The sequence below is a fragment of the Cyprinodon tularosa genome, unplaced genomic scaffold, assembly GCF_016077235.1.
Source record: "Cyprinodon tularosa strain WSP-4 unplaced genomic scaffold, ASM1607723v1 ctg1306, whole genome shotgun sequence".
In the NCBI taxonomy this organism is placed as follows: Eukaryota; Metazoa; Chordata; class Actinopteri; order Cyprinodontiformes; family Cyprinodontidae; genus Cyprinodon; species Cyprinodon tularosa.
In genome coordinates, this window is record NW_024038122.1 from 11,770 (window position 1) to 83,858 (window position 72,089).

The window sequence follows — 72,089 nt, forward strand, 5'->3', positions numbered from 1 at the left end:
TTTTCCTCTAAACCTCCTGTTTTGGGTTGAAGCGTATTCAGACACCTAACAGGCGTTTCATGAGGGTTCAGAGTGTGCTGGGAACTAGAAGTAGTATTTCCAAAGAGGTTTTTGTATTTTATTTGTATTTCTTTTCATTAATCATCTTTCATCAAATGTTCATTTTTTTCTCTTTGATTATTAATAATACCTTTATGTCACTGTGATTTACACGACGTTATATTTTCTATTAAAATGTTTGATATAGATCCATGCGTCTTTCCTTGGAAGAGTTGTGGAAGCGTCCAAGAGGTGCGAACACAAAGGACTGTGACTGATTATTGCGGTTATGCAATAAAGGCTGTGGTATTTATGATAACTTTAGGCAGCACCGATCAGAGCGGGGGTAATGGGGGGGTTTGTATCTTCCTCAAGGTCACTTTGATAAATGGACTGGTGCTGCCAGGGATTGAACTCCTGGCCTTCCACTTGGTCCATGACCACTCTATCTTCTCAGCCACAGCTGCTCTATCATCTGTGCTTTTTGGCCAACTGGTCGGACATATGTTACTGAAAACACTTCTCAGCTCACATTCAATGTCACTCTAGTGACAATAACATTTTTTTTTTGTCTCTTAACCAGTTTTTTAGGGATGTTTTTCATTTTATTTTTCCAATTTAAAGATCATTTTGAATTCTTTGTTTGAACAGAAAAAGAAAACAAAGGCAAATTTCACGAATAGAAAAGTCTTGACATTGACTTTAGTTCGCTTAAGGCAGTTAAAGTCATGTGCAGCATGTTGCTATGTTCCTGTCAGTTCTCCTCATTTCCCCCTTGTTTAATTTTACGCTTTAGGTCATTATTTGTGTATTAGGTTCTTAGTCTTTACCTGTATTCTTGTTCTTTCAGAATTATTTCTAGTTTGATATAACATTTTTATTCCATTTTATATACTTCTAAATAGCTCCATCCATCCAGATTTCGCCTTTAGCGAGCATGCGCGTTTCCTGTCGCTTGCGCGGTGAATCGTGCCGCCTGCGCTGTGCGGAGATGCAGGGGAAACCGTATCTGATGGGGAAACGCAGCTCGACGTAACACCGGTATTTCCATCTGGAAAGCGCTGTTTTGCTGCAGGAGTCCTCCTGACTCTCCATCTCTCTGTGTGTGCTGTACGTTAACACCCACCAGCAGAAACACCCACCTACCCAACTGACAGACGGAATCTCACTATACATCAGCCATTCTCATCCTCCCCTCTCTCATGACAAGGTGCGCACGAGTCCTATCGTGAAAAAAGGTTCATTGTGCGACCTGAGTAACGCGCAGTAACGGGGTGTCTGCAATGGTAACTGCGTTATAGTTACAGTCAAAGTAATTAGTTAGATTACTCGTTACTAATAAAAAGGTAACGCCGATAGTAACACACTAAGCATGCTTGTAGCGACAGTGGAGAGGAAAAACTCCCTTTGAACAGGAAGAAACCTCCAGCAGAACCAGGCTCAGTGTGAGCGGCCATCTGCTGAGGCCCACTGGGGTTCAAGGAGACAGAAGCAGACATAGAAAAAGAAGCATAGATACAAAAGGCAACTGTCAACCAGCTCCACAGGCGGCCCCGTCCAGGAAACACACAGCCAGGCAGACGAGCTCCGAGCCAGCTCCCATGTCAGAGGATGAAGAGAGCACATCCAGTTAGTCACAGTCAGAGAAACAGGACTACACTGGAAAACAGGCCAAGCTCCAACATCTAGAAACAAAGGTGTTGATGGCAGCAGCACAGCTGATATTTCTCTCCAGGATGGAGTCACAGCCAAACAGGAACAGACCAGATGAAGCTACTAATCTCTTCTGTTATCATTTCAAATTTATATCAGAAAGTGAACTCAATGCTTTTTGTTGAGCTATTAATAGAATGATGGTACGATATATATACCACTTTAATGAAAAACAAAAACTACTTTTCTCATTTATAGGGTTAAATAACAATGATTTTGACTGTTAAAAAAAGTTTACTCAGAGGAAATAACTAAAACTTTTCTACACATGGTAGCTCCATGTTTCAGTAAGTTTGGTGACATTTTTAGAATAATGTCAGTTTTCTTTTGCTGTGAGGTAAAAAGCAAAGATAAGCGTGGACACTAGCAGTGATACAAAGACATCAGTTTGGGAAATCAAGCAAATACTTTCAGTTCCTCAAAGGCTTACCTCTTGACAGTTTTTCATCTAAGTAGTTGGATGATTTCTGCCTCCCCTCTACATCATAGTAACAGCGGATGTCTTGCGTCTGTGAATATGTCAAGATGTCAGAGCCTTGCACATGTCTACACCCCCACACACAGACACACACAGACACAAAGAAAAATTGCCCTTTAGAGCCAGTCTGTCAATCCAGGTATCAGTCAATATCAGTGTCCAGTAATGGAAAGGCTGATTTACAGAGCGTGGATGCTGCCCAACTATTGATTTGTTGAGTTCTCGCTTTACTGAACATTCAGAGAATGGAGAAATAAGCAGAAGGGCTGTAGAGCGTTTAATTCCAGGAGAAAAATGAAGCGCATTATAGAAAAATGCTACAAAGACTGTGAAAAAAGATAAAAAAAACAAAGAAAAAGCACAACTTTAAAAGTATACTTTTTTCTTAGATTTTATAGGTGGCAGAGAAACCAAATGGATCACTAAGACTTTTAGGGAAGACCAAGATAAATCATACTATCAGAATCTGTTAGTTCATTCTCTAACTTTATGCTCTCTCTGCTTTTTCTCTAAGTAGCTTTGCCTCATCCAAGGGCGTAGGTTTGATTTCAGCTTTGGTAGGGACTCTGTTGGTCTTCAGTTTCATTGGTCGGATGTCGTTGGTTCTATGCAAAAATATCCATATGCTTTTTTTTATGCTTAATGTGAGCATCAGGACACATTTTGTTTAAAGAGAACAGCAGCATTTCTGCTACATGAATACTAATTGTCATGTTGGGGTCTAATCTTCTATCCCACATGCAGAAACACTCAGAGACAGGAAAAAGGTTAAAAGGTTTATTGACAATGTTTTCTGAGAAATGTGAACGGGGTCTTGGTTCGTCAGGCTGGTCACGGGAGGGAAGCAACTAGAGGAGGACCGATCGGTTAGAGTGGATCCAGGAAACTTGCTGTTTAACGGCGGTTTGGGTTAATTCCTGCTCAGGGGGTATTCTGACCAGCAGGGGGGGAACCTTGAGGGTCCAGAGGCTGATCGGCAGGCTGAGGTCAGAGGGCGGAGACGGAGGCTGAGGCGGAGGGCAAACAGGCAGGTTCCAGGCAGCGGGAGTTTTCTCCAGGAGTTGACTGATCACCAGATATGTCAGGATCTGAGAGGCAGAAGAACACAGAGTCAGAGAGGTTCTCAAAAAATCAGGAAAACAGATCAGATTAGCTGGCTCAGGTTTGCTGGTACCATTACTGGCAAACACTCTGGCTGGAAGTGTCAGCCTCCTCCTCCTTAAGAAAGCCTCCAGATGAGCAGATGGGAAACAGGTGTGCAGAAGTCAGCTCACGCCCTCAGGAGGAAGATCTCAGGCGCCCTCTGGTGGAGAAAGTTAGACAAGCCTCCAGATCCCAACACTAGACTTATCAGCACTACACTCAGTAGATGCTGTTTGTCGATGCTTAAAGCATCATTGGCTCTGATCAATGTGGAATTAGGACCTTTTTCCACTTTGAAATGATTTGCATTTAAACTAACCAGCGACTAAGACAGAAGGTAAATATGTTCCTATTTAACCAAATATAGTCTAAATATTCCTGTTATATATGGATTTATCCTGTTTTCTTTTGAGGATATAAAATATTGAAGAGGTAAACAGAGGTAAAACCCACTCTTATTTTTTTTATCTAATTTTCTCTCGATGTATCAAGCAAAGTGATACATTAAAGGGATGATAAATAAATGAATTTACATTTTCACTGGAACTATAAGAGGAACTGACACTGAGCATTTAAAATATTAACTTCATTATACAAGTTGTGCATCTGGGCTGTAGTTACTCTCTGTCGCCCATTTTATGTATTTTATCTTGGGCTGAAACGATTAATCAGATTAATCGATTATTTAAACAATCGTCAACTAATTTAGTAATTGATTAATCGTTAAATGGAATATAGGGCCACTAAAATGTGCCTTTAGCCAACAGAGCGACACACTTAGAGCAGGAATTATACCAAGATCGTAAAAAATATGTAAACATTTTGCATTTAAGATAAAAAAAAAAAGTTTTTGTCTGTCAATATTCTCCATCCAGAACAAGAAAAAAGTTTGTTTCATCTGGTTTAATTTTTCTAGAAAATCTTTAAGGAACCTTTGACTGATCTGATTATTTAATCAATTCATCAAAAAAATAATGACAGGTTAATCAACTAGCAGAATAATCATTAGCTCTAATTTTATGGTAACTTTCCAAACACATTTCTTCCATCATGCAGCAGTGAAGGGCAGCTGCTTCACCTTAAAGCTGCCCTGCAGCATCATATCTGTAATCATATAATCTATAATCATATAATGTTTTTATTATACACGTGCGTTTTTAATAGTAAAGGATTAAATGTAATGCAACCTTTTATCATCATTCTATATTTTACTGTCTGGCTGTTTAAATGGCTTCTTAGGTCTATTTTAAAGCACAACACTAAAAATTAGTCCAAGTTTATTCAAATATAAAATAACTTTGAACAATTATAAAAGACAATATAACACTATCTTATCTTTAATGTAATAGTATAAAATAAACAGCCAGATTCAAGCATTATTTACCAGACATTAATGTTTGAACTAATTTAATTATGGACCGTGTGGAAATCTAGAAATATAGAATCAGTGTAAATAGATTTCCTCTGTTTGTCTTAGGCCCCGTCCACATGAAGTCAAACCCTGGCCTAAACGCACAAATTTTTCACCAAACCAGCCTCTCATCCATACAAAGCCGGCGTTTCGGGGGTCTGTAAACGATTTTTTTTTTATTCAGCCTTCAGAGTGGGAAGATTTTGAAACGCCGTTTTCGCGTTTCCATCTTTACGCTCTAACCGCATTTTTTTTTTAGACGCATGCGTCATAGCGTCGCCTCTAAACACGCATGCGCGACACAGTATCACAACAACAATGGCGCCGTACTGTGTTGAATGGTTGCTGCTCATGCTACTCACCCTGCTGTCGGGCTTACAACAGAATCTTCTTCTTCTGGAATATCTCCAGGAAGAACAGAGCAATATCGACCACATAGTTCAGCACCTGAATTTGACTGAACCACCAAAATGGACCCGCAGGGCAACCATGTATAAATATTACTGCGCATGCCCAACATTTTGTCTCCTATTTTTGCTTTGGCACCACAGCGCCACTTACAGGCCTGGCATACATTTTGCAGCGTTTTCATGCATTCGTGTGGACGATCACATTTATTTTACGTCTTTGTCTTTACGACAAACGTTCTGGAAAATATTAGCGTTTCGTGTTCGTTTTGACTTCGTGTGGACGGGGCCTTTATCCTATTTCTAGAAGTAGAAGTTAATTATTGCAGTCACTGATCTGTGTTTCTCTTTAACCTGAGCTTCGAGTCATTTAAGCTCATTCTTTTTTAACCCTGTAATGCCAAATGTATCATATTTGATACTTACGGTTTCTGAAATGTTTTCCATCTGACACCTTTTGCATAATTTAATGGTAAAAACTTTGGTTAAAATCCTATCGTACACAATCAGATATACCTGATAACAGCCAGTAGAAGACTACACAAAAAATGATCTTGACTTATCGCATAGTAATAGATTATTAATATCAAAAATGTATTTCTGTTTTTTCTTTTTACATATTTTGATAAAAGGCCAAATAAGGAATTCAAACCAAAAAAAAGTAATTTTCTGTTTTGCTTTATTCTTGGATCGGGCTTTAAAGGGTTAATTATGAACATGCTCAACATTGGACTGGTTCAGGGTTTATTCACATTCATCAGCTGCTGTTTTAAATAAAACCTTCTATGCATTAAACTTTAAAACTGTTCCTTAGGGAAACATTCCTCAGAGACTCTTGAACGGACCTTTAAACCCCCTTTGTTCCCTTTTATGCGTTTATTTAGTTGTGCTTATTTTCAGTAGCGTTAGTAATAGTAATTAGATATAATAATATAGTGTGATTATTAGTTAATAAACGTACTATTTTATTTTAACCTGCGGTCTTTTGTTTTTATTTTACAAAGTGAACGATTTATTCCTCAGGCTGGATTCACTCTTCTATCAGTAGCATCCGAATGAACAGACACACATTTATTTGGTTTATTAACTTTGCTGAGAGCTATAGTCTAATTTACTAAACTAGAAGCAACTGGATTTAAACAGCCGGTCCAGGAGTCCAACCTTTATGGAAAAAACGGTCGTTAGTAAACAAATTACAGCTATAATCATTCAACTAATAATGAATAATTGGTTATTAATTACCTGCAAACTTGCACAACAAAAACTCTGTAAACTAAAATGTTCGCAGTGATTTTATTCTACAGTTTAATTGTCCGAAATGATTTCCCAATAATTAAGTGGCTCTGTAAATTAAATTTAAAATAAAACAGACTGATTGATGTATTTATGCTGTTACCACGTCTGTCTGGCTGCAGATCAGCCACGCAGTCCCGTATTCTCATTTGCTCTCTTCCTGAAAGTCTCTCCAAGCCTTCGTGCATTCATCTTTTTCCCTGCCTCAGTATGGCCTCTTCCTCTCCCCACTAAAGCTTCTCATCTCCTCTGTTTCCTTTCTCTTCATGATCTCTAAGGTTTTTCTTCCTTTGCCACTTCATCTGCTATTCACTCCTTGTCTTATCTGTTCTCCTCTCCTCCAAACTCTCGTCTCTTTTCCTCCTGGACTTCTTTCCCTCCAATCTTCTCAGAATGTCTGCAGACTTCTGCTGTCATTTTTACTTTTGGCTGCCTTTCCTTTCTCGGTTCCTCGCCCCTTGCCTTCCCGTCTCCCCATACTCCCTCTTGTCATGTCCCCCATGTGGTTCATGGATTATTAATCATCTTGTGGGCTGGAGTGCTGCTATGACACTTTCTAGAAGTGTGGCAGAAAGTCATCCACTATAAATTTGGTTCAAAGAGACCCCAAGGGATGTTCCATTGGATGATGAAGCTCTCCCCTCTGCAGAAGCTAGAACATTGTAATTAACAAACTTAGAACAAAGTATGGATCTGCTGCAAGGGTAGCGAGGATTTAACAATATGCATGCAAGGTAATTGAGCATACATAATGAAAATAGCTGAAAGAAATATTTATTTGAAGAGAATGAACTTGCTTCAGTACTAAGTTATGATTATCAGTTATGTGCAGATTACCCAGAAGCTACTAAAACTGGGCCATAAAACCTTAGAAATAAAATCCCTTTTTTTCAGATAAACTGCCCTGTAAGACGGGGCCGGTCAGGGTCAGCTGTAAACACTGTGTGCTTAGATAGTGTTAGATTCTGCACAGTGCAGCTCGCAGCAGGAAGGTTCCGGGTCTTTCTGCATGGAGTCTGCATGTTCTCCCTGAGCATGCCTGGGTTCTCTCTGGGTACTCTGGTTTTCTCCCACAGTCCAAAAACATGACTGTTAGGTTAATTGGCTTCTCTAAATCCTCCTTAGGTGTGAGTCTGTGCGTGAATGGTTGTTTGTTCTGTTTGTCTCTGTGTTGCCCTGCGATGGACTGGAGACCTGTCCAGGGTGGACCCCTCCTCTGGTCCTTGGTTGGTCCTTGGTTGGTCCTTGGATGGTCCTTGGATGGTCCTTGGCTGGTCCTTGGCTGATCCTTGGTTGGTCCTTGGTTGGTCCTTGGTTGGTCCTTGGTTGGTCCTTGGCTGGTCCTTGGATGGTCCTTGGTTTGTCCTTGGCTGGTCCTTGGCTGGTCCTTGGTTGGTCCTTGGTTGGTCCTTGGTTGGTCCTTGGCTGGTCCTTGGTTGGTCCTTGGCTGGTCCTTGGCTGGTCCTTGGTTGGTCCTTGGCTGGTCCTTGGATGGTCCTTGGTTGGTCCTTGGTTGGTCCTTGGCTGGTCCTTGGCTGGTCCTTGGATGGTCCTTGGTTTGTCCTTGGCTGGTCCTTGGCTGGTCCTTGGTTGGTCCTTGGTTTGTCCTTGGCTGGTACTTGGCTGGTCCTTGGCTGGTCCTTGGTTGGTCCTTGGCTGGTCCTTGGCTGGTCCTTGGCTGGTCCTTGGTTGGTCCTTGGTTGGTCCTTGGCTGGTCCTTGGTTGGTCCTTGGCTGGTCCTTGGTTGGTCCTTGGTTGGTCCTTGGCTGGTCCTTGGTTGGTCCTTGGTTGGTCCTTGGCTGTTCTTTACTGGTCCTTGGATGGTTCTTGGCTGGTCCTTGGTTGGTCCTTGGTTGGTCCTTGGCTGGTCCTTGGATGGTTCTTGGCTGGTCCTTGGTTGGTCCTTGGCTGGTACTTGGCTGGTCCTTGGCTGGTCCTTGGTTGGTCCTTGGCTGGTCCTTGGCTGGTCCTTGGCTGGTCCTTGGTTGGTCCTTGGCTGGTCCTAGGTTGGTCCTTGGTTGGTCCTTGACTGGTCCTTGGTTGGTCCTTGGTTGGTTCTTGGTTGGTTCTTGGTTGGTCCTTGGTTGGTCCTTGGCTGGTCCTTGGCTGGTACTTGGCTGGTCCTTGGTTGGTCCTTGGCTGGTCCTCGGTTGGTCCTTGGTTGGTCCTTGACTGGTCCTTGGTTGGTCCTTGGTTGGTCCTTGGTTGGTCCTTGGTTGGTCCTTGGCTCGTACTTGGCTGGTTCTTGGTTGGTCCTTGGCTGGTTCTTGGTTGGTCCTTGGCTGGTCCTTGGCTGGTCCTTGGATGGTCCTTGGTTGGTCCTTGGTTTGTCCTTGGCTGGTACTTGGCTGGTCCTTGGCTGGTCCTTGGTTGGTCCTTGGCTGGTCCTTGGCTGGTCCTTGGCTGGTCCTTGGTTGGTCCTTGGTTGGTCCTTGGCTCGTACTTGGCTGGTTCTTGGTTGGTCCTTGGCTGGTCCTTGGTCCTTTTTAAACATCAATCTTTGTACTAAAATATTCTTTCTGTCATGATTGTTGGACATTAGGATCTAAAGAGAAGCGCCATCTTCTGGTCAGACCCTGTAATTCAGTGAAAGGGTGGAGTCAGAGTAAAAACATTTGCGGGGGGGGGGGGGGTCACTGCAATGGCTGGAAGTTGGCTGCCATTCAGTTGGCGTTTGACTGGGAAGGGCCATTTCTAATGGCTGCTACTCTATTAAGAATCGTACGTATTTTGACAGTCAGCATACAGTATTATATTTCTACCCCTGTATATAAGCCATCTCGATTGTAAATATTTTTATTTCTTATTTTTTTATCTCTTATTTTTATTTTGTTTTTCATTGTGTGCGATACATGTACTTTTGCACCTTAATCCTGTTTATCTTGATATACTGTATATATATTGTTTATTCTTAATGCACCTTCTGTAACTTCTATGCCGATATGTGACGAGTGAATTTCTCCGCTGTGAGATCAATAAAGCTCATCTAATCTAATCTAATCTAATCTAAAACATTTTGATGCCATATGCTTATAGTTTGATATGATTTGTAAATCATTTCTCCTTAATCATTTCTGTTTTTATTCAGCTTCTTTATAGTAAATAGTTTTTTTCATATTTTAGTTTAGAAACTACTTTATGCTCAAAATATGTTTTCAGTTAATTCTTGTTTTGTTTGCAGCTCTTAATTTTTTCCATTAAATTTTCTTTTTCTCATTATGAAATAAGTCTGGTTGTATTTGCACATATTTGTTCTTTAGCTTCTTTGTTTTTGTGCATTTATTCTTTCTGTTTGCATGTCTGCCAGGGAAGTTAGTTTCTCGTTATTTCTGTTCAGCTTTTAGCCTGCCAATCACACTCATGCCACTCACCTGTTTCAGTTACTATTTAGGTTTTTGGACATTTTTTTTTTCCTCGTCTAGATTTTTTCATTTCATTTTAACATGTCAGTTTACTATGTCTGTTTCTGTCTTTGCTGTAGGTCTCACAGCTTTTATTTAAATGTTTTATTTATCAGCTCACCCCAGAGATGCAGTCTGATCAAAAACCCCCCATTATGACTGTCATGTTATAAGAAGCATGATTTTTCTATTATCTAAAAATTATGCTATCATGATGATCTTAAGAGGAAAAAAGCATTTGTTATACTTGACAAAAACATTTATTTAAACATGTATTAAAATTAAAAATTAATCATTACGATTTGCTTGGTACAATAGATCTAATATTTAGCTTTTAGGAGTATTATATCAGGGTGAATATGAATGACTTTAACTCTGGAAGTTTAGAGCCATATAAACTCAAAGTGAAGTAAGAATTTGATGACTTGCTTTACGCACAGAGGTCACCAATCAGTAGTTTCTGACCTCCAAAGAATTCAGATAGAATCGGTTTCCGCTGCCAGGAAGTGGAAATCTTGTCATAAATCAACATGTAAAATAGGAAGTGTGTGTCTTCAGTGTCGGATGCTCTGAATGCAGCATCGGATGCAATATAAACTGCTGGATGCAGCAACATAAAGCACTGGAAGCTGCGTGAAATTCAGTGTAAACTGAATGCAGCAATGGATGCAATATAAACTGTTGGATGCACAGTTAGATGTGGCCTAAAGAACAGCAGCGTCAGATGCAATACAAGCCAAACTCAACCTTTAGATGCAATCTTAAAGTCTGCACTGTCATGTGCAGTGAAAATCAGTGGATGCATTGGATGCAATAAACACAAAGTTGTCCTGGTTGTTTATTAATGGCCCTCTGCCATTGGTACCAACTCTGGGCTTTACAGTTTGCTCGTGTCCCTTTCAGGTTATTCCATAAGTAACAGTGACTAGGAAACCAAGGCTTATTTTACAACCTGCTTTATGCAGTTCCAAGCTTTGCAAGTCGGTCAAGAGGCTGCATGATAAGACTGTTGCTCAATGATTTGCTAGAGGGAGGAGTGACCGACATGAATGTAGCATCTCCAAAGCAAGAATTTCCATATAAAGAAACGACACAGGAACAATATACAGAAGCAGCCATTCAAAATATACCTACCCAGCCAGATGGCAGCACACTTCCCTCCAACTTCCAGCCACTGGCCGCCTCCTCCTGCATATTTATTTACTCTGACTCCACCCTTTCACTGAATTACAGGATCTGACCAGCAGATGGCGCTTCTCTTTGGATCGCAATGTCCACAAATCATGACAGAATATTTTAGTACGAAGATTGATGTTTAAAAATGAATTTTAGGGGACCCATCAATGAGAGTGAAGAGTGGCTACTTCTGTAAATTCTTTGCTACTATATAAAGAGATGTTATGAGATTATGAGAGATTTAAGTAATTTTGCATTTCCCTGAAGGTTTCCATCAAGCGACGCTGTAGCAGCACTGTTATCATAAACATGGTAAAATATTAAGACAATCAGTTGTTTCAGACATTATTAGGTTTTTACTGAAGGACCATTTTGCACCATCATCTTGATCCATTTATATAAAGTAAAGTAGGAGGAAGCTTTGCTTTTACTTTATTCACACCATTGAAGCATTGTTCTGTCATTTTCCTAACCTGTACTGTCTAGTTTTGGCGAATCTATGTAAATCAGAGCTTCTGTTTCCAATTCTTAGGTAACATGATTAGTACCTGGTGTGAAGTTCTGTTGCTTTAAGATAATCCTTACATCTTATGTGCATTTTTTATGCATTTTTACGATCTCATACCAGTCTGTCAAGTTAAAAAAGATTTTCTGTTAATCCAAGTGAGACAAACTTGTAAAATTCTCATTGAGCATCTATTTTTATATCCTCTCCTTTCTGTCACCAAAAGCCGTGACAGGTTTAGCTAAAGCTGATGTTTGGCTTGAATATGATTTTGGCTCAAGGCGTCAAAATGTCTTTATTTCCTTTGGTTATGGTTTGATTTGCTCGCTTACTGCGTTAACTTGCTATTTATTGCACTTCCCAGTTAAGCTGCCAATCAATCCATGTTTTTCTAAAGTGAAAATATTAGACTTTAGAGCGATCGTCTTAAGATAAGGTACCAGTAAGTGAAAGATTTCTGGTTTACAATTTACCAGATCCTATTCTTACAAACACCAGTTCAGCCTAACCACTTACAGAAAAACGCTTTTTGTTGTATTTTATATAATGACAACAGCTTTTCATCCTTTTTTTCAAATTCACCTTTTTGTGAGAACACTTTCTTTAGATATGAACAGTAAATAGATGAAGCAACATCAAGCATCAAATTCAATGGTCAATAGAAGCGTAGTTTGAATGTTCTATCCATCATTCCTGTAAATGCAGTCTTCATTCTGTTCCCTCCATTGATGTTTTCACCGTGTAAAAACACAAATGAAGAGAATTTGCACTAAAACTTTAAAGGCTTTTGTAAGCAGGCGAGGGCTGCAGCATCATGGAGCTGCTATTTGCTCAGCAGTTGTGCTGTAATTGTGAAACACATTTCAAGTAGTAGAAAACTGCTCTATTTGCTATAAATCTCTTAGTTTCCATCGACGTTCATTGCACTGCCTGTTCAGAACTAAAACTGACATCAACCCCATTGTTCCTGATGCTATACAGTCAGCAAAGATGGGCGAAGACTATAAAGCAACCTTTCAGAGCACCTGCAGCTTTCAGGTTTTATAAAAGTATCACCGCTGTATTATATTTAGCTTAGAGGACTCAGATATTTGAATGATGTCACAGCCGACCGAGTTCATCCATGGAAGTCAGACAGCTACTGCTATTCTCTCTAAATGCTGTGCCCTGAGGCTAGGCTAACAGCTAACCGATTTAATAACATTATAATATGATGTATAATAATATAACATGTAATAATTATAAAAAAAATAATTAAAAATGTGGTTAATTTCAGTCACTCATTCATTAAATAAAGCACCATTTAGAATTATTTCACAGACGAATGTTTTCAATCCTTTATTTCTGTTTTTTATTGATGCTTTTCTAGTTATACTTCATGGAAACAAGACTTTTAATAATAAAATAAAACCAGATAATATTACAATAGATTGTATTTTACTTCAAAGTGTAACCTGATGAAAATTGCTCCAATAATTTAGCACTACGTGTCAATAACGTCATATTTAGTTATACTTTCATTTCCTCTTTTCCTTTTGTCTTCCTTTAGTAACAGTAAGCTTCCCTCAGCTGCTTTTTCCTTTCAGCTGCTTTTATTTAGTTAATCCCTCCCATCTCTCTGTCTGTCGTGTTCTTCTTAGATTTAATTCTGTCCTGATTGTATTTCTGTATCGTTTCATGGACATAGGCTACAGGTTGTGCTCTTATTCCATATTTAGTTTTGATTGTTTGGATATCTTTTACTGTCTTTTTTTCCTAATTACAGTCCGTGTTTGGAAATACTTTCCTTCATGGAAAACGGAAGGAATGTCAGGACTTCCAACCATCAGTCTTAGAAAACTCTTTAGAAAGTGTAGTCGACAGGCTCAGAGCGATGTGTGTCATAAGCGTCCTGTTGTAGTTTATTCAGCGAGCAGGTTGGCCAAATATTTACCTGCCCAAATGAACTTGTTCTACTGTTCGTACTTTATAATCAGTTAAAAGCACTTAAGGTCAGTTTATGCTGAGCTTCTGCTTCTGCTGCAGTGGATAAATCAGGTACAGTACAGACGCTAATCCTCGATGCAGCTGTTATTTTTAATTTTTTATTCTTACCGGGGATCATCTATTGCATGACCGTCTTTTCTCTGCTTTTTCCTGCAGTTCTGCCATATAAAGCCGTACTGATACCAATGACGTTGATGTTGGTTTTATATTTTTTCATAAGTCTGAGTCCAATTCAAAACCATAACAAATATTTTTTATCAATATCATTATCTTCACTGTAATAATTCAACATCAAGTTTCAATTAATGAGCAGTGAAATATTTGTTTTTTGTTTACTGTTATTTATTTACATCAGGTTACCTTAGTGTTAGGGATGCACGATATTGGGATTTTGGCCGATATCCGATATGCCGATATTTTAAAACTCATGTAGCCGATAACCGATATCGATACCGATGTTAAAGCTGGACAAAAATAAGTAGTCATTGAAAATAGCAGTTTTGTTATCCATTTCTGACACTTTGAAAAATAATATACTCAAATATATTTTCATATGCTGATATCAAATAGATTTTTAAAAACGCGGTATCGATCTATTTTACTTTCAGAATCTGGTGAAATTTCATCGTTCTGTTACAAACTCTCGTGATATTTTGCAAATTCTTGTGAGATTTTGTTAGTAAAATAGATCGATACCGCGTCAATATATCAACATATAAAAATATGGCAACATTTGGTGAATTTTCGGGGGATTTCGTAGCATAACGATGACATATAGCAATATTTCATTAGTAAAAGAGATTGATATGGTGTTTTTAAATGCCAATATATCAGCATATGAAGATATTGGGATATTTTAATGGATCAATATTTTTTCCTTCGTCTTTAGAAGTTTTTAAGTCTGTAAAAAAGACGTTTTTGAAGAAGAAGAAGAAGTAGTATTTTTTTTTTTTTTTTTAGACTTTAGAAACTCAGAAGCTGATCAAATATCGGGTTAAATATCGGTGGGGTGGCCGATGTCCGATATTCAGTTTTAAGGCCGATACCGATAGGGGGCCGATTATATCCTGCATCCCTACTTAGTGTACTAAACTTTTCCATTAAAGTCACAACTACGAACAGAGTCTGATTCTTTCTTTAAATTTTCATTAGAAAAAAATATATTATAGGCATCAAATAAACACGGTCACAAACCTAGTAAATTTATAAACTGAAATGAATAGTATTCAATGGCAGCTGTGCTATAATATTTACTGAACAGTCTATAGCGATACCTTTAACCCTATAATGCCAAATGTATCATATTTTATACATACGGTTTCTGAAATGTTTTCCATCTGACACCTTTTGCATAATTTAATGGTAAAAACTTTGCTCAAAATCCTATTGAACACAATCAGATATACCTGATAACAGCCAGTAGAAGACTACACAAAAAATAATCTTGACTTATCGGATAGTAATAAATTATTAATATCAAAAATGTATTTCTGTTTTTTCTTTTGACATATTTCGTTAAAAGGGCAAATAAGGAATTCAAACAAAAAAAAAGTAATTTTCTATTTTGCTTTTTTCTTGGATCAGGCTTTAAAGGGTTAATGGTCGGGAGTTTTGTTAACTATTCTGTCAAATCGTTCCACTAATACTGGGTTTCCTTGGATACCATGGATCCATCAGTTCAATCAAAGGGCCTCCATTATGAGCATTGAAAGGAAACATTGAAATATATTAAACTTCTCTAAATACTTTTAACGTGTAAATTTGCTTGTGGTAAATGTATTCAAAATGAAATCATTATAATAAAATTTCTGCTTCCTGTTTGTTTTCTTTCTGTCCCAGCTGGGTCTGGAGGGAGTCTTACATCTCTGCTGGTTCAGCCCATCTCCGCCTTCCTTGCCAAGACTTTATTGTCCTCCTCATCAGTGGGACAGGAAGCAGATGCCTGCACTCCTTTATCTATGCCTCCCAACACAGGTAAACACACACAAAGAAAGGTTTTGCAGACCTACTGATGGAATGCATCACTTTAGCTGTTTAACATCCAGCAACCAAAAATAAAAAATATGTAAGGAGGAAACATATCAAAATCCAAAAAGAGATTACATTTAAGTGTAATTAAATCATTTGATTGTTAGATGAAATGTTTATGATCATAAACTGTTTTGATTTAAACACCTTACTGATGCCCAGTCCAGTACCTGCAAATTGGGAGCGATATAATTAACTTTATTGTTAGTTTATGTTGCTGACTGCAAAAAATGTTTTGGTATTGAATAAAAACGTGCCAATAGTGCCACATGTAGGAGTTGTAGCCGTATATCTGAGGCAGTAAAAATGTTGCCCTTTTGTGCAGCCTTAAAGGCACACTGCGGATTTAAAGAGTTGATGCATATGAGTTATTTAGAATGATTCATCAGCCAATATGCAGCGCTTGACACTATCAATGCTACCAGCGGGGCTTCCCTCTTCAAACACCAACAGTGTAAGGTGGGAGAAGATGCACCATTGTTGCATCTTCTCCCACCTTACCCAGTTGGTGTTTGAAGAGGATGTGACCTGGAAGAACGTATCGCTTTATGGCCACAGGCTCTTATATCGTCATGGAGCTAATGCTACATTCAGACCGCACGCAGCACAAGAAGCTAAAACGTGCATTCAGCTTAATTTTTTATGCTTGTACAAGTTTAGTTCTAACTCATGGTTGAAGCATCTTTGCTGCTCTAGCTGCGCAGTCAAAAAGTGGTCCTGATGCGCGGTGGGCGGAGCTACTCTATCCTTTCTCTGCCTGGAACAATGGCAGCTATATTAGCTGTGATCAGCGGGTAGAAAGTAGTTAGAATCTATGTTGAAGTGAGAAAGTCCTCCTGAAAACATGGTCTGTGCAGTCAGTTCATCCAGATTACCATCCTGCCTTCAAAGATTATTTCTCTGTGGGAGCCGCTCAGACCCCACATACCGGCGCTGCGCTGTCACTGGGAATCCCCAGCAGCAGCTGCCTCAGGCCCGCTCGCCTCTCCAGGGTTTTCCCCTCCTGTTGGTGGCGGCTGGAAGTAGATGTTAGCGTTTTTCAGGTCTGTGCTACAAACTGCAGGCAGCAGGATAATAAAAGCCAACATATTCTGCCGGCAGGTTTCTACATTTGAAGTTAATTTAGGCGTTAATAAACTGTTTCAGAGGAGTGATCATAGCGCTCTGCATCAGCAGTGCTGCGTCTGACTCCCTGCCAGCTCCCAGATCAGCTTCTCTGGATGATGTGGCGCGCCAGCAGCTTACGTTAAATTTTTCCAACTCCAGCAGCTGCTGCTTCTTAAGTGCGTCATGAGCGTCAGATAATCAGAAACTCATGAGGCTACTGCTTAAAATGTGCTGCAGGACATTATGCTGCACCTTTATGCACATTAACATTTGACTTTGCATGTGAACCAGCTGCTTCTGCTGACTCTGCTGCTTTGGATGTGAACATTAGACTTTAGCTCTACTGCTGGTCATGGCTGAGGCAAAGAAGAAGTTTAAACCTCCTGAGACTAAAAAGAGAAAACGTCAAGAAGGATCGACAATAAAAACAAGAGTAGATCTCGAAAAGGAGTTTATTCGCTGGTGCAGGCTGAAAGAAGAAGCCGGATGTAAAACTGATTCTCTTTTCTCAACTTTATTACTAGTAAGATAACAATTTGCTCCTAGTATACAGTCCTATATCTTTGTTGTTTTTGATTTTTAGTAGAAGCAAACTAAAGGTAAAGAAAGCTAGCAAGCTGTGGCTGTTCACTAGAGCTCAGCTGATAGTCCTCCATTAAAAGACTGTTCCTCAGGTCAGCAGATCCGCAGGTACCGAGGTTTAACAGGAAGCTCAGAGGGGCCAGAGCCGTCTTTATCGCTGCTCCGCGTTTATGGAATAGCCTCCATTAGGGAGGCTCCTCCCCTGCTGAATTGTTTCTAAGATTTCTTCTCAAGACTTACTTTTATTAAACAAATATATATTATTGCCTTATGTTATATTTTTATGCTGTATTTTATTCTTTTTTCTTTTTACACACTGTGCCTTTCAGTACTTAACCACTTAGGACCTAATATTCAAGCAGACAGAACAGGGTGATTTCAAAACAAGCATTTATTAAATCACAAATGTGCGATTACTCGTCAGCTGGGTACAGATTCACTGGATACTCTATAGAGATAGAAACTGAGGTTAGTGACTTTGAATCTAAGACGGGCCTCGACTATGAGCATTAGTCACTACCCTGGTTCTGAGTTCAGCCCGATCCCGGAAGATGGAGTCAAGTCACCAGAGGTTTCTCCACAGCTTGAGGCGGGAGCCGCCCACAGAGTTCTGACACCTCAAAACTTTGAAATCTCCAAAGCAGAAACAGGTCAGGATAAAAAAATCAGAATGATATAGAATTGCTAGAGTTAGTCTCACAAACAGCTGGAATAATCTGGCTCAGATGGCAGGCAAACAGGCAGCATAAGTAGCAGCAGGAACCAGGTGGATGAGATAAACAGTAATGAACAACCGGGCCAATTGGACAGTTGGAAAGAGTAAACCATTAAACCAGCCATCCGCACCCAGGCTGTGACATTCTCAGTTGATGGTGCGTTCACACCTGCAAAGTCTATGGGAGACAGCGCTAAGGAGCGGCGAGAGCAACACTATTTGAACGCAAAACCCAAAACGTCAAGAGCTTCAGGGTCAAAAGTCCTGAACAACTTATTGACACACAAAACAGGTTTAGTGTGAACGCACCATGGGAAGTATTGAGGTACTAAAACACGCTACTGTTTGATCAGTGGGAACAGGTAACTGCTAATACCAACATAATGTGGTTGGTAACTGTAGAAGCACTAAATAAATACATTCCAACGTATTTACTATAAGCGATTAATCTCCTTCACATAGTTTATTACACTAATTTGAATAAAGGCATGATTAATACATGAGTAGTAATGAATTTCTAAACATTGCATGAGAAATAATAAATAATTGATAAGGGACTCTGAACACAAACCCGTCTTTTAAAGGTCGTGTTTGACTGGAGCTCATGCCACTAATATTCTAACAGAGGCTTCATTTTTAGTTTGTCTGAAACAAGAAGGTCTGAACATTGATCCATTAAGTGCATCTGTTCTCGTCCAGTTCTTTGATTCTAACAGCTCTGATTGGAGCCAAACGTTTTCCTCTTTTTAAATGTTCTTGGCTAGTCTCTTAAAAACTTTCCCTCAGATTTAAGACGAGTAATTAATAGAATTAAATTAAATAGAACAAAATATAAATACTGTTTATTGTCCCATTGTGGGGAAATGTGAGTCAGTGGGACAGAGAACAACCAATCAAAGCATGCAGGGAAGTCCCCGAAACATAAATATATACAAAAAGGAGAAAAGATGGACTGTAATTGAAAAGCAAAGGAAAAATAATCACAGAAATGAATGAAAAACTGCATTGTTTCAGAGAAAGCGAAACAATGATGATACATGAAATCTGAATGGCACATTTAGGTTTTAAAAAAAGAATATCAGACACGTCAGAAGAAGGTATTTTAATATATTTCCCTTCATTACAGGCCAGTTTGACGATTAAGTAAAATTTTCTGATTATTGGTTCATAAAGGATTGCTCATATTGACGAGACCGATAAGAGTGGAAATAATTGATCTCAATATAATTAGTTTTGTAGTATATTATCATTTTATACAGTGTAGTAGTATTAAACACTGGTATTGTGTCAGACTGGAGTTAGGTCATAAAGAGTCAAACCTCTTTTCTAAAGGTTTTGGTTCCAGTAATTCTACATTTTTCTGCAAAGAATTGAAGCTTAAGATTTGTTGAAAAGGCAAAGTGAAGCCAAAATGTTCTTAAAGGCTAGAAACACATCTTCATTCATCCAAGTAATGACATTTGGCTGTTTTAATTACTTCCATGACCAAAGGTGTATAAATCCAGCATCATGCAAACTGCTTCTGCAAACATTTATGAGGGAATAGGTTGTTCTCTAGAGAGAAAGGAGCTCCGCCACCTGCAGAATGAATCCAGTCCAAACGTTTACTTGTTGTTAGAATTTCCACCTTCAAGAGTTGGTATTACAAGAAAGTGGAAACAAATCTGAATGATAGTCAGTCAGCCTAGAAGTAAAAGTCATCTCAGAGCTGTGGGTCATGGGATGCACCATAGGTGTCAGTGGAAAAACTCTCATTTTGGTCAACTGTGAAGCTCCTACAGTAACTTTGTGAGCATCGTTTAGGTTTGGCCCAGAGAACAGAACAAGGTCCACAGAGACCTGGATGAAGTTTTCCATGGTTGCAACCCAACACTGCTGCACCACTAGGAAGGGAATTATCTTTACAAATGTACCACTAATGGAAATAAACCTTTACTGCTAAAAAAAAAGGGCGAACACCCTTACTCCTCAGGTCACTGTGTAAATGTGAGCTTTCATTACTTTTGTTGTGCAGAAAAGTCTTGACAGACAGAGGAAAAATATAATGAATGATGAGCAGGAGGCCTGATCAACAGGACAACAATAATCAACATATAGTTAAGAGTTTATTGTGACGTAGACCTCAGATAGCAATGAGTCTATCCAGATACTGCAGACACTGAAATTCATCCTTTCCATCTTAACATGGAAACAAATGGCTGCATCTGCTTTTTAAGCTGAGAAACAACTTTAAACAACTTAGTTTAAGGTTTGAATGACTTAACAGGAACATCTTGACACCCTTCTCAGACTATTTTCTTTTTATTAAATGGCAACCATCACCAAAAGAACTACTGGAATAGGTATTGTGCTAACGCTTTAAAAATAATATTTACTGCTGTCCAAGCAGTTGTTTGCAGTGTTGGTATTGCAGAGAATAAGAGGACATGTGAGATATACCAAGCTTAAGATAAGGAGACGCCTGTAAATTATCATTTGGAAGCAGAGTGGATGATTTGTTTTGTTGAAAACCTAAAAATGGAAAGTTTAAAATTTACTTTTGGATGAGTCTGCTCTAAAGACATTTTTATTCTTTATTTCTTTATAGTTCACTTTTGTTTGACTTTAATTGTTTGTCACTATTCAGGCCTTTTGTTTTTTTAAGGAAAAGTTCAGTCAGGAAGAAATGATCAATGGATCATTATTTATACCTAAAACTAATACATTCACCGGGATTTAATGAATTTAGCGTTAATCAGTAAAAAAATAAAAATGATTTTTGTTGGGATCACTGAGTCTGGGAGCGGCCATTTTTGCCCAAATCTAGTAGCCCCTCCCTCCTGCCATCTTCCAGCAGTGACGTCACGGTGCGGTAAGCCTAGCGCCATTCTCCCCGCTTTCCAAGCTAAATCAATGGGAACTACTAGACACATCTGCAATCAACAACAATTATTGAAGATTTTGGAATAAATTGGGTAAAATTGACAAAAAATATGCCAGTGGCAAATTTATTAATCCTGGTGTTCTCTGGTAAATACCAAGCATCCTTATAGATTTGGTTTCTCCCAGTTTGGGCAGACAGATGCACATCTGTGGCCTGCTGGGGGTAATTCTGCAGGGCTCTGGCAGTGCTCCTCTTGATGCTCCTTCACAAAGGTGGAGGTAGTGGTCCTGCTGCTGGGTTGCCCTCCTATGGGCTCCTGCATGGCTGCTGGTCTACTGGCCTGTCCTCTGGTTACGTCTCCAGCCTCTTTACACAATGTTTGTATGATCGTCATACAATCTTAAAATGAAGGGGACAGTTTTCCATGTGTTGCTTTTTATGTAAAGGCTGGGAGAGAAGTAAGTGTATTGTGTGTATTGTGTCCATCCATTTTCTAGTACGCTTATCCTGAGTGGGGTCGCGAGGGGTGCTGGTGCCTATCTCCAGCAGTCAGTGGGTGAGAGGCGGGTCGCCAGTCCATCGCAGGGCAACACAGAGACAAACATGAAACACAACCATTCACACTCACACCTAACGGAAATGTAGAGAAGCCAATTAACCTAACAGTCATGTTTTTGGACTGTGGGAGAGAACCTATGCTTGCTCAGGGAGAACATGCAGACTCCATGCAGAAAGACCCTGGGGCGGGAATCGAACCCAGAACCTTCTTGCTGCAAGGCAGCAGATGTCAATATTTATGCAGTGCATATCTTGAATATCTTAAAACAACTGACGGTAAATAACCGGTATATAAAATCAGTCAATTAATCCCAGCTATGACATGATCTGTTTTAATAAAGATGTCCTCAAATATGAATGTAAGTCTCTTTTTTGATCTGGTGTAGTAATATCTAACAGCTTGTTGTAGGGTTGATTTGTGTAGACACATATTTATTTAGAGCACAGCTGGCAGATTGAAAACGCTTTGGTCAGCTCTGAGTGCAGCTGCAAGATAATAAACTAGAGAAGTGGTTTTCATTTGGGCCGTACTCAGGAGTTTGGGCTGTTTCCATTTGGTGGGTCATTTTTTGGCAGGCCGACTCGGGTTCAACTGGCCAAAGCTTTCCAAGAAGCTTTCTCTTATTTGTCTCTGTGCAGGACATCAAGTAAAGGTGGAAGATTCAAAACATGTTTTCTCCAGATTGCAATTATGATATCGAATGTAAGACCAGCTTTTCTTTTTAGTGTACAAATGTGCATTTCAATTCATCTTCCCTTTTTACTGAGCACATTGTTTTGTAGTTAGAAGCAAGTAACTTTGAAAATTCTAAGTAAATTCTCCAAAAAAACAAAAAAAAATGTGTAAATTAACATTTGATGATGGGGAAAAAAAGGTCTCCAACAATCCAGTGGATCAAAGGGTGACTATTTGATAAGCATCTGACTTGAAATGCATGCAGGAGGTTGGTCCTCCATGCTGGGTAAACACATCAGCGCTCCAACTAGACATTGATGGAATGACAAATACCGTTTCTCAATTTGTGTACTTGGGCGTTCTTGTTCTTAAAAAACGTCATCATCCTCAGCGCTAGCACTGTTCCAATTCAGAAGAACAGCAGACCAAGAACAGACAAACTCCTCAGATGTTGTTCTGGCCCCTCCCTCTTTACCCAGCATGCATCAGAGCAAACTTGTCCGTTCTTCAGACTGACAACTGTCCCAGCATGCATTGCGGCAGCAGCAGCTTCCAGGTTACTGTTTCTGTTGTTTAATAAAAGAACATTTTTAGATTTTTTTGAGGCAAGAACATTACTATATGGCTCATTTACTGATTTAGCGAATAATTTAAAAAAATGTTCAGATGTTGAGAGGATTATGGCAACCAGCGGACCACCAAGGCTAACCGCAGCTAGCGGCTAGCGTTAGCATCTTCTTCAGCAGCCAGGACTAATGTTAGCCCGTCAGCAGAGGCCAGGGCTAGCGTTAGCTCGTCTGCAGCGGCCAGGGCTAACGTTAGCCTGTCTGCAGCGGCCAGGGCTAACGTTAGCTCGTCTGCAGCGGCCAGGGCTAACGTTAGCCCGTCTGCAGCGGCCAGGGCTAACGTTAGCCTGTCTGCAGCAGGCCTCTCTTCAGAGTCGTGTTAGAAGTACTGATGTCTCTGATGATGATTTTTTTTTTTTTGGTTTTATTTGGCAAAATGTTCATTTGATTTGTGTTTATCTGACTGCGTTCATTATTATTCCCCCACTAAATGAAAAAAGCTATAATCTATTATTATCTAGAGACTATTAATAACAGGAGGTGAAATGCAGCTCCAGACTAGCAGAGCGTGTGGCGATGTCATCAGTACGTTTCTGTTCCAGTTGACCCAGATTTATTCTGGGTGCTTCCGTTCTCCCCGAGTCCAGACTTTCCAGTGTTCTTGTCAAGAATGAAATTACGAGTTTGTACTTTCATTCTTGTGAATTGAGAAATGGCCAAAGACTCCTGGAGACTGTAGGTGTCCAAATGTTATCTCTGGTTGCCGTGATCCAGATGAGATTTTCACAGGCATGTTGGAAAAAAAAAAATGCAATCCAGATTATAGGTCTAAGACATGTCCATAGCTTTCATGCACGATATTCGCTAATCCACAATAATTTGAACAAAAAAAGTATTTTGAGAATTCCTCTGCTGCATGTTTATGTTTCATAATAAATTTTATTTTATTCTTATAAGTTTTCTTTAAAAAAAAATCTTTAATACAGATTTTTCCTCTGGGCTTTTTTCTTATTTCATCTCAAGCCCATTTCAAATGTTGTTAACATCTTGTCAGACTAATAGAAATATCTCTCTGCTTTTCTCTGCTGGCCCCAAAGAGAAGAGAAAGTCATCCGTAAAACGTAATTTAAAAATTATGCAATTCCTAAAACTCAATCTGAAAAAAGAGACATAAAGAAAAATTAAAGATGTATTAAACATGTCCTTTGTTTGCAACATTAATGGAACTAAATTTACTCCATACAGTTTAAGCTACCAATATATTAAAAAGATTTAAAGAAATAACATTAAAGGATAAACCATATATCATTGTTAATCCAATAATATATTTCTTTGCAATCCGTAAATCATGATACTTCTGACTAAGATGTTAGAATTCCCCCTTTTGGCTTATTTGCAAATGAGTTTAAAGATGCTAAACCAATAAATATCCTCTCCAGTTACCCTCCTGTGATCCTTGTCTTTATCTGATCTGCTGTTGACGGCATGTTCCCTCTTCTTACGTGTCCAAAGTTCGTCCATTTTCATTTATTTCACCGGTAAATCCGTGCAGCTGATCAGTGACTGGAAAGCATGCCGGCCTTTTCCACCGCTGCTCAGATATCAGCAATATACACATGAACTCACAAGGTAACATGTCATTGCTTTGCACCACTGCTGTCTGGAGGAGTCAGGATATAACTGCCCCCCCCCCCTTAAGACCAGCGACAGAAGTATTGATCTTTGAGTGCGGAGGTGGTTTCATGTGTTTGCAGCTCTCTGATGTGTTGTTTTTCCACTGGAAGCACATGTAAGTATCTCTAATTGGTGTGAAAGGAGAGTTCATTGATTTCTCTTTTTTTTCTTTTGGTTATTTCCAGTGTCATGTTGTGAAAGCTCAGGTAGATGCTGTTCCTAAACTAACAAAGTTTCTGCTAAAAGTTACAGACTGAACACTCCCGTCTCCTAACAGTCTGAATAAACCTGCAAAGATTTCTTCTTCTTCTTCAAGTGTTTCCATTTCATCAAATGAGTCTGAAGTCGGGGGAACGGCTAACGGGTGGCAGAGACAGAGACCGAGAGTAAAAGAGATGTAATCTGTCTTCCATCGATTAGCTGCACCCATGAACACACCAGGGATCCCACTATCATTTGTTTCAATCTGCCTCCCTCTTTTCATTTTTTTTCTATTTTTCTTCCCACTTTTTTCCTCTTTTAATTCCAATTCAATTAGAGGTGACTGCATTTGCTGGTCATTGTTTAATTGCTTAGGGGCCGCTGTTGAGATCGGCGGACCGTAACGGGACGGCCGCCTCAACCTCGCCGCTCTTTTTCTCTCTAAGGGCAGCTTCTAGTGTTTATAGAAACTTTTACTCGCTTCTTTTTCACTTTCTGTAAACACAAACTGTGGCATATTTTATTCTGATTAATGCAACCAATGAAAGAAAAACTGCAAAGTTGAAGATAGAAGATGAATTTTAAATTAAAAAGAAAAACAAACCAAAAGTCTGAAAACTACTGAAGTTCCTTACTGTAAATGCAGACATTCGATAACAACACAAATAAAAACTGAGCGTGTTTACTTCAATAAAAGTAAATAAGTACAGGCTCTGCAGTGTTCCTAAGTACTAAAGTAAAAGGAGTTTATTGTTTATTTTTCTTAAAGGCACACTAAGCAACATTTTTCAGTTAATTAATGTGTTCCATAACGTTTTGGATGATTAAATGAGTCATTTCAGGTTGAACAAAGGTTTTCTCGGCCGCCCTGGTGGTCTGTAGGGGAAATACCGCACTTGCAATTGCAGGAGCCCTCGGCCCGCACCCACAGGCTCAGAAGTCTCGTGCATCGCGAGAGGCGGTCTTGCTTTACGGCGAGAACTGCTACACGCCCCCAGTGAAAAGGCATGCTTGTTGCTAGCGCAGTGGCGATATTTGTGCAGTTATCATGGTGGAACCAGCGAGAAAACAGCGAAAGCCCATGTCGTCCGACAGTCGAATAAATGTATGGGAAACTCCAACTTGGCTAACTACAATCTTTATTATTTAGACACATGCATAACAAATAATGTATGAAAACATGCTAAATTTTCAAACTCGAAAATTGGAACAAAATAGTCACTTACCGCAGTAGACATGGTGATTCGTTGTGTTCGCCTGTCTGCTAAGCTCAAAACAACCGCGCCTGGCTTGACGGAGAAACCAGGAGAACAGCTGAGCATATTTACGACAGTGCACTTTTACTTTCGGCCTCTGGGGGGAGCCTCGCTGGAAAATCAACACCGGTTGCATAGTATACCTTTAAATGATACGAAAAACATTTTGGAAACTATTATCTTATAAAACCCTGCTCTATGCACAAAAAATAGGTTAATTTTCCTTTTATGGTAAATGTCGTTTAGAGAGGATATTAAAAACATACCAACTATTTTAAACATTTTTTAACATTTAAAGGAAAAGTTCAGTCATATTCAATTCAATTTATTTATATAGCGCCAAATTCACAACACATGTCATCTCAAAGCACTTTACAGTTCAACCAGATCATCCAGTCAGATTGATTCAAAGTTTTCTATCTAAGGAAAACCAGCTGATTGCATCGACTCATTGACTCTTCAGCAATCCCTCACACTAAGCATGCTTGTAGCGACAGTGGAGAGGAAAAACTCCCTTTGAACAGGAAGGAAACCTCCAGCAGAACCAGGCTCAGTGTGAGCGGCCATCTGCTGAGGCCCACTGGGGTTCAAGGAGACAGAAGCAGACATAGAAAAAGAAGCATAGATACAAAAGGCAACTGTCAACCAGCTCCACAGGCGGCCCCGTCCAGGAAACACACAGCCAGGCAGACGAGCTCCGAGCCAGCTCCCATGTCAGAGGATGAAGAGAGCACATCCAGTTAGTCACAGTCAGAGAAACAGGACTACACTGGAAAACAGGCCGATCTCCAGCATCTATAAACAATTCAGAATTCTAACTTCTGCGAACGTATTAGTTTTAGGTATAAATAATGATCCATTGATTATTCCTTGATAACCTGACTTCTCCTTTAAATGGTTTCTTATTGTATTCTGTTCAAGATGTATTACTAGTTCTGAATATCTGATATTTTTTCCTATATTTACACCATTCTGTTTCTGTTTATTTCCATCCAAGTCTGACCCCTTAGTAACACAGACCTCTCTACCCGTGCATGGTCTCTTCCATGGCAAACAGAAGTCACTGTAATCACTGCAGCAATCCCCACCAGCACCGTTTAGCGTCGCCATAACCGCTTCCCTCCGTCATCCTCCTGGATCGCTGTCAGAAGTGAATGTCACAGACACACTAGTTGGAGAACGCCATGGGAAAGACGGCCTTAGAGCAATCCAGAGATCTCATTTTAACCTCATTTTATATTATTAGCGAAGATTTTTGCTGTGATATTTACTATATTTGTAAGCCATTCATCATCGCTGACCAATTTTTACGTGATCAAGCGCACATCTGCTGATACCTCTGCTATAGTTATGCAAAATATGTTTATTTCATACAATATTTCTCTCTTGTTGGTTTCATGTTGCAGAAAAGTGCAGAGGAAACAGGATGTCAGTCCAAGTCTAATTCATATAATTTAAATGGACCTGGAGTCGGGTAGAGCTTATGGTCGGACATTATCAGTCCTCTTTCGCTCCTTTACTTCCAACTTTATTTTAAACCTATGTTTTTTAAATGACTTAATAGTCTGTGGAAATTGATACTGTGAAATAATTTCCTCCCCCTGCTTTGTGGGCATGAATAATTTAATGTTCATTGTGGTTGAGTAGCTGCTTAAAGGAGCTAATGGCAGCTGATTGCTGGGACGTCAAGGCTGAAAGAATTACTTTTTTTTCTATTTTTGTATTTTGCAAAAGATGACAAATTATCTAACATTCTTTTTTTGTAGCACGGCTATACATAAACTGCCGATCTAAAATTAAAAGTGGCAACATTGCTGATTCCACAGCAAAACAAACCATAAAAAGTTTGATCCCTTTCTGGTGGTATTTCAATTCTGTACTATAAATAATAGCGGGTCATTTAATACATTGTGGATGCAGTGATATACCTGACAAAATGTCAGAATTGATAAATGAACATTTAATTTCATGGCGGACATTTAAAACATATTAAATTTGAGCCACTAAGGGCGCTAGACCTGAACCTTCAGCTTTAAAGGCAACTGTTGCCATTTTTCACTATAATATAAAAATAAGCTCCTAGCAACAAGTCTAATGATCTCTATGTCTTCATTGTTTGCTGTCTTCAGTCAGCAGTGAGTGAGCAAGCCCCCCCCCCTAAAAAAAAGGCACTGACAGGCAGACAGACTAATAACAATAATATTGTCTTAAATTGTACCCCATACTACGTTGGTACTTTAAAAAGTTGATTGACTCAATAGATTTATCATCACATTTTTTAAAATAAAAAGTTCGATCATCAAGGAATAAACAATGGATCATTATTTATGCCTAAAACTAATATGTTCGCAATCATTTGATGGATTTAAAGTTAATTAGTAAAAAAATTAAAAAACAAATATTTTCATTGCGATCACTGAGTCTGGGAGCGGCCATCTTTGCCCAAATATAGTAGCCCCTCCTTCCTGCCATCTTCCAGCAGTGACGTCACGGTGCGGTAAGCCTAGCGCCATTCTCCCCGCTTTCCAAGCTAAATCAATGGGAACTACTAGACACATCTGCAATCAACAACAATTATTGAAGATTTCCAGAGGACTTCACCATTGAAATTCACCAGAGCTATAGTGAAACTGACAATGCCCACGTGCATGGCAGCTGGATGCTGGAATACATCGGGTAAAAGTGGAAAAAAGAGTTATTCCACCTTTCTGATTCCTGATCCTCCACGGACGGGTTGGTCGTTGGATCGCCAACTTGAAGAGGGAGGATTTGCCATCGAACTTCTGGCCAGAGAAAAAACCCGTAATATGTAGCCAACATTTGGAAGAAGAATGTTTTCAAGAGGACTTGGATAATAGCGCGTTGTGACAAACACCAGATACAGCACTGGGACTTGATCAACAGCCGATACCGCACCGTGACGTCACTAACCAGTAGGTGGCAGTAGTGTTCTTTGACAAACATGGATGCCTCCAGTAAAGCACATTCACATGAAAATTACTCTGAATTAAAAACACAATTATTATTCATATTGAAAGTATTTTCAGAAGTTTGATTTCTGAATATGATCAGACTTTTCCTTTAAAGGGTTTTATTGATTATTCATTATATAAAAACAAACTTAGTGTTTAGAATCAAGTCCTTAAACAGGAAGCAGTGTATCATATGCCTGCATGGAGTGTAAAGCTGTAATGAGCTTTGGCAGCATTGACTTTACACGACATAGAAAAATGTTTTGCTTTCAGATGTGAATCTTATTTGGCATCATGTTGGTGAGTTTTTTTATATTTTCAAGTCAAAAGTCATCCTAGAACATCTTCTTAAGAAATGTATAATGATGGTTACATAAGGGCATTTTCTTCATTCAACTGAAATCTGATATATTTCTCTGGAAGCCGTTTTCAAATTAAATCGTATTTTTATCATGCAGGTTAAAGGTTCGTTTTCACACATTGATGGAACAAACAAACCAAAAATCAGAGTTTTATGTATTTATCGCTGTAAAGTCGTGATCTTTGTTTAACCACTGATGTAAATGATGAAGATTTTAAAAGGCTGTAGCTTTACATCTAAGAAAAAAACATGTAGTAAAATACATAAAACATAGATATGTTCTGTTTGTTTTACTTTCATTCTGTTATCTGAGGAAAAAGAAACATTACTTTGAAATATATTATGGTCATTTTAAGTGAAAAACACCCTTAGCGTGCCATTCTAAACACCCAGCTCTATGATTCAATTAAAAACCTTAAACTCCAACTGTGTTTTAAAGAATGCAGAGCAGTGCGTCTCAGGTTAGATCAGTCTTTCTCAATTCAAATGTCAAACATTTGAATTGAGAAAGCTTCCTGGAAGCGAAACGTCTTCAAACCTTGAAACCGAGTTCAGTGGATTGTTTTTAAACTTTTACGGAATTTTAAAGGTGTTGTTTTTTTCTATAAAGCAAGCTGTTTTCAAAAACCTGTGGAAAATGACAACAATCCCAGCTGAGCCCTGCCCTTACCTAGTGATTAAATAATGATAAGTTATAAATATAAATAAATGATAAAAATAATTAAAAATATTTTAGAATAAAAAACATAAACAACTTTTCATTAACAATGATGCAGGCTAAAAAATATGTATCATATGTAATTACACTAAACAACAACTTTAAAGGGCACAGGCTAATGACAGTTAGCAGGATGCTAATGTTAGATTCAATAGGGATGCTAGCCATATTAGCATCTTATTTATCTCTCCATTTCTATTAAGTAGCATCTCTAGCTCCAAGCCTTTTCACTCACAGGCAGATGTTCAGATGACTGTTTAACGCTGCAGGAATGCATCTTAGCTCTGGAATGCTACATCTATAGAAACAGGCAACTTTCTTTCCATTCAGAAACAACTTACATCCCTGCTGGCTGAGCAGGAGGCTCCACTTCTTCAGCTTCTCAGGCTGACTCAGGCTCAGAGATGTATGGTTCCACCTTTGTGTTTTACAAACATTTTAAGCCCTGGAGAAGTTGCAGGAAGCTGATCCAGGTCAGGGGAAGACAAAGCGGGCAGGAACGGTTCAGGAATAACGGAATACTCCGCTCTATCAGAGGTTCCGACCCAAACCAGAGCAGAGGGACCCAGACTTCCAGGAATCCTCAGAGCGTGAAGGCAGAAGATGATTCAGACGGCGTGCCCAGAAGGACACACACAGATGCAGACCGGCTGAATCCAGCAGGAGTCCAAGGATGGTTCCGGGGAACAGATCAGACGGGGCCAGTGGATGAGAGGGAAAGGAATCAGGAAATAAGAACCACAAAGGAAACGCTGAAACGCGCTCACCACCGGTTAGGGAATAATCTCGCCTGAAGACATGAGCTCAAAAATAACTTGGAAAAAACCGACAGACAGTAAACTCACAGAAGGCAAACAATGATCTGGCCTAGATAGCTGGGCTGAACCAAATATCAAGCAGAACCTACAGGTGGATGAGATCAGAGATGATTAGAGAGCGAGCAGAATAAAGCAGGTGAATGACAGGAACACTTAGGGCCAGCTATCAGAGCAGATCATCACAGCAGGAGGAAATGTCCTGATCTGAAAGTTAGTTTGTGAAAAAACACACACAGTAGTGGTAGCCTGTAATTCAGTGAAGGGTGGAGTCAGAGTAAGAAATATTCACACCCAGGAGAAGACCAGTGGCTGGAAGTTGGAGGGGATTTTGCTGCCATTCGGCTGCCGTTTGACTGGGAAGGACCATGTTGAATGGCTGCTACTGTAATCAACACATATTGTATCGGCTACAGTCCCTGGAGTGACTGTTAAAAGTTCTATCACGCAATCAAATAAGATTTTACTAAGTAAAATCAAGTCAAGTTGATTTAAAAAAACAAACTAAAGTAAATTTTACCACCAAATTTCTCTTATCAAAAAAAGATATGCTTTTGCTTTGCTAGTAAATTTTACTCATCTAAATCTCAACTGTATACTATTTTCATCTTTTTTTATTTTCATTATATACAAGTCATTCAATAAAATTCAAACTGAAAAGTCTGCTGGTCAGATTCAGAGAGCTGCTTATTAAAAACACTATGCTATGCTTTCATCTGTTAATTGTGTTGTTAAAACTATTTAGTAAGATAGATAAAATGTAGTTGTCTTTTGATAGATAAAGATAAATTAAATCTAAAAGGTTTGGATCTAAAGGCACTTATATGGAAATTTGCAGTAAATTTTACATAAAAACTGATGTAATATTGACAGGACCACAAAGTCGTTTTTAAAGAGCTTTTTACAGCTATATCATCAACATTTCAACTACTGGCTGCTATAAGAGCTTTTTTTTTTTCTAAAGATGTTTTCCTCTCACATATATAGTTATCTGGTTGATTCTTACCTGTTTCTGCTGTTTGTTATCCTGCCTTTGAGCATTGTGCTATAGGTAGTCTGTCTGGCCAGGTGAGGAGATTCTTCTACAAAACATCTACTTTTTCTGAGCTGTGGTCAGTTTTTCACCTGTAGGTTACAAAACACAGCTGAATTTAAAATCAGACAGAGTAACAGAAAGAAATACCCCAAAGCTTTTTATTTACTCAGCTCAGCTGTAAGGACTGTGGGATCATGACACTGGTTCACTCTTCCCTCTGAGTCTCATTCAGACTTTTCCCATTTAAAGTCATGTATCGGCCTAAAAATGGTAGCCTCTCCACTGCAAATCCAAAACATGGTTATTTTTGTCTGCATTTCATTTTCTCAGTTTCCCATCTGTCAATATGTCTCTGTTTCCAGACGCCTCCTCTGGAGAGCTCTTTAGCAGAGCTGACAGATGCGACGGCTCCCCGTGTTTTCCCTGACCACCTTGTTGCTTCATTTAACCAGGATCCTCCATTAGGGGAAATCCTTCTGGTCTCAGTCTAAGTTGGCACATGTCGGCACCATTAGGAACGGTTAGATGCGTCACTTTATTTGCCAAATACACAATTAATATGTACAGTTTCCACAACATTGACCATTGGTGCGCCGCAAGCTGGTTCAGCAAAATAACAAACAAAATTCCCAAAGCAATTCTCCAATTTAAACATTTGGAGTCTAGAGACTTGATCAACAGCCGATACCGCACCGTGACGTCACCAACCAGCAGAGATGGGAAGTAACGAAGTACAAATACTTCGTTACTGTACTCAAGTAGATTTTTTTGATATTTTTACTTTACTTTACTACTTATTTTTATGGTGACTTTTTACTTCTACTCCTTACATTTTTACACAAATATCTGTACTTTCTACTCCTTACATTTTAAAAAATTGTCTCGTTACTTTAGTTTTGAATCATTTCAATGGAGTTACCGTTATTATTTTTCACGTCATCAATACCAAATTCAATCTAATTGGATGGGAATCTACGTTGCATTTGACGCACCGCTACAAGATGAATCGACAGATTCCGCGGTATTCATTGGCGGCAAATCATTGCAGCTTGGTGGCGGTGGCGTTAGCATAGTAGCATGGACGACGAGATGATTGAAAATGAACACAACGGAGATCTAGTCCTATTGGCAGACATCCACTTAAAATGTAGGCAACGGCATGAAAAAAGTGGTTTCTACTTTTACTTTTATACTTTAAGTAAATATACAAGCCTGTACTTTGTTACTTTTACTTGTTCTGCTGGAGGTTTCTTCCTGTTAAAAGGGAGTTTTTCCTCTCCACTGTCGCTACAAGCATGCTTAGTGTGAGGGATTGTATTTGAGTCAATAAGTCGATGCAATCAACTGGTTTTCCTTAGATAGAAAACTTTGTATCAATTTGACTGGATGATCTGGTTGATCTGTAAAGTGCTTTGAGATGACATGTGTTGTGAATTTGGCGCTATATAAATAAACTGAATTGAATTGAATTGAAATTAAAGAAGTTTAATCAGTACTTCCACTTTTACCAGAGTATTTTTTAACACAAGTATCTGACTTTTACTCAAGTACGGAAAGTGAGTACTTTTGCCATCTCTGCCAACCAGTAGGTGGCAGTAGTGTTCTTTGACAAACATGGATGCCTCCAGCAAAGCAAATTCAAATGGAAATTACTCTGAATTAAAAACATTGATCATTTATTGAACAGGATGGAATAATTTCAGATTTAAAGTACTTCCTTCCTTGTATTCTGAATGTGAGCAGACTTTTGCTTTAATGAGTAATGCTACCTGCTAACTCATGGCTACTTGCGGCTCTGTAGTTTTAACCTGACTCCGCCAGATGGATTTGCTCCGCATATCCATCTGGAACCTTCCGTTGAAGTAATTTTGGGAAGGGGCGAAAATACTGGTTAGCTGATTGGCCTATGTTGGTGATAGACGGGCCAAATAAACCAATCAGATCAACGAAGCATATGACGTACTAACAGAGCGACGACGAAGAGGAGCCAATTGATAGATCAAACTCTTGCTGAAACCAGTCAGGAGAAGAGCAAAAACATCTTTTCCTCTGAGAAAAGCCTCCAGAGCAGTGTTTTGCTCTTCTTTCAGTGAAGAAATACTCTGTAATTCCCATAAAACTTGCTCGATAGCCGCGCTAACGCTAGTTTCATCGGCTGAAGCCGCCATGTTCTTTAGACTGAACTGTCGCGCTTCTCGTTGCGTCACACCTCAACCCGCCTCAAAGCCAACGCTGATTGGACGTTCGTTTGGTGAACGGCTCCAAATCTTCTTTAACGGAGAGTCTCCAGACTGATCTGCGAGTGAAACCTTGAAAGCTTGCGAGATCCGGATGGTCTCACGAGGCTACTGTAGTCCCTCTTTGGGGCTATTTTTGGCCCCCCCTGTGTAATAGTTTCATATTACGCCGCGACAGTGGCGTTGGATGTAGGAGTTTGCTCTGAAATCGAAGGATTGACGGTTCAAGCCCCGGTTCCGACTTTCAGTGTCGTTGTGTCCTTGGGCAAGACCCTTCACCTGCATTGTCTACTGATGGTGGTCAGAGGGTGGCGCCAGTGTACGGCAGCCCCGCTTCTGTCAGTGAGCCCCAGGGCAGCTGTGGCTACAATGTAGCTTGCCACCATCAGTGTGTGAGTGAATGGGTGAATGAATGTAGTGTAAAGCGCTTTGGTCAAGTCTCCTGACTTGAATAAAGGCGCTATATAAGTACAGGACATTTACCATTTCCATGTTATGAACTAATAAAAACAGATGGCTGACTGTGTTAGCTACAGTTTATATGAATAAATATCACACTATGTTTTGTTTCTTAAAAAAAGGAAACAATCTTATCGACTTTAAATAACTTAATCACATGTGAAACAGTAAGTCGCCTCTTTTCTGCTCCTCATCTGTAAACTCATTCATCATGAAGGGGAATCGCTGTTCGACAAATCTGTCTCTTGGCTTCTGCTTGCATGTCTGCAGCCTGAATACACATAAGGGCCACATGTTCCATCCCCTCTCTTTAGCCGTAGTCATTTGTGGCCATTGTCAAAAGTGATAAATGGGTTATGTGGCTCAGATAAGAGAGAGCAGTGAATTTTTATAATGTATTAAACGGGAGTGAGAGGGCAAGGAGACAGGCGGACTGGGAGGGACGCAGCAGAGGAGCTGTGTGGAGTGGAGCTGGGAAAGTGGGCTGTCATGCTGTGGTGCTGCAGGCAGGGGACCTCTGTCACACACAGTTTGAGACCCTGCTTCACATCTTTACTGGCGTTTCGTCTGTATTTTCCCTCAGATATCCAGCCATCAGGCCCCTTGAGCTCACAGCCGTCCAGCAAGGCGGCAGAGCTGCCAGTGACAGTTTCCACTGACTGCTCACTCACGTCGCCCTACTGGCACTTTTTTTTTATCTGTAGAAGTTCTTTTGATGTCTTTGTGAGCGCCTGGTGGAATTGGACACCTTCTAAAAAATCTCTTTCTATTTTTGTTCTTCTCGTTTCTCGATGAGGCTCATAAAGATCCAAGCAAACCAGGCTGAATTCAGCCACTTTATACACGTGTGTAAGAAAGGCTACAGCTTTAAATGATGCAGTATCATTAAACTGGGACTTCTACATGTTGCTACAAAAACCTCTAAGAAATGACTCAAACATTTAATTAGAGGAAGTTCAATTCTATTCAGTTTATTTCTATGGCTCCAATTCACATCATGTCATCTCAGGTCACTTTCCAGTTCACCAGATCATCCAGTCAGATTGATTCAAAGTTTTCCATCTAAGAAAAACCAGCTGATTGCATCGACTCATTGACTCTTCAGCAATCCCTCACACTAAGCATGCTTGTAGCGACAGTGGAGAGGAAAAACTCCCTTTTAACAGGAAGAAAGCAAACCTACCATAAAAAAAGTTTTTTTTCATTTAAACCTTTTTTGTTTCGTTTGTTTTATGATCAGCCAGCCAAAAGTTTCAGAGCTAATGAAGGTTAATGTTATAAGAATTTGGGATTTTTCACTTTAGTTCAGTTTTTCTTGGTTGTAACATTTTCTTTTCTCTAATTTCACTAGTTCTATTCAGTTATTATAACCATTTTGCCATTTTCTGTTAGTTACTATTTTTTTTGAGAATACCTAGTTTTAATTTAGTTTTTATTAGTTCTAGTAGTACTTTTTGACGTTTTTTTTAATACTTTGGTTAATTACAGTAGCAGCCATTCAAGATTTCCCTGCTTTCATTGGTTGGTCCTTGGCTGGTCCTTGGTTGGTCCTTGGATGGTCCTTGGTTGGTCCTTGGCTGGTCCTTGGTTGGTCCTTGGCTGGTCCTTGGATGGTCCTTGGCTGACCCTTGGCTGGCCCTTGTCTGGTCCTTGGCTGGCCCTTGGCCGGTCCTCGTCTGGTCCTTGGTTGGTCCTTGGTTGGTCCTTGGCTGGTCCTTGGATGGTCCTTGGCTGACCCTTGGCTGGCCCTTGTCTGGTCCTTGGCTGGTCCTTGGCTGGCCCTTGGCCGGTCCTTGGCTGGTCCTTGGTTGGTCCTCGTCCGGTCCTTGGTTGGTCCTCGTCTGGTCCTTGGTTGGTCCTTGGATGGTCCTTGGTTGGTCCTTGGTTGGTCCTTGGATGGTCCTTGGCTGGCCCTTGGCTGGCCCTTGTCTGGTCCTTGGCTGGCCCTTGGCTGGTCCTTGGATGGTCCTCATCCGGTCCTTGGCTGGTCCTCGTCCGGTCCTTGGCTGGTCCTCGTCTGGTCCTTGGTTGGTCCTTGGATGGTCCTTGGTTGGTCCTTGGATGGTCCCCTAAGATTCCTTTTTAAACTTCAATCTTTGTACTAAAATATTCTTTCTGTCATGATTTGTGGACATTAAGATCTAAAGAGAAGCACCATCTCCTGGTCAGACCCTGTAATTCAGTGGTAGGATGGAGTCAGATTGAAAAAATATGCAGGAGGGGGTCACTGCAGTGGCTGGAAGTTGGATGGAAGATGGTCGCCATTGGGCTGGCGTTTGACTGGGAGCTGTGGACTCTAAAGAGAAACACTGCATCTTTCATGGTGTTTATGTGCACGTCTGTGTGTTTGTGCTGCTGCCAAAGCATCAAAACAAATTAGATCCGCCTTCTTATGATCCGACAGCTTCCATCCAATCAAATTGCAGGGCAACCGATGAAGATAAACAGTTAAAGGATGCAGAACTCAGGAAGAAACTGATCAACTACTCCAATCTCCTGCTGTTAGCTGTCTTAGTTCCAGAGCAGGGTACCGACTCTGCCCCGCTCTGGCTCACTGTCTGCTTGGGAGGTCAAACGCCAGTCAGAGTGCAGCAGAGCGGGGCAGGGGGGCCAAATATTAGCCACATGACATCACGTATCTGGACTTTATGGAAAAATAAAAGGAAAAACGTCACTTTTGTTTCAAGCTTGTCAGAGCAAACCTTTAAAGGAAGACATCCTGGTGAAAAGATTTGTTTCCTTAAATACCATCAAATTGCTGTTTAGCACTGTAGAGCCCTTTTAATGCACCATCCACACCCTTTAGGGAAACCTCTCCTCAGCAGGAACAGTGAAGCTAAATAATGGTAGAATGTGTGGAACTAGATTCTACATCTGGAACAGAACCTGTTAGAGCCATCAGGCCACATCAGCTTTCTATAGATGCTTGAAATAAGAACACATACCATCAGTAACTTAAAGCTGTTTGCTGGTTTTACTATTTTTAGCACGTTTTTACAAAATTATATGTATAAAATCTTTTGAAATCCATTTATCATTTCAGTTCCATCAGAATTTCGTCATATTTTGTGTTGCACCATTAAATAAAACCCCAATAAAATGCACTGTTTATGGTAGTAATATTATAAAATATAAAAACTAAACATTAAGGTGTTTGAATACCTTGGAAAGGCTCAGAGTTTATTGCAACAGAGCTGCGGTTGTTGCAAAAGTCAGTGAAGGGCATGATGATGGCAGGGAATAGAGGGAAGATGTGTAAAAAAGAGAGAGCGTCTGATGACTGAGTAGACTGCAGAGAGAGGCGGGCGGCGAGGGACTGTGGGTGGTGAGTGAATGAGAGGCAGACAGGAGACATTATGGACAGAGCAGAAAATTTGACAGGTAAGTGCGGCAATTGTGTAAATGGAAAGCCGATGGCAGGAGAAGCAGAGAGTGAAGAAGAGTGAGACGGAGTGGCAAACAGAGCCGGGATCTGAAGGGCAAGAAAACAGAAGGTCTGACAACAGAATGGGACCTGAACCAGAGGCTGAACAAACAACTGATGGGAAAATGCACTTTAAACACATTATTAGGGAGATGGATGGATAACTGATGCATTTATAAAAACATAAAGTATTTATTGAGGATGTAGAATAAAATAAATTCAGTCCTTAACCCTTTATAGGGCACTCAGTGAAAATTAACATTTTGAGCCAATAGTGTTTTTGGAATCCAGGACCTTATTACCTTTGGAACGTTCAAAACATCTGGATATTTTTATGGCAAAAAGTGAATGTTAATGTAATAACAAGAAACGCCAACTTGCCCAAATATATTAAGAAAAATAACAAAAGTGCTTCTAGAAGAAGTTCATGAAAAACACTCTTAGAGTGAAAGAAACACATTTTTTTGGAACAACTTATTGTTGTTTACAATCTAATGAAAGACTTTCCATCCAAAAGCTTCTCAAAAGCCATTGATTGGTTCCCAAATGCTGACATGCGTCCCCTAGGGGTGGCACAGTGTATTTGAAGAGTGAGCCAGTTTTTATTTATGTTTTCATGACAATGTTAACCAGTGGCGGTTCTAGAGCAAATGTACCAGGGGTCCAGGGCTCAGAAAAGCATAAAATAAAGAACAGAGCAAAGGATTCAAATGTATTAATAAAGCTGCATGAAGTGACATTTCTATTCAATTAGGTTTAATTAAAATTCTATGTCTTATTAGGTCAATATATACTTCTAGATTAATTGATTTAAGTTAAAATTACTATATAATAATAATTACTTTATATTATAAATCTGAATTAGAACTCAAGAAAAACTGATAAATTCAGCTGTCAAAAGTAGCATTTTTTTTATTTGTTTTGCAGATGTAAACTGGGATCCTATCTCATTCCCACTGAAGCTATCGCCTTATTGTTTTTAAATAAGTAGTGGAGCAGAATTTGTAAAGAAAAAAATGAAATAGATCTAAAGCACCAATCAGTAACCATGTCTGTTCCATCATTAGGATTTCTTTGAGTGTTATGTTTTCAGCACAGGGGCCATAACATGATCTACAGGGGCCCTGGACCCCGCTGGCCCCTGTCTGGAACCGCACATAATGTTGACCTCTGCAGTAGAATAAACAGCTTAACTGACAATAATTGCACTTGAACGTTGGCAGCTTTTGCAAAGATGTTTATTTTATTGCAATATTTAATTTACTGCTGTTAACTTTTTTTTTTTTTGTTAAGTTGCTGAAAAGGTTGGAGTGGGGTTAGAGATTCAGGGGCCACATAAAAAATTATTGTAAACAACAGGGGGGCCCATAGAAAGGTTTAAATAAAACAAAGGTCCTCATGAAGCTCATTACTGCCTCCTTTTATGATCCATTGTTTTTTAGTTTGATTAATCAGTAAATGTTTTTATTTTTGGTTGTTTTAATTTTGGACATCTGTGTGATTTTTATTATGTAATAAGAATGAAAAAAGCAACATCGGCTCCAAGAATCGGTCCGAACACATCGGCAGCCCAAAGCAGTTAGACTGATGTTAATAACGGTCAGAAAGTATGAAAATATAAACAGCATTAAACAATTTCTAATAATCCAATTTTACTGCAGACTAGATTTGGATTCTGGGATTTTTACATTCGCTGTTGCTCCAGTTGCTGCATTTGGTTTTTCTTGTTGTTTTGAATTAACGTTTAGTTTAAAAAGTTAAAACTAAATTTAAAGTCTTTATTTTGATGCTCCAAGTTTGAAATATTCCTGTATTTAGATGCTGACCTCAGTCCTGGGTTATTATTGCCAATTATTACTAGAAAACATTGGATATAGATAATAAACTAATCATGACTCATCCAGCATCTCCTTAACTACAGGCTTTGGTGGAGGAAACTTTGCTTTGATGCATTGAGATTAAGTTTGCTTTTTTTGTGTTTTGGTCGATAAAGAATGAGATCAAGTATCTTTTATTTTCATTATGGACTAAAGGGAAAGTTTTCAACCAATATTTCAGAGTAAGGAGAAGAAATTCCATTTAAACTCTAATCTTAACATCTTGCTTCTGTTTTTATCTGTTTTTATGGAGGTAAAGACTAAAAAAGATTAAAACTTCAAATCCATCACATTTACAAATGAGTATGTGGAGGATTTTGGAATCGTTTAGAAACAGCTGTTGTTATTATTATTATTTTTATTCCAAGGATTAGAATAATGCTACTAGCCTCTTTAATAAGACTCAGTTCCCTGCAGACGCTTCGCATTGGGAAAGAAAAACAGAGAAGAAAGACCTGAGAACGTGTGCAAATGTTTACGAAGTCAACCACAAGTTGGCTTGTGTTGCACCTGATCACCAATACAAACTCATCAGACATGTAAACGACCTTTTCTAATCTGGTTCTGAAGTCACTATTTTTCCTTTTTTTTGTCCCAGATGGAAAGAAGATTACTCTGACTATAGGAAACCAGATGACCTATAAGAAGATTTACAACGTTGTTGGATACTTGAAAGGAAAGAAGAATCCAGGTGAGAAAGTTACAGGAACACATTAAATAAACGTCATAAACCTTCTGCAGGAGCTTCTGGCTGCAAACTCCACCAAATAAACCTGCTTTGATTCTTCCATCAAGATTCATTATAAAGTTACTGTGATGGAAAATTACCACTGATTTGATTTTCGCATTTTAAGAACCAACATTCCTTAAATCACCAGACCTTTAAATCTGTGCGCATCCATCCATCCATCCATCCATCCATCCATCCATCCATCCATCCATCCATCCATCCATCCATCCATCCATCCATCCATCCATCCATCCATCCATCCATCCATCCATCCATCCATCCATCCATCCATCCATCCATCCATCCATCCATCCATCCATCCATATCATTCTCAGGCCAGAAAGATTTTCCTTCTAAAAGCTCTTATTTTTCCCTGAATGCCTCTGAAAGGTTTGGATCCACTGGAAGTGACAAAGAAACATCTAAAGTAGAATCTTCAAACATAAACCTTTCATATAGGGGAAACAGAAAGATCTAAATATCCTCTATGAATACTGTATTGATGCTCAATAAGGTCCATTAGCACTTCATGACAAAAGGCTAAATACTCAAAACATGCATTTGCCCGATGTTTGTTTCTATTACTATGAGCATCTGTTTAAAGCAGAAACTGAGTCTATATTCTGGTGATTCTTTGGCTCCGTTTTGCTCCTGAGGGGGAAATGTGTGTCTCTTTTTGCTCTTGCATGCCCTTTTCTTTTAATTGTCAGTGTAGAGAAGGTTTTTAATCTTGTCCTTGCCTCTCCTCCACAGCCTTTCTCTTTACACACCCTCCACTCCCACAGCACTGTGATGCAACCCTACCTGTCCTGCCCACTCACCAGTGGAAAATTACCTTCCTGATTTACAGTGTGATATTAAGCAGACATAATGGCCCACTAAAACAGATAATATGGACCACAAATCTTTGCAAGTAGCAACACTTCAACTGGTTGTTGGCATTTGATCATAACCATGTTCTGCTCTCAAACATGAACAGAATGAATATTCATGCATGCTCTTAGCGGGCCTTTCTGCCCTGCTTTATGTACTTTATGGCTGCACAAACACAAGCAGCATCGTAATGATCCTAAAATACGCTTTGCTCCAATGCATTTTAGTACTGCAATGTTACAGCATTGCGCTTTATAACAAAAGGTCAAAGAAAGTGTCAGATTTGAACATTGGTCCTGATGTTAGGGTAACAGTAAAATGAGGACAGAGTGTTTCCCACAAATGCTACTGATGATTTGATCTTTATTAATTTGTAACAAGACTTTGCAGATAAAGCGCTCTGTCCTTTAAAATATATTTTAAAATTTAAATGTTGCAAAATATTATTCCAGTTTACCATCATCTTAAAATAGTTCCTATTAGTTTAGTTGAAATTTCTATGGCAAAGGAGAGTCCTAGATGTGATTGTCTATCAGTGGATGATCTTGTAGTAGGAATATAAGGAGCCAAAGCCAATACTCTAATTTTTCTGGTTTAAGATTAGCTTCTGCTTGCAGATACAAAACAGCCGCTCTGTCTGGATAAATATATTCTCATGTTTCCTGAAAGGGCAACAGGTGAAGCACACTCACGTTTAACCTGTGTTTGTAGACCAGTTAGTAGACCAGACATAGCTTCTCCACCAAACACATTCTTTCTCAAGGTTTATTCATAACATGTTACTGTTTAACCAAAGTATCTGTAATTTGTTTTGACTCTGACTACTTTCCATTATTGTCAGTAAGGAGGAACGAACGCTGCCCAGGCAGAACAGGGCTGATTACTGTGCATTAAAAGCCGTATGTGAACTAATCTCTCTTTGCAAAGATAAAAATAAAGTGCCGACTGAGTGAAATTAATCAATCTCCATTTATTTAACTTAAGCAAATAGTTGAATACTTTTTATTCACTACAATGTTTCAAATAAAACTACTCATACGAGTATTTATCACACCTGTGCTTGACTTCATGTCATACAAAACCTTTTTAATTTATTGTTGGAATAAACTTTGTCCTTATTTAGCCTTTTTCTTAATTCTATCTCAAGGATAAAATGAGGCATATTTCTCATTTTGTATGTATTTCAAAAGATGTCATGGATCATATGCATGTATGTGATATTTACCATAAACCATTCAGGTTCCAACGCTTTCCTCCTCAGTCTTCCCCCATATTAGGTCATAAATACACAAAGACTTTTCTTAGAATCTAGAACAATACAAAGAAATACTGCTACTGCTAGCAGCCAAATAGATCCTTATCCAATCCCTCCCACCCGGGGGGGGGGGGGGGGGGGGGGGGGGGGGGGGGGGGGGGGGGGGGGGGGGTGTGTGTGGGGGGCTAAACTCTGTTTACATGTATGGTTAATACAACTATTCCTTATTTGTTCACATTAATTATATTTTTGATAAAAACCACTATAATGCCATCGGAACGCTGATAATATTAAGTGTGTCTCAGCCCCCCCCCCTTCAGTGTCCACCATATTGGATCAGTCCATTTGCTGCACATGTTCAGAAAGGTCCAAACAGACAGCAGCAAACCATTTGAAAACAAACCATGCAAAGAGCAGTGTTGCCAACTTAGCGCTTTAGTCGCTATATTTAGCCACTTTTCAGACCCCTCTAGCACTTTGATTTCTAAAAAGCTCCTAGCGCCAAATCTAGAGACTTTTTTCTGCTACTGGAGACTTTGGAGACAACATCTAAAAGCAGCGAACTCTGCTCTCCAGAGCGAGTAGATTGGTAACCCCGCCTCCTGCTCTCCTCTATCTTGTCTGCTGTCATGATTCATGCAGCTATTATTTCATCCAAATGAAAAATGGAGAACAGATAAGCAGATCATGGCTTGTCTACAGTGAAAAGAAGGACTGGGTTATTTACTTTGGCCTTTTTGGAAACACAGGAAGGAGCAATCAGCTAAGTGAGCTTAGTGCTTGGAAAAAATCTTTCATTCCTTTAGAGACAGCATGAAAAGTCAGCTGAGTACAAAACATAGAGAGGAAAACAAGAAGAAAAGGGACAAGAAGAGAGGGACACAACCTAGAACAGATAATGGATGTCTGTTCTATTATCTGGAGAATGGGGCTGGGGCCCCTGCCTGTCTTTGCCTAGGGCCCCACATTTCCTTTCGATTACCATCAGAAGCCTCACTGTCATCCTAAACATTTATTCTGTCACTGATGTTAAATTCCCTTCAGATTGACAGATTATTTATCCTTTATTCTTAATTTATGATGGAATGAATTTTAGTTCCTTTCTCTTGGTTCTTGGATTTTTCTTGAACATCCTAACCGCCATGTTATCTCAGATTTCCCCACCTCACCATAACTCTCCCATACATCCATATTGTTACGTTAGACAAACATCTCAGTCTTCGTCAGACATCTGGTGACGCTGACTGATTCCAGGTTGATGCTGTCGATTCTAGAAGATGTTCTTCTTTAATAGCCTGGATCCTCCCAGTCTGTGTCGATGGTTCAGATGCTTAATGTCTTCCCCTTTCAGTGAAATTTATATTTTATAACGTTACCAGTTTGTAAATGCGATAATCGTGTTATTTTCCCAGAAAAAATGTCCTTTTAGGAATTGTGTTGATAAATCAGTCATTCATTAAATTATCATTTGTATTAATCATATTAAAATTACCTTTTAAAAATAACAAATAATATTAATATAGATATTCAACATTCGTTTCATTTTGCGCTTTTTTCTAGTGAGAAATAATTTATGTTGGCCTGATGTGATGTTCTTATCTTTAATGTTTTTTTGAATGAAGTCATTACATTTAAAATAATAGACTTGAAACCATTGGTCTGTGTGGATCTCATCTATATCATATTTTTCACTAAAATAAATCAACTTCTCCAAAGTTTTACTGCACTCTATGAGCCAGAATGATTTTAAACCAGAATATTGAGAATAATCTGCAGGAAATTTCAGCCTGAGCCCCAAAATGTCTTTTCTAAAATTCATTAAGGTTGTAATTTGTCTCATCTGATCTTCAGACTGGTACTGTAAGCTTTCATCTCCGTGCATCACAGGGTTTTGAAAGAGCTGATTAATTTAGACTTAGACTTGCTGATGCCATTTCAAATGGCTTAAATAGGTCAAACACTTTAGCTCTGAATATGCGAATAAAAAGATTAAAAGAAACATTACAAAAAAACCTTCAAATTCAAAAACGTTTGAACTGACTCCAAGTTTAAGGTTACGCTATTCTTGTCTGATTAAGGCAGCAAAATGTGAATATAGCATGTAAACATAAAGAAGCTCGGTCTTAAAGGAAAAGTCGCTCATATTCAGAATCCAAACTTCTGAAAGTTCTTTAAATCTGAAATGATTCCATCCTGTTCAATAAATGATCAGTGTTTTTAACTCAGAGTAATTTTCATGTGAATGTGCTTTACTGGAGGCATCCATGTTTGTCAAAGAACACTACTGCCACCTACTGGTTAGTGACATTGTCACGGTGCGGTATCGGCTGTTGATCAAGTCCCAGTGCTGTATCTGGTGTTTGTCACAACGCGCTATTATCCAAGTCATCTTGAAAACATTCTTCTTCCAAATGTTGGCTACATATTACGTGTGTAGAGATCTTCATCCATTCATTCATTAACTTCATAGGTTCCTGTTTTTTATATCTTCAGAATAAGTTTAAAACATATGTTTATTGGGTAACAAATATAGAAATATGAACCCCTTTGTGGTGTCGGCAGATGGCCGCTCACACTGAGCCTGGTTCTGCTAGAGTGTTTCCTCTCCACTGTCGCTACACGCATGCTTGGTGTGAGGGATTGCTGAAGAGTCAATGAGTCGATTCAATCAACTTTTTTTTTTTACCAATCAAACTGAATGATCTAGTTGAATTTTCTCTGTAAAGAGTCGTGAGATGAGATTAGTTTTGAATTTGAGTTTTTAAAATTGAAATAAATGGAAATAAATATGAAATTTGATATAATTTGTTAATTCTTAGCGTTGGATCAATTATTGATGGATTCATTAATCAATATCTTGCATCCCGACCACCTACAATACTGCTCTTACTGTCGCTGCCCGAAGAAGGCGAGGAAACAGAAGTTAGGAGGTCAAGTTTACCGCGTTCAGAAGGAGCCACACAGCCGACGTTAATTAACGGAGGATTAAAAGGTTTCTAACGTCCTTGATGGCGGCTGAGGAGGTCATGCAATCATTTAAATCAGGTGTGCTGAAGCAGCTGCAGGACAGTGGGTCCCTAGGTCCAGCACTGAGCACCCCCCCACCAGGAGCCATTTTTATATGCTTGGTTCTGCATGAACTGATTTACTGACAAATGACCACAGTAGAAATTTACTTCATACCTGTTTAAACTCACCAACAGCTGATAAATGATGTTATCTTATTATTATAATAGATTTTAAGCGATCAGTGCCTGTTTGCAGAGGCGAAGGCAGTAAATCATTCAGTCAAAGTAACATTTGATGATTTTAAAAGGTTTACGTTCTGAAGCAGAAGTAAAAGCATGAACCCAGTCACTGGATCATTAAGAGCCGCCTTGGAAACGATCTTTTCTTCCTGTGCTTTCAGCTCCTTTGCTGTACATCTTAATCATTTAATGTCTCTGAATTTTAAACCCTGACTTTGAAGATCCAATCATTCAGGTAAAACCTTAAAGGCTTTAAAATGTATTTCAGGTTTAGATCCTAACAGCAGCTGTCTTTGGTCTTCTTTCCTGTTGCTTAAATCAGAAAACATAGAAAATACTCAGAAATGTGCTTGTAGAGGTTCAGACCTCTCATTTGTCAAAACGTTGGGGATTTTGCAACAAATGCAATAGCGGCGATCATGTTAGCAGGGATTCTCTGGTGCTGATAATGTCACGTATCTCAGGAGGAAACCGGCACATGAAGGAGGAAGGAAACAAGCTTATAAAAGATGGCGGATACAGCAGAATGTCAGCTGGTTATCGCTCGTCACTTTCTCTCTATTACACCGAGCCTACAGCCATGATAGAGGATATATTGAATGTCCTGTAGATACGAAGGGTTAAGGGAGGTAATTTGAGTGGTCATAGAAGTCAAAAGGATTCTGGGACTCCTGAAACAAATGTCTCAATTCTATTCAGTTTATTTCTATAGCTCCAATTCACATCATGTCATCTCAGGTCACTTTCCAGTTCACCAGATCATCCAGTCAGATTGATTCAAAGTTTTCTATCTAAGGAAAACCAGCTGATTGCATCGACTCATTGACTCTTCAGCAATCCCTCACACTAAGCATGCTTGTAGCGACAGTGGAGAGGAAAAACTCTGTTTGAACAGGAAGAAACCTCCAGCAGAACCAGGCTCAGTGTGAGCGGCCATCTGCTGAGGCCCACTGGGGTTCAAGGAGACAGAAGCAGACATGCAGGTAATTTTCCAGTCTTGGATGGACCACAGATCAGCAAGATCACCCAAAACATCAGAGGGCCAGTCAGGCCCTCAAAGGGCATCCATCCTCCATCCATCCGTCCTCAAAGGGCCCTTTGAGGATGGATGGATGGAGGATGGAGGTATGTTGTCGATAATTCAGTCATTGTTCAGTCAGATGCAATGACTTTACAATAAATATGCCTCAGTGTTTATTTAGTCATAGCAAAGCATGTCCACTGGTGCCTGCTGTGTGTTTATACTGCATGCAACCCTAATGAACATTTGTCCTCAAATATTTACTGGCTGTAACTTTTTCCAGACAGGATTTAAAGGTTTCACATTCTGTGATTTTTCCCATTTCTATGTCAGTAACTTATTCCAGTTTCATGCAAAAGCTTTCAAATTAAAATATGGCGCCCTGTTGGCTTTTACCGTAAAATACCACTTCTGTGTTTCACACTTCATTTTTTTGCTATATTTGCCAGTAAACATAAGGCTTTGTTTATTTTAACCATAAGGAAACCATGAGACCAGAGGCAGGATATTGTTTTTGCGTGAAATGAGAAAAGAAGGACGCTCAGTTCTGGTAAATACCGCTGCCAGCAGCTCTATTTAAATCACGGAAACTAATCTCCATGCACATTTTGATCATGCATGGTGAAACTGGGTAACTATTGGGTAAGTATTGAAGAGCAGCACTGTGCTCCACCCTTAACAGTTGGAAACTGACAGGTTTACGATGCGTCGGCTCCATACAGCTGACTAAAGGGTAGAATCAGCTCCTCAGTGCAACATGAGGCCAATCTATGGCCGATTTATTTCATTCAGGTGTTCTGAACAAGAGAAACATTTTGGTCATGGGTCTTAAAAGTTATACAGTGATTTAGGGTTCATAGAGTCTCTGTCTGGGACACTGGGACGTAAAGATATTGCCTAAAATATAAAATCCCACCTCTTCAGAGATTGCAATAACCAACACTTTATAAATGTTTCATAATCTGGCATTTTATAAGAATAACATCATTTTTTCTGGAATCTGATTTATTTACCTTCTTGTCAGGATTTGGTTATTGAGTGTTGATCCAAAAGCAGAGGCAGAGAGGCAGAGGTGAATCTGTTGTGGTTTTAATTATGACTTAACAGAAATCTGAGGCTGGTTATCCAAAAATCCAAAAGGAAAACAAAGTCCAAACAAACATGAAACCAGAAGTCCAAAAATCCAAAAATCAAAAACATGAAAACAAGTCTAACGTACCAGAAACCATGGGGACATCAGGGGAATCACAAACATAACGAGGAATGCACAGAGAGGAGGAGTTGGAGCGTGCAGACGGTGTTTGACGAGGACCCAGCAAAGGAGACTGAGACAAAGAGGGGGCTAATGAGGAAACTGGGAGCAGGTGTGCACAGAACAAGAGAGGGAAAGAGCTAGGGAAGAAGGAGAACACAAGAGGGCAGCAGAGAGCAACAAATAGAAACCTGGAAATAACAACAAAATGATAATCAAATAACTAGAACTATAAAACACGGTGAAACGAAAACTAAACACTAGAAATCAAGGAATAAAGTAAGACTGAATACTCAAAAGAAAAACATAACAGAAACAGAAACCTAACACTTCTGGCTAAAGCTGTTGACGTCTGTGTTAAGGTTGGACATTTGAGCATCGTTATTATATAAATATGAATATATGTTTGACTGTTTTTATGGTTCAGACAAAACCACAAGCTTTAACGTAAAAAAAATAACCTTGAAAGTTACCCAAAAAAGTCGTAATCTAATTTCAATGGCTGTAAAACATCAAGAGAAATTGGGTAAAATCTACTTAACACTGAAAATGAAACATTTTTACATAAAAGCTATTGGCTGGATGGGATCAGTGCTGCTCCACCATCCAGGACACTTTCAGCAGCTATCAAAGCTCACAGGATGCTTAAATAATAAAATATTACTATGACCGTTTATATAGTGTTAGATTTAGGGAACCAGTTTTGAACATCTTGCTGCTTTCCTGTTGCAAATTTATCCGGCTCTAAATGGTTCAACAGGTCTTTGTTTGGTGCATGAGAAATTCTGTTGTCCAACATCTTTGGGTAGATAAAAAAAAAAAAAAAAAAAAAAAAAAAAAAAAACTTTTATGTTGCTTTTGCTACTGTTCAAAGGTAGAATTTACCCAATATAATCTGATTTATTTACTACCTAACATGCAAAGGTAGCGTTGAAATGATTTGCATGGATTGCATTTAACCTCCACCAAAATCATTTTTAGATCGTTCAGTGTTATTTAGTCAGACGTCAATCTGTAAAAAAACAAAGAAAAAGTACCTGAGTGAGAAAATTACAGGATAATAATTAAAATATATAAAAAAAACTACTGAATTATTATGGCAGACATTTGCATTTAGCACCTTTATTTGATCATCTTAAATCTAAATTTATAGTCCAAATTGCATTAACATCGTCTGTTAGAGGAAAAGTCCACTCAGCATCATTAATCAATGGATCATTATTTACACCTAAAACTAATACGTTCGCAGTGATTGAATGAATTTAGTGTTAATCAGGGAGAGGCCATTTTTGGCCAAATATACGGTAGTAACGCCTCACTCCTGATATCCTCCGGCAGTGATGTCATGTTCGGGTAAGCCTAGCGCCATTCTCTCTGCTTTACAAGCTAAATCAATGATTCTGATTCCTGATCCTCCACGGACGGGTTGGTCGTTGGATCGCCAACTTGAAGAGGGAGGATTTGCCATCGAACTTCTGGCCAGAGAAAAAACCCGTAATATGTAGCCAACATTTGGAAGAAGAATGTTTTCAAGATGACTTGGATAATAGCGCGTTGTGACAAACACCAGATACAGCACTGGGACTTGATCAACAGCCGATACCGCACCGTGACAATGTCACTAACCAGTAGGTGGCAGTAGTGTTCTTTGACAAACATGGATGCCTCCAGTAAAGCACATTCACATGAAAATTACTCTGAATTAAAAACACTGATCATTTATTGAACAGGATGGAATCATTTCAGATTTAAAGAACTTTCAGAAGTTTAGATTACAAATGTGAGCAGACTTTTCCTTTAATGTTCTTAAAAAAACATTAACATATTTCAGTGTCTTGTTTGTTAAAGCAAAAATTTTGTTTTCATTACCTGTAGGAAGAGATAAAGACGAGAAAACATGTCTTTAAATAACACTTTAATGTTTTTTATGCAAATGTCTAATTTAAATTTCCATCTGCTTCCCAGTTATACCATAAGTTATGCTTCTATTCAGCATAAAATTCAAAGAAAACACACAGTTTGAATATAAAAAAGGAGTGTGAATACAAATGTGATTATGGTGACATTTAACACATCATAACAACATTTTCACTATTTTCAGATGGTTGAAAATGAGCTTTGCAGATGACATTATGCCGTTATCGGGGTTTACATGGAGGATTCCCCGATGCAACAGCTAAGAAAATGTGATGACTCCTCCGTAACTGGGAGATCTTATCCAACCAGAGATGTTTTATACTAATACTGCCTGTTTGCATGAGTCAAACTCCCATCATAATAACTCATAATTATTAAAATGGAGACAAAATAGCATTTTGAGGCACAGGTTTCTGCTTTCATTTAAGTATTAAAAGGGATTTTAATGCATGATAATAAATTAGTCTGTGTCTCTTCTGAAATTTTTTTAAAAACAATCCACTGGACTTTGTTTCCAAGTTTGAAAACATTTCTCTTCTCATCCAGGAAGATTTTTCAGTTCAAAATGTCAGAAATAGTGTTGAGTTGGAGGTTTGGTTGGAAACCAAACAGACCTTAAAACAGAGACTAGTTCATCCTAAAGACCTAATCTGAGCAGAGTGTCTGCACGTCATTGCAGCGAGGAACGCTCTGATCTTTATATTAGAGAAACCAAACAACCTCTCCACAGACGCATGGCCCAACACAGAAGAGCGCCCTCCTCTGGATAAGACTCTGCGCTACATCTACACCTGATGGACAAAGGACATTCTTTGGAGGAGCAGAATGTTCACGTTTTGGACAAAGAAGACAGGTGGTTAGAGAGGAGAGTGAAGGAAGCCATGTTAAGAAAGAAAAAACAACCTTAAACAGAGGGGTGGAGGGGTGGGGGGCTCAGATTTGAGTTTTTAAAAACCTACAATGCAGCGATAGAGTTGATTCCTTCACGCTATCATCGCAGCCCCCAGCCCCATGCAGGGGAGCAGAGCAGCTCTGTTGGGTTTAAATCCAGAGAAATGTGAGTTTAAGAGGACGAAATGATCAAACACAGACAGCGATTTGCAACGTCAGCCTTTGCACAGGGGAGAAGAACTGCTGGCTCACAACCAGCACCTTTTCTCACAGTTCCCTTCACAGCAGAGCCTTTTATTAACAGTTTACATCATAGTAGGGCGGGTCTTAAACAGAAGACCCTGTAATGATTATCTGGCAGGATGCAGGTCATAAGACAGTGTGACTCTGCCTTATGACCTACTGGCCGGAGGCAGGTCATAAAGGAAATGACCCTGAAATGACCATCTGGCTGGATGGAAGTCACACAACAGTGTGACTCTGCCTCATGACCTACTGGCCGGAGGCAGGTCATAAAGGAAATGACCCTGAAATGACCATCTGGCTGGATGGAAGTCACACAACAGTGTGACTTCCATCCAGCCAGATGGTCATTTCAGGGTCATTTCCTTTTATGACCTGCATCCAGTAGGTCATGAGGCAGAGTCACACAACAGTGTGACTCTGCCTCATGACCTACTGGATGCAGGTCATAAAAGGTTATGACCCTCCTGATTGAATCACAGGACAGAAATGTAGCATCTTATTTATTCAATGTTTCATTTGCACACACATTCATTTTATAATTGTAACCCTAACAACCTCCCTGTTCATCCAGGCCAACTATTCCCTCTAACGACCCCCCTTTCAGAGACATAGACAGGTATGGGGCATTACAGGCTAACAAAGAAGCCAACCGACCCCCATTCCAAAGGGGGGGACCCGTTCATCCGTTTCTATTTGCATGTTTTCTAAACTAAAACCAGGCTTTGTTGGGCTGCTGGATAAAACCTGGAACTAAACGCTATTTCTGACATTTTGGATTGAAAAATCTTCCTGGATGGAAGAGAAACGTCTTCAGACTTGGAAACAAAAAGTCCAGAGGATTGATTTTAACTTTTTTTGGACCGACTATGACTTGGATAACTGAGAATCTTCACCATCATTCTGTGTTTCTTGTTTCCTCCATGTTTAGTGGAGATCAGGCATCTTTGTCTTTTCATTGGCATTACAAAATTTTTTTTAATGTTTTTTTTTTATGGTTTTATTTATCGCACCACTTTGAGACAAGTGAATTCATGAATGAGAGAACTGTAGCGTAAATGCACTCTTTTACTCATATCTGTTGAAATCATGGCCAATGGGAGGAAAATAAAAGCCAGAGAGCCTGATGGTGTTTAAATATTGAACAGATGGTGTCTCTGCTGTGGAGAGGTTGCCTTGTCCCCCTGTCATTTTCCCAACATTATCATTGTGTGCTTTTCCTGAATGCTGATATTTAACCCAGCATAGACGTTCACAACAGGTGCGCATCATTAAGTTGTTCAAACAGCGGGTGACCTTGCGATGTGAAGTCTGCGTCTCTGTGTCTAGAGGCATCGCTGCAGCTTCACACAAATCGGAATTTAGTGTTTTGGTTTTTCAGAATATGGGTTTGGAAAGTGGTTCTGTGGTCTGGCTAGCAGGTGGCTGCTTCCATTTTATTTTTTAAAAGGTTTAACAGGCATTTTTTTTATTTTTTTTTACTTGTCCTTTTGAATCAATAAAATCCTCTCAGGAGGTTTATAAGAAAAGATGGCGCTTTTTTAATCATTAGGAATTAGAGCAACATGCTGCAGAGAGAAATGAAAGAACATTAGGTACTTTGCTTAATGTGTTCTTATCAAAGACGGTTATTATATATGCATCATCTGAATATGAAATGATACTGAGAAAAACATGATGTTATTACCAGTGGCAGAGATATAAAGAAGAAAAACACACCAAGCAAAATGGAGAAAATAATATCATCCCAGGCTCTGCACACTCATCCTCCTATCATCATATTAGCAGATATAAATCTACATTTGGATTCATGATAAAAAGTATTAACTGTTGGACTGAATGGTGCAGCGGCAGGAACAGCCTATTTTACTGCATTTCTTTTTCCATGAAAGGTAAGGCAACGTTTCCTCTCAGGATTAATGTTTGTCTTCAAAGTACTGACAGAACTAACTGGCGTCTTCTATGGATTTCTCTAATTAACATTAATATTAATTATTAAGTCTTATGGAAAACAAAAACATCCCAGTTATACATTAAATAAAAAATTGCTGGCAAATACTGCATTTTATTGATTGATTGGAAATGTGTAAAGGATGAATTTATATTTATGTACAGATGCATATGTATGTATAAAACAACAAAACAAAGATGAACAGAATATATGATAAAATAATGACATCCACTGGGAGGGATCACAAAAAAACAAGAAAATTATCATTATAAATGTTATTGTGCTACCACCCCAACTTAGAAACACGGACTCAATTCTCTATTTTAAAATGCAACTCAAAACCCATCCGTTCAAGATTGCTTATTCTCTTTAAATATCAATTTCACTGTCACAGCCTCTGTATTTTTTAAATGTTTTTAAATGTTTTTATTTTTATTTTTTCTGACACTGTTTTTATGCTTTTGTACGGTGACCTTGAGTGTCCAGAAAGGATCCTTTTTAAATAAAATGTATTATTATTATTATTGTTATGCTCAGAGAGTAAGGACCCAGAATTCAGCCAGAACAGACAAAATGACATTTGAAGAATCCGTAGACAGAGATGAGATCCAAGGTCAGAGCCGGGTGATCCTAACCTAAAAACAGCCAGATGCACGTCTCGCTCCGCCTAGCTCCTCTCACATACATCTGGGAACCCGCTCATTGAAAGTGATTTCCACAACCAAATTTATGGTCTGGCCAATCAGGACGCAGGGCGGGTGTTTCCTGGATGTGACGTAGTGGAGAAGCGAGTTCTGTAAGTTGTTCGTCTATACTTTTTTGGTTGGCTTCTTTTTTTTAAATAAGTCTGCTGTGCACAATGTTGCCTTTTATCCGCACATTTTCATGGCACAAACGACATTGATCATTTACCGACATTGCTCTGATTGCACTGTTGCTATATCCAAGATGTCGGCTGTTCTGTTTTGTTTTTTTTCCTGCGTAGCTCTCACAGCGTCACGGGTTAGCTTCGGTGTGAGTGGTTGAAATAGCACGTCGATAAAGATGACAGACAAGTGGCTTATCCAATCATATGCAAGGAGTTTTGATAAAGCCCAGCCTTCAGTAAAGGCAATTCCTATGGCGGGTTCCCAGATGTATGTGAGTGGAGCTAGGCGGAGCTAGACATGCATCTGGCTGTTGTCAGGTTAGGGTGATCCGGGGTCAGAGGAGAACCAGGGGGAAATCCAATCCAGAGTCGGGGCACAGATCCGGTAACAGGCAGGCTTACAGATCAGGCAGGGGTCAGTCAGGCTCGGGTACCAAGAGGCAGATCAGGTCAGGCAAACAGGCCGGCAGGAAGTCAGGAACGGAACGCTGGAATAAATCTCACCAATGGCTGGAAATAATCTGGCACTGATGTCTGGTCTGAAGGCTGGTTATATATTGATAGGTACGGGTGGAGTGTTAACTAGAACGGGGCAGATCTGAGCAGGTGTGTCTTCTGAGGAATCAGACCAGCATCAGTGATGAGATCACGATAATAAAATCAATTATAATCACATTATCATCAGTATAATCAAAATGTATATTTTCTTTCAGGAACCATCATCGTTATATTTTTAATAATGACAATAATAATTGCAACAATCAAACAACAGCAACCAGTTAATGAGTTAAAGATTGTTTTCCTTTAGCAGACTGGAGTCCTTCTGTTATCCAGAACCAGTTTTCAACCCTTTTTAACTTTTAGGTGTTTTTGCTGCATTCAGAGTTTCTTTTTTTCATCTGCTTTATGTGTTAGCAATCATTTATACTTTTACAGGTTTAATTTTGGTGAGCTCATTGCTTTTTGTTTGCTGTGAATGTATGTATTTGTGTGTTTGCATTTTTCAGCCCCCATAAATAAGCCTGTGAAATTTCAACTACGCTATATAATGTAGCGGCACTTCAGCTCCTTTAGTTTCTTCTGTACTGCATAGAAAAACAGAATAGCAACAAGTATTGAAACACGATTAATTCCAGATAATGTTCTTCAACTTGTGATGTTTATTAAGAGGAAACAAAAATAAGAGAACATCCACGTTCTCATAATATAAAATCGTTCAAAAACTGTGTTGCTTCCAGCATATCTGTACAGCACGTACAAGCAAACAAAAAACAAACACATACGTTTAAAGCATGCAGGAAGCCCAAAAATCTGCATTTCAAATTACATTTCTATATTCTATGCTTTTAATATTAGAGTTTTTAAACTTAAATTATAATCAAACAAGAAATAAATGTTCAGTCTTGTATTTTAACCCTTTTAAAACTATAAATGAATTTGTATCAAATTGGCTCTTAAATATATCTTTAGACTTTAGACAGGTTTTATCTGTCATTTTGTTTACACAAGTGTAAAACTAAAAGAAATTTCGTTATATATATATATATATATATATACAGTGTATATATATATATATATATACTAGTGCTGTCAAACTATTAAACATTTTAGTCGCAATTAATCGCATAATATCAACAGTTAACTCAAGATTAATCGCAAATTAATCGCATATTTTATCTTTTTATTTTATTTATTTTATTTGGGCATTTTAAAAAATGCAAATGTGCAATAATGTAAAAATAACTTGCTTATACAATAAGTATTTTTAATTATTATTTTTTTAAAGTACTTTTAAAAAACTAGAATAAAAATATCCTGGTTTAAATTCCGGCCAATAATTATTCAAAAATTGTAAAAAAAAAAAAAATACAAAACTACAGAACAGTAAACAGTACTTCAAAGAACTCCATAAAATTAATTTTTTTCTCAAACATAGGACAAAAATAAAGATGTACTGTTGAAATAAAGTGCACATTCCATTATGAAATTCAGACTTAATTCAAATAAAATGAAGTTACTCACAAAATAATAAATAAATCAAACGAATTTACAATAACTGGGCTTTGCAGTCATCTCAACAACATAACATTTTACATGTAGAACATTTTCAAAATGCTTTAATATTCCTTTGGTCTGAACAGGAAGTGCAGCAGCAGTGCATTCCACATGACTTCATTTAATTCTTTGTCTTGTTGGCAGTAAGCCAGTGAGACGCTCGTTTCTTCTGGACAACATAGACATTGGACTCAGGTTTTGTCAAGACAGCCTTCTGGGATAACTTTAAAATGAAACGTATCATTCAGGATACCTTGTCTGCTGGCCATTTTTGCTAATTCAAAGCACGGGTCTGTTATGCTGCGGTCTCTCCCAAAACTTAGCGTTCCTGAAGCTACGGAAAGCGCCGAGGGTAAAACAAACAGTACAGAGAGCGCTGCGGAAAAATAAAGAACAAAAGCGCACGGTGCGTTTGTTTTGATGCGTGATTAACTTGCCTTAAAAAAGATGTCGCCGTTATAGTCTAAAGCAGTTAACGCGTTAATAACGCTTTAAAGCTGACAGCCCTAATATATACATATGTATATATATATATATGATGATAAAATATAATAAATATAATAAAATGCAATAGAATAACCCATTCTACCAAACATTCATCAGTGTGATGGCGGTGGGGAAGAACCTGCTGCAGAACCTGCTGGTCCTGCATTGAATGCTGGGAAGCCTCTTCCCAGAGGGCAGCAGGGAGAACAGTCCATGGTGGGGGGGTGAGGGGTCATTGATGATGTCACGGGCTCGGGACACGCAGCGCTGGGATGAAATGTCTTTAATGGAGGGAGGGGGATATCTATTCACAATGTTTATGCTGTTCGTCTCTGTTATCAGATCGCCACCTTCTGGTTGGCAGTCGCCATGACGGTAACCGGGGAGGTGGGACTTCAGCCATTACGACTCAACTGATCGCAGCACTAACGGAGCAAACCAAACAGGGATGGGTGCCGGACCGAACCACTGTGTTCTGCTCCTGGGGAGGCACGGCCCTGGGGAACATTGGCTCCTACGAATGGGGAAAGGTCAGAGAAAAGAAGATCTGTTTGCTTTAATGCTAACCTTGGTGCTAAATGAAATCATGAAAAAGTCTGGGATCCCAAATGATGGTTAGATGGACAAAAAGTTAAGCTCTTGTTTTGTGGGCAGTAAAGTTTTTATGTGATCCTGAAATGCAGCCTTTCAGGTTCCATTTATGGCTGTTATGGTAAACATCTTGTGAATGACCCCATTAAGACCATTTTTATTTGTTGTTTATTCAGGATAACAGCGTCGTCCTTCAAAGCAGCGCTGTGGCCTACGTGAGTCTGAACTCTCCAGTTCGAGGGACGGAGACTCTTGGAGCCACAGCATCTCCGACTCTGCTGCAGCTCACTTCAGACATTCAGAGGGTAAAAAAATTCCTACTGCTGGATTACCTGCACAATGCTTCCCGATGCACTCCACTATGGGCTTCCTGACAGAAACAGATCACACAGGCATAAATCTATTATTTATTGATATTGTCATACTTAAGGGCAGCATATGTGTCATGCTTCTGTGTTATATATTCAATTCATTTATATATATAGTTAGTTAACAACACATTTTATATCAAAGCAATTTGCAGAGATTCAATCAGATCGATTCAAAGTTTTCAATCTAAGCAAAACCAGCTGATTGCATCGACTCAAGACACTCCTTTCGGATGAGCTGGCGGTAACAGTAGACAGAGCTTGCATTGTGTTTCTGCTCTCAAACCAAGCATGCATGCAGCGACAGTGGACAGGAAAATCGTCCCTTTTAACAGGAAGAAACCTCCAGTAGAACCAGGCTCAGTGTGAGCGGCCATCTGCTGAGGCCCACTGGGGTTCAAGGAGACAGAAGCAGACATAGAAAAGGAACATAGAAGTTCTGATCTGTAAATGTGCTGCTGCCATCAACACCTTTGTTTCTAGATGTTGGAGCTTGGCCTGTTTTTCAGTGTAGTCCTGTTTCTCTGACTGGCCTGGTGTCGCCTTAGTGAGCTGCTGGAGGAGGCGTGAGGATCAGGAAGTCTGGGCATCTCTGCTTAGACTGCTGCCTACATGACCTGGATAAAGAGGATGGATGGATGGATGGATGGATGATGGATGGATGGATGGATGATGGATGGATGGATGGATGATGGATGGATGGATGGATGGATGGATGGATGGATGGATGGATGGCATTAGACAGTGTGAATGTAAACAGAAATCTTAATTTTTAATACATTTATAAATACTGTCATTGTGAAATCTTAGCAGATTTCTTTCAACCTTCCCATTCTGTCACACAAGGAAGATATCTACTTAAAGTCTTTCCTAAAAATTGATGTGATTTTTAGGCTGATTATGCCAAATAATTCTTCTAAAATCTTCAAATGCAAAGTAATCAAAGTTATTTTTTCACCAGTTTCTATATTTGAGAAAACAGAATAAAGTAATCTGTGACAGAACCACCTCACAGGTCACAAGGTTTTAGACTCTAAACTATAGTAACACACCTAATGGCTTCCTGTCAGCTGGCAACTAGTTCTACACACCAGGAAACTTGGTGATGTCATTCCACTGACAGGACATTACGCAGAAGGGGGGCTGCAGTTGGTGAATATAAAAAACAAATGTCTTTATACTCTAAGAAAAAACGTATTTCACACAAAGATCTATTCCAATACCGTCTCATTTCTTTTTTTTCAGCTTTTTTATTATCATTCTACTGTCATAAGTACAGAGCAACGAAATGATCTCTGCGTTTAACTCCTCCCCTCGGGGAGCAGTGGGCTGCCATTGTGCGGCACCTGGGGAGCCGTGTGGGATTAAGGGTCTTGCTCAGGGACCCATAGTGACTTGAATTCAGAACCTCTAGATTCCAAGCTCTATGCCCTAACCACTAGGCCACCAGTCCCCTAATCTGGGAAGTTAACTAGAAATAAATGTTATGATTTAGTCCTTAATAAATCCGTCTGACTGATGCAGTGTGACGGCGTGGCGTGGAATCTTTCTCTCAAGGCTTGCAGTTGGAGGAATCTCACTGCTGAAGGATGTTGTGTATTGTTTCAATCCCTTAATCCCTCCCAGCATCACAACCGCTGTGGTTCTGGTGAAAAATGTGAAGTGGTTACCATGGAGGGGATTGTGTTTCATTGTAGTTGCAAGCAAAAGAGACAATTGTTAAAGGGTTAATAGAATGATTCTATAGGGTATCTGGTCCTTCAGGTCTCTAATAGGGTCATAGAATGATTCTATAGGGTATCTGGTCCTTCAGGTCTCTAATAGGGTGATAGAATGATTCTATAGGGTATCTGGTCCTTCAGGTCTCTAATAGGGTGATAGAATGGTTCTATAGGGTATCTGGTCCTTCAGGTCTCTAATAGGGTGATAGAATGATTCTATAGGGTATCTGGTCCTTCAGGTCTCTAATAGGGTGATAGAATGATTCTATAGGGTATCTGGTCCTTCAGGTCTCTAATAGGCTGATAGAATGATTCTATAGGGTATCTGGTCCTTCAGGTCTCTAATAGGGTGATAGAATGATTCTATAGGGTATCTGGTCCTTCAGGTCTCTAAAAGGGGGATAGAATGATTCTATAGGGTATCTGGTCCTTCAGGTCTCTAATAGGGTGATAGAATGATTCTATCGGGTATCTGGTCCTTCAGGTCTCTAATAGGGTGATAGAATGATTCTATAGGGTATCTGGTCCTTCAGGTCTCTAATAGGGTGATAGAATGATTCTATAGGGTATCTGGTCCTTCAGGTCTCTAATAGGGTGATAGAATGATTCTATAGGGTATCTGGTCCTTCAGGTCTCTAATAGGGTGATAGAATGATTCTATAGGGTATCTGGTCCTTCAGGTCTCTAATAGGCTGATAGAATGATTCTATAGGGTATCTGGTCCTTCAGGTCTCTAATAGGCTGATAGAATGATTCTATAGGGTATCTGGTCCTTCAGGTCTCTAATAGGGTGATAGAATGATTCTATAGGGTATCTGGTCCTTCAGGTCTCTAATAGGGTGATAGAATGATTCTATAGGGTATCTGGTCCTTCAGGTCTCTAATAGGGTGATAGAATGATTCTATAGGGTATCTGGTCCTTCAGGTCTCTAATAGGGTGATAGAATGATTCTATAGGGTATCTGGTCCTTCAGGTCTCTAATAGGGTGATAGAATGATTCTATAGGGTATCTGGTCCTTCAGGTCTCTAATAGGCTGATAGAATGATTCTATAGGGTATCTGGTCCTTCAGGTCTCTAATAGGCTGATAGAATGATTCTATAGGGTATCTGGTCCTTCAGGTCTCTAATAGGGTGATAGAATGATTCTATAGGGTATCTGGTCCTTCAGGTCTCTAATAGGGTGATAGAATGATTCTATAGGGTATCTGGTCCTTCAGGTCTCTAATAGGGTGATAGAATGATTCTATAGGGTATCTGGTCCTTCAGGTCTCTAATAGGGTGATAGAATGATTCTATAGGGTATCTGGTCCTTCAGGTCTCTAATAGGGTGATAGAATGATTCTATAGGGTATCCGGCCCTTCAGGTCTCTAATAGGGTGATAGAATGATTCTATAGGGTATCTGGTCCTTCAGGTCTCTAATAGGGTGATAGAATGATTCTATAGGGTATCTGGTTCTTCAGGTCTCTAATAGGGTGATAGAATGATTCTATAGGGTATCTGGTCCTTCAGGTCTCTAATAGGGTGATAGAATGATTCTATAGGGTATCTGGTCCTTCAGGTCTCTAATAGGGCGATAGAATGATTCTATAGGGTATCTGGTCCTTCAGGTCTCTAATAGGGTGATAGAATGATTCTATAGGGTATCTGGTCCTTCAGGTCTCTAATAGGGTGATAGAATGATTCTATAGGGTATCTGGTCCTTCAGGTCTCTAATAGGGTGATAGAATGATTCTATAGGGTATCTGGTCCTTCAGGTCTCTAATAGGGTGATAGAATGATTCTATAGGGTATCTGGTCCTTCAGGTCTCTAATAGGGTGATAGAATGATTCTATAGGGTATCTGGTCCTTCAGGTCTCTAATAGGGCGATAGAATGATTCTATAGGGTATCTGGTCCTTCAGGTCTCTAATAGGGTGATAGAATGATTCTATAGGGTATCTGGTCCTTCAGGTCTCTAATAGGGCGATAGAATGATTCTATAGGGTATCTGGTCCTTCAGGTCTCTAATAGGGTGATAGAATGATTCTATAGGGTATCTGGTCCTTCAGGTCTCTAATAGGGTGATAGAATGATTCTATAGGGTATCTGGTCCTTCAGGTCTCTAATAGGGTGATAGAATGATTCTATAGGGTATCTGGTCCTTCAGGTCTCTAATAGGGTGATAGAATGATTCTATAGGGTATCCGGTCCTTCAGGTCTCTAATAGGGTGATAGAATGATTCTATAGGGTATCTGGTCCTTCAGGTCTCTAATAGGGTGATAGAATGATTCTATAGGGTATCTGGTCCTTCAGGTCTCTAATAGGGTGATAGAATGATTCTATAGGGTATCTGGTCCTTCAGGTCTCTAATAGGGTGATAGAATGATTCTATAGGGTATCTGGTCCTTCAGGTCTCTAATAGGGTGATAGAATGATTCTATAGGGTATCTGGTCCTTCAGGTCTCTAATAGGGTGTGTAACATTGGTTGGGCTGAGCCCTAATGCAGCCTGGTTAAAAGCCCTAGAATGAAACCACAGGTTTCCTTCCTTTAATGGTTTGATCATGAATATTTAGATGAGCTGTGCTCTGATTGGTTGGTTTACAACGAGCCAAGCTGCTGAGCAAAGACGCATCATAGCAACAAGCACTCACTCACTGAAACATCATTGATATGGTAGGGGGACCAGACGTCCTCTCTTTCCTGGACATGTCCTACTTTTCATACCAAAAAAAAATATCCAGGGGGGAATTTCAAAATCATCCAGGATTTTGGTTGACTCCAGGGCAGCACGTTGCTGCTGGTCCGGGAACCCAGGCGGACGGGGGAAGGGAGCCAGCGGGGGACGGAGCGACTGAATCGGAGCTGGTGCCGGTATTCTGGACACGGGCGGCCCTGTGAGGCATGCGGGGGGAGCAGACCATCACCGGGTCGGGTTCGGTCTGTCATGTTTGGTTTAACGTGTCTAACCCACATGCAGAACACTCAGAGGCAGGAGAAAAGTTCAAAGGTTTATTAAAAGATGAAAGTACAGGTTAAATGATCAGGTCCAGTTGGGAACTCGTCTGGTCACGAGTGGGTTCACTGTTCTGGAGTAGAGCAGAGCAGCTGAGGGGGGGAACCTTGAGGGTCCAGAGGCTGTCGGCAGGCTGAGGGCTAGGTGGAGGCAGAGCTTAAAGGAATAGTACACCCAAAACATGATTAGCCTTCATTTTCTACTCACCCCCATGCTGAACAAAACTCTGGAGTACTTTTTTGATATCTCAAATGCATCTGGAGATCTGGGAGGCTTCTTGCTGTCTGCTGACATTCAAATAATGGAGGTCTATGGCGCCCGAGACAGAAAGGTCCACAAAAGTCCACAAAAACTTGTCAATATTCCTCCATACTGCTCGTCCAATGTAATCCAAGTGTCCTGAGTGGGTAGCATCCAGAATTTACTCGAAACGAAGTCATTTAGAACGTTTTAGAGCCTAAACAGTAGTGTATAGGATTTCCTAATAGCGCCCCCATGCGCGCTCACGATTCTACGGAAGCCGGCAGACCAAACCAGCGCATTCAGCTCGGCAAAGAACTCATGCTCTTCCTCAACACTGAAGTCCTCAGACATTCTTCTTTCGTTGTTTCTTTCTTTGCACAGGTAAACAGCACATTTCTTCTTCTACGCTTGCATTATCGGCAGACCAGACGCTGAATGCGCACCTTCTTCCGGTTTGGTCTGCCGGCTTCCGTAGAATCGTGAGCGCGCATGGGGGCGCTGTTAGGAAATCCTATACACTACTGTTTATGCTCTAAAAACATTCTAAATGACTTCGTTTCGAGTAAATTCTGGATGCTACCCACTCAGGACACTTGGATTACATTGGACGAGCAGTATGGAGGAATATTGACACGTTTTTGTGGACTTTTATGGACCTTTCTGTCTCGGGCGCCATGGACCTCCATTATTTGAATGTCAGCAGACAGCAAGAAGCCTCCCAGATCTCCAGATGCCTTTGAGATATCAAAAAAGTACTCCAGAGTGTTGTTCAGCATGGGGGTGAGTAGAAAATGAAGGCTAATCATGTTTTGGGTGTACTATTCCTTTAATGAGTGCAGGCAGATCTCTGATTAGAGTTTCCTTCCAGTATCTTTTGAGAGCGGACAGGCAGATCTTTGACAGGAACTGTTCTCCAGAGTTCTTCTGAAAACGGCCAGGCAGATCACCGGCAGAGAAACTCTTCAGGGTTTCAGGTTTCAGGTAGGTTCAGTCGTTACTGGCAAACACTCTGGCACTGGAGAGAAGCCCTCCGCCTCCTTAAATACGGATCTCCTGATGAGCAGATGAGAGACAGGTGGTGCAATCAGCTCCAGCTCCAGGAGATCTCGTACGCCCTCTGGTGGAGAAAGTGAACAGACCTCCAGATCCCAACATGGTCGCTCCGTCCCCCACTGGCTCCCTGCCACCTGCATGTAAACCAGTATGTCCCTTTTTCCTTAATCCCGTCACTTGTACACATGACAACTTCAGCCGTTACCCAGTGAAATGATACGAAGGGAGAAAAGGAAAAGTGCCTGCTCTTGAAGTGCCACCTGTTCATTGAAAGGAGGAGAATAACACTTTCTATTGGATCTAAATAAAGCGGGATTCATTCCAACCCAGAGAACATATAAACATGCGAAGGCCAGCCAACTGCAGCAGCTCTGTTTCCTCCTCCTTTTGCAGATCTGATCTGCCCTCGCAGGTATTTTCCTGATTTTCTGCAGTCGCTTTTTCCTTGGGGAAAATTTTGCTCCTTCATTATAAAAACACAGATCTTCCTCATCAACGCGCTCCGTCCCTTTCTCCCCGTCTCCTGCTCACCAAGCATTACATCCCTCTCTCCTCACCTTCCTTGTTCTAATATCACTTCTTAATCTCCTCTTACAACACCGCTGGGCTCTGCATCCCCACACCTTTTGATTTACATCATTAAAGTCTCCCACTCACTTCTCTGGCTGCTTTTTTCTTTTTAGCTTGAAATGAACACTAACGATATTTGTTTCCTCGTCATTTATCCACAGAGAATATCAGCCTTTTAACCATGGATCTAGAAAGAGCCCTGGTTTAAAAAGCGAAAGGCTGCGGTTGCCATTAGTGCGGTTACCCCTCCGCTGTAGCTTAGAGTAATTAGCAGGAAGGCCCAGCCTGCTTTGTTCCACATAATGAAGAGAGAAACATGATCTGATTTTTAAAATAGCATCTGAACTCTGAAACTTTTTCAAAAAATAACTCTTCTGCTGTGACTTAATGAACTCAGTGCAGCAACACTTTCCTCAATCCTCACGAGGAAACGTCGTCCTTCCAGTTTACTCAATTAAAGGGAAAAGTGAATAAATGATTCCAAGCGAACTGTTGTGATCCAGCTTTTTATTTTTTGTTATACAGGAAGTGATATTCTTCAGCTGAACAATAGTTAATGACAGTAGCTTATAAATAATTGACTCATGGTGTGTTTCCATGTAAAGCTTTTGGAGCGTCAGGCCCTCAGGTTTACATGCAGTCAGTCAGTAGCATATATGTTGAAATTAATCTAGATCAGGGGTCACCGATGCGGTGCCCGCGGGCACCAAGGGCCCCTCAAGGACCACATGGGGGGCCCTCTTCGTCTTCTGAAAACAGAAGAACTCCCTCAGTGGGTTAAGTTTAATTTTTTTTTTCTGTTGCTCTTCTTTTTAATCATCTATGTATTATTTCATCATGTTAACTATTTCATCATATTTCTGTGGTTTCAAAATGACAATATTAAAAAGAAAATTAGAAATGAATAAAAGAACAAAATAAGAATAAAAAATGAGTTTTTATGGATGAGATTTACTGTAGGTGAACACTGATCCCTCCAGTTCATAGGTCAGTATTGGTAGCCCTTCCTATGACTTGGTAGCCATGAAGTAGCCCTCAGCCTTAAAAAGGTTGGTGACCCCTGATCTAGATTAATCTAGATTAATCTAGATTAATCTAGATTAAAATGGTTCATTTGAATTCTACCAAAGGGCAGAATCATTATTAGTCCCTTGTAGGATTTTTTTTTTCTTGCAGTGCAACCGTTAACAGAAGCAAGAAAATTAGATTGTAAGTACAAATAAGATATAACAGTAAGATAAGGATAAGTATAAGAATAAAATAAAATAAGGATGATATTTGGGCGCTTCCTAAATAAAAAGTAAAAGTCTTTGAACAGGTTTCTCATGTGGCGCATTAGACCAGGAAACTGCTAGTTTTCTACGATGAAAACTGGTGATAAAAATAAATAATATTCAATAAGATGTATTTGTGTTTAATAACTGTTCAATCAGATAAACATGAATTGTGAACTGTAGGCCTTCATATTAGGTCATTTTATCTATTTGTTTATTTGACAGGGACAGTACAATTAAACATTGCAACCAAACAGGTGGCCGATGTCCAAGTACATAAGGCTTGTAGCCATGGGCTAATTTGCAGCCTTTGTCCCTGGTTAGGCTTTTAAAAGGTGTTAGCATTAAGGGGGGGGGGGTTAATAACGACACACAGATGCATAAAAACACACAAAAAAAAACAAAAAAACAAGAGAAGTTAAAACAAAACAAAAATGTACAGTACAAGCCAGTTTAGTGCTCACACTCTTGATTGTCTTTGAGCCATTTTTTCAATCTTGTGGAGAAAAGTCGAATATCAGTCTGTGACTTAAGCTCCAGAGGCAAAGAGTTCCAGAGATGTGATGCTTTCACCGAGAAGGCAGACTGACCCATAGATGTCCGACATCTTTTAATCCTGCAGTTCCCACTAGCTCCAGCTCTTGTCCTGATTCCTTCATTTGCAGACTTTAAAACTAATTTACAGATTACCTCAGGGGCAAGACCATTAAGGCATTTAAAAATAGTTTTTAAAAATGAGAAATTTATAAAATTTTCAAATGTCATCATATTGTATTTTTTTATAATTTTGCAGTGATGCCACTTCACCGGTTTTTGATTGAATATTTTTAATGCTTGCTTGTGAAGTGAGAGTAAAGGTTTTAAAACAGACTTTGTGGCCTGGGCCCAAACGATGGCGCAATAAGACATATGGGATAAAATCATTGCATGTTAATTTACTTGTGCAGCTTGATTTCATACACAAGGTCGAATCATTCGAAAACAGTTTATATTTGTCTTTATAGTTTTTGTGATTTTCTTAATATGGGCATCAAATTTCAATTTTGAAAAACTTTAAAACTACCCCCAGATATTTAAATTCACCAGCCGGCTTTATTTCATGTTGATTAATAATTATTTTGAGTTCATTGTTTAAAATTTTCTTAAGGGAGAAACACATGGAGACAGTCTTGGTATAATTCAGAGTTAAGCAGTTATTTGATGAACTGTTTGCTTTTTCCACCAGTCACTCAGGCAGACCAACTTTGGGGCGTTTGAGAATAATATTAAAATCTGTGGTCAGAATGTCTCCTGTGATACGAAGTTCCCGAGGTTTTTAAAAATGTATGATATGAAACTCTAGCTGTAGAAATGAAATAGGCTAAATAAACACCACAGAAGCTACTTTTTCAAAAAGTGTCCAACTTTACCCACATGGTGAAATTAAATTTTAAATGACAGAACATTGCCTACCCACAGCGAAGGAGTTCCAGCTGGCATTGATGAGGCGCACAGTAACGCTGAGGTAACGCTTCCACCAACTTCTCATCTTTCGCATCTTATGCTGCGTTCACACCGGACGCAGCTGGCGCGGCAGAAGCAGCGAGTTTACATGCAAAGTCAATGGTTGACGCGCGTCAAGGTGCAGCAAAAGGTCCCACAGCATGTTTTGAGGAGCAGGCGCAGCGCGTCTGAGCAGCTGAAGAAGCACGTCAGGCACGTTTAAGCATCTGATGCGCGTGACGCGCCGCAAACGCGTTGCTGCTTGAGATGGAAAAGTTTAAATTTGCTGCTCGACGCGCTGCGTCGACCAATCAGAGAAGCTGATCTGGGACCTGGCAGAGAGACAGACACATCGCTGATGACACAGAGCGCTGAGATCACTCCTCTGAAACAGTTTATTGACGCATAAATTAACTTAAAAATCTGCTGGCAGAATATGTTGGCTTTTATTATCCTGCTGCCTGCAGTTTGGATTATTTAGATGAAAAACACCTACCAGCTGCCGCGGTGAACCAACGAGGAGGCGACCCGGCCAGAGGCTGCTGATGAAGGGATTCCCACTAACAGCGCACCGCTGGTATGTGAGGGTCTGAGCGGCTCCGACAGAAATAATACTGGAAGGCAGAATGATAATCTGGATGAACTGACGGCACTGATTAAGTTTTCAGGTGGATTTTCTCACTTAAAAACATATTAAAACTACTTTATTCCCACTGATCACAGCAAATATAGCTGCAAGGCAGAGAAAGGATAGTGAAGCTCCGCCCAACGCTTTATAGCAGAGTCCATGTTAGTGCGTCACGTTCAATGTGTTAACAGTAGACTGATTGTTTCTCACCCCCAGATATACACCCATGCTGTCATCGCTTTAGACCCAGCTCCCAAACCAACTTTGAGAATAGATTATGTTTATCGCTCGAGAACAGTCTGATGTTAACGCAGATCGTGATCCTGGATGCTTGACTACGCTTTCTGCGCAGCGTCACCACTAAGTGGACGCCTAAAGTGTGGCTGCCTTTTACAGTTGCCTTTTGTATCTATGCTTCTTTTTCTATGTCTGCTTCCGTCTCCTTGAACCCCAGTGGGCCTCAGCAGATGGCCGCTCACACTGAGCCTGGTTCTGCTGGAGGTTTCTTCCTGTTCAAAGTGTCAGGGTCCTGGTCTGATTGTTCCTGTTTTCCTTAGTTATCCATTTGTTGTCCTCTGCTGCCCTCTTGTGTCCTCCCTTCCTCTGTTTCTCTGTCCTGCCAAGCACCTGCTGCCAATTTCCTCGTCAGCTCTCTCTCTGTCTCTGTCGCCTTTAAAAGCCCTCCCTGTTCAGTTCCTGTTTGCTGGATCCCCGTCAAACATCTGTCTGTGTTCCTTGTCTTTCCCTGGCTTCTGGTTTGATTAATCCCTGATGTCTCCTTGGTTCTGGTACATTTGTAATTTTCAGTTGGACTCTGATTCCTGCTTCTGGACCTGTGAACCTGAATAAACAGTCTTAATTCACCTCTGCCTACTGGTCTCTGCATCTGGGTCCTCCACACAAACAGTGATTTATGACACAAAGGGAGTTTTTCCTCTCCACTGTCGCTACAAGCATGCTTGGTGTGAGGGATTGCTGAAGAGTCAATGAGTCGATGCAATCAGCTGGTTTTCCTTAGATAGAAAACTTTGAATCAATCTGACTGGATGATCTGGTGAACTGGAAAGTGACCTGAGATGACATGATGGGAATTGGAGCTATAGAAATAAACTGAGTAGAATGGAATGAAAATAACTCAGACATCCTCCCTGAAGCTTTCCACAGTCAGCGGGGGAGGGGGCTGGAAGGGAACCAAGGTTCTTCTGTATAATAATCTTAAATAGAAAAAAAAATTTAAATCAAAAAAAGGTGAGAAAAACATAATAGGGACAGAAGATAACAGAAATACAAAATGAATAAACAAACATAAGTAGAGAAAAAACAATAGTAAATAAACATCTTTACCCTGAAACCAGTTTAGATGCAGGTTTCTCATCACTATCCTTTTACAACAACAAACTACGAGAATATTTGTAATGTTGTCTGCTTTTAGGATCAATAAACTTTCCTTTTCCATTAATTCCTCCACCTGTTAAATATAATGTGCATGATGCTGCCATCACCGTGCTTCACAGTTGGGCTGAGCAGGAGATTTAAACATGACACATATTTTAACATATTATTATGATTTCTATAATAAAACATTCTTCCAATTATGCGTTTTAATCCTGGAATAGAACCAATTCAACCATTTGTTCATGTAATATATTCCTAATGAGGACTTTTAAGGCTATCTTATCTTTTATTTTTACACATTCTTTAATTTATTTTGGTTTACAACAAACAAGGTTATCTCCGCATATTGGAGCGCTTAATTAGTTTGTCAGCTCATATAACAACATATATGCAAAACAAATTAGCCATTCAGACTTTGACCTTATCATTATGTCATCAACAAGAAGCTGTTTGTTCACTATTAAAAATAAATGAATGCATGAGTAGCAGAGCAAAATAAAAATAAAAAAAACGATCCTACTTTTTTATTTTCACACTTCTTAAACAAATCCAGCTTTAATAAAAACTCCAACATTATGTAGATACAGTTAGAAGTTATCAGTAAAAGACAACTTCATGGATAGAAAATCCTTTCTACAAAACAGCTTTGTTTTAAGAATATTTAAAATACTCTTGCATTAGATTACACTTTAAAAGCAATACATTTTTATAGAGAAAGATTAAAATGGATATTTTTTATCGTTCATAATGATAAAAACAAAATATGTTCCAGTTATTTACAGGGAAAAATAATGTGAAACTAAATGAAAAAAAGTTAAAAAACTAAGGAATAAATACAACTGGAAGACTCTAACATGCGACTAATCTTCCCATCATGTGACTCTGCTGCAGCCAAACGGCTCATTTCAGTCGTTTGTTTCCAGGATCTCATCCTTTTAGTCTTTATCCAGGTAATTATGACCAAAGACGAAGACTCACCGGTAAATAGCTTCACCTTTTGGCTCAGCTCTCTCATGAGCTCAACACACCGCTGCAGCGTCTGCATTATAGCAGCAGAAGCACAGATCTGTCTGTGGATCTATAGCTACATTTTCTCTTCACTTGTAGCAGTGCGGTCCTGTTTCTCTGACTGTGACTAACTGGATGTGCTCTCTTCATCCTCTGACATGGGAGCTGGCTCGGAGCTCGTCTGCCTGGCTGTGTGTTTCCTGGACGGGGCCGCCTGTGGAGCTGGTTGACAGTTGCCTTTTGTATCTATGCTTCTTTTTCTATGTCTGCTTCTGTCTCCTTGAACCCCAGTGGGCCTCAGCAGATGGCCGCTCACAGTGAGCCTGGTTCTGCTGGAGGTTTCTTCCTGTTCAAAGGGAGTTTTTCCTCTCCACTGTCGCTACAAGCATGCTTAGTGTGAGGGATTGCTGAAGAGTCAATGAGTCGATGCAATCAGCTGGTTTTCCTTAGATAGAAAACTTTGAATCAATCTGACTGGATGATCTGATTCATGATGTGAATTGGAGCTATAGAAATAAACTGAATAGAATTGAATTTGTGAGCAGGACCACGAGATACTTGTACTCCTCCGCTTTAGGCAGGAACTTTCCTTTAACCTGAAGAAGGAAACAACTTTTCTCCCAGTTGAGAACCATGACTCCGGCCTTAGAGGAGCTGATTCTCATCCCAGCGGTCGTGAACCGGCCCAGTAAAGGCTGGAGGCCCCAGCAGGAGGCAGAAAGCACAAGCATGTCAGACGCAAATAAAAATCCTGTCCATTAATAATTATTGTAAACAGGAGTGGGTACAGAGGAGCCCCCTGGTGGAGACAGACGGCACTGAAAGCAGATTGTAAATTACAGAAATCAACACAAGGGGTCTGCAAGCTAAGGGCTGATTGATGCGTGTCTTTTATCCGCCTATCTTTTCACTTTAAAGGAATAGTACACCCAAAACATGATTAGCCTTCATTTTCTACTCACCCCCATGCTGAACAACACTCTGGAGTACTTTTTTGATATCTCAAATGCATCTGGAGATCTGGGAGGCTTCTTGCTGTCTGCTGAATTCCAAATAATGGAGGTCTATGGCGCCCCGAGAACAGAAAGGCCCATAAAAGTCCACAAAAAACGTGTAAATATTCCTCCATACTGCTCGTCCAATGTATTCCAAGTGTCCTGAGTGGTAGCATCCAGAATTTACTCGAAACGAAGTCATTTAGAATGTTTTAGAGCATAAACAGTAGTGTATAGGATTTCTAAAAGCGCGTTCACGAGTCTACGGAAACCGCGGGAGACCAAACCAATGAAGTGCGCATTCAGCGTCTGCTCTGCCGATAATGCAAGCGTAGAAGAAGAAATGTGCTGTTTACCCTGTGCAAAGAAAGAAACAACGAAAGAAAAATGTCTGAGGACTTCAGTGTTGAGGAAGAGCATGAGTTCTTTGCCGAGCTGAATGCGCTGGTTTGGTCTGCCGGCTTCCGTAGAATCGTGAGCGCGCATGGGGGCGCTATTAGGAAATCCTATACACTACTGTTTATGCTCTAAAAACATTCTAAATGACTTCGTTTCGAGTAAATTCTGGATGCTACCCACTCAGGACACTTGGAATACATTGGACGAGCAGTATGGAGGAATATTGACACGTTTTTGTGGACTTTTATGGACCTTTCTGTCTCGGGCGCCATGGACCTCCATTATTTGAATGTCAGCAGACAGCAAGAAGCCTCCCAGATCTCCAGATGCATTTGAGATATCAAAAAAGTACTCCAGAGTGTTGTTCAGCATGGGGGTGAGTAGAAAATGAAGGCTAATCATGTTTTGGGTGTACTATTCCTTTAAAGAGACGTACCTTTAAGGTATAATTTTCTGCTTTGTCCCCAAAGGAAGCTTTACCCCTCACCGCTATGATCAAAGCAGAATCACCAAAGTTCCTAAGAATTAGATTTTGTTTCCAGTCCTCAAAGCCTACAGTCATTATATTGAGAAATGCAATGTGGTTTATAACACAAAGTGAGAAATAAAAAGTAAAGTTGTTAGTTAGTGATAGCGCTGAATGCATGTTTTGCTTCACTGCAAAAATGATCTAGAAATAAGTAAAAATTTCTTAAATTAAGTGTATTCACCCTTAATTTGAGTAGGTAAATGAAATAGTTTGCCAATGGAATGAGTTAAATTTTACTCTTAAAATAAGATAATTAGATAATATGCACTTGAAATAAGACAATGCAATTGTGTTTTCTTATTTTAAGTGTAAATTGTCTTCTTCCATTGGCAAAATGTTTTCTTTTACTCCTCAATTTAAGAACATA

The 72,089-nt window shown here is 39.7% G+C and overlaps 1 protein-coding gene across 1 annotated transcript; it reads left to right on the forward strand.

Annotated features, from left to right (window-relative positions):
- The first annotated feature begins 12,664 nt into the window (after nucleotides 1-12,664).
- Nucleotides 12,665-57,447, forward strand: LOC119778237 (inactive N-acetylated-alpha-linked acidic dipeptidase-like protein 2). Its single transcript, XM_038277389.1, has 5 exons — nucleotides 12,665-12,695; nucleotides 15,392-15,526; nucleotides 40,276-40,368; nucleotides 56,810-56,997; nucleotides 57,235-57,447. The coding sequence occupies exons 1-5, from the start codon at nucleotides 12,665-12,667 to the stop codon at nucleotides 57,430-57,432; spliced, it is 645 nt and encodes a 214-aa protein (XP_038133317.1). The 3' UTR covers nucleotides 57,433-57,447.
- The last annotated feature ends 14,642 nt before the right edge of the window (nucleotides 57,448-72,089 follow it).

Coding starts and splice junctions, on each gene's coding strand:
- LOC119778237 (XM_038277389.1), top strand. CDS start 12,665: ATGTCACAGCCGACCGAGTTCATCCATGGAA. Junction 12,696..15,391: donor GACCGAGTTCATCCATGGAA/GTCAGACAGCTA, acceptor TTTCTGTCCCAG/CTGGGTCTGGAGGGAGTCTT. Junction 40,369..56,809: donor GAAAGGAAAGAAGAATCCAG/GTGAGAAAGTTA, acceptor CTCTGTTATCAG/ATCGCCACCTTCTGGTTGGC.